The sequence below is a fragment of the Gossypium hirsutum genome, chromosome D01 (genome assembly GCF_007990345.1).
Source record: "Gossypium hirsutum isolate 1008001.06 chromosome D01, Gossypium_hirsutum_v2.1, whole genome shotgun sequence".
Lineage (NCBI taxonomy): Eukaryota > Viridiplantae > Streptophyta > Magnoliopsida > Malvales > Malvaceae > Gossypium > Gossypium hirsutum.
Genome location: NC_053437.1, coordinates 32,457,128 through 32,529,216, shown reverse-complemented (window position 1 = coordinate 32,529,216; position 72,089 = coordinate 32,457,128). Strand labels below are relative to the sequence as shown.

At 34.1% G+C, this 72,089-nt stretch overlaps 2 protein-coding genes, 1 long non-coding RNA gene and 2 other non-coding genes across 8 annotated transcripts; 2 read left to right on the top strand and 3 right to left on the bottom strand.

Moving 5' to 3' along the window:
- Positions 1 to 631: 631 nt before the first annotated feature.
- On the bottom strand, positions 632 to 1,666 carry LOC107950795 (casparian strip membrane protein 1). Its single transcript, XM_016885754.2, has 3 exons — positions 1,366 to 1,666; positions 1,164 to 1,287; positions 632 to 1,046 (listed from the first exon to the last, which is right to left on the bottom strand). The coding sequence occupies exons 1-3, from the start codon at positions 1,629 to 1,631 to the stop codon at positions 831 to 833; spliced, it is 606 nt and encodes a 201-aa protein (XP_016741243.2). The 5' UTR covers positions 1,632 to 1,666; the 3' UTR covers positions 632 to 830.
- Positions 1,667 to 33,314: 31,648 nt separating this feature from the next.
- Positions 33,315 to 33,421, top strand: LOC121214186 (small nucleolar RNA R71). The gene has a single exon (XR_005909772.1). It is a non-coding gene; the product is annotated as a small nucleolar RNA R71 (small nucleolar RNA).
- Positions 33,422 to 46,065: 12,644 nt separating this feature from the next.
- On the top strand, positions 46,066 to 47,096 carry LOC107950794 (casparian strip membrane protein 1). Its single transcript, XM_016885753.2, has 3 exons — positions 46,066 to 46,358; positions 46,437 to 46,560; positions 46,678 to 47,096. Exons 1-3 carry the CDS (start codon positions 46,093 to 46,095, stop codon positions 46,891 to 46,893), a joined length of 606 nt encoding a protein of 201 aa, XP_016741242.2. The 5' UTR covers positions 46,066 to 46,092; the 3' UTR covers positions 46,894 to 47,096.
- Positions 47,097 to 56,906: 9,810 nt separating this feature from the next.
- LOC107949450 (uncharacterized) lies at positions 56,907 to 62,774 on the bottom strand. Of its 4 annotated transcripts, XR_001697740.2 has the most exons (10): positions 62,633 to 62,770; positions 62,379 to 62,488; positions 60,107 to 60,278; positions 59,718 to 60,022; positions 59,401 to 59,638; positions 58,571 to 58,711; positions 57,956 to 58,483; positions 57,783 to 57,875; positions 57,607 to 57,708; positions 56,907 to 57,452 (listed from the first exon to the last, which is right to left on the bottom strand). It is a non-coding gene; the product is annotated as an uncharacterized lncRNA (long non-coding RNA). The 4 variants fall into 4 exon arrangements; XR_005908944.1 differs by having other exon boundaries at positions 60,107 to 62,488; positions 62,633 to 62,774; XR_005908942.1 differs by having other exon boundaries at positions 59,104 to 59,638; positions 60,107 to 62,488; positions 62,633 to 62,751.
- Positions 62,775 to 68,921: 6,147 nt separating this feature from the next.
- Positions 68,922 to 69,028, bottom strand: LOC121214368 (small nucleolar RNA R71). Its single transcript, XR_005909951.1, has one exon. It is a non-coding gene; the product is annotated as a small nucleolar RNA R71 (small nucleolar RNA).
- Positions 69,029 to 72,089: the final 3,061 nt, after the last annotated feature.

Sequence of the window (72,089 nt, the reverse complement as noted above, 5' to 3'; positions counted from 1 at the left end):
AAAATAAAATTTTATAAATATATTTTTAATATAGTTTTTTCTCACCCATATGCATCTAGTATACTAGAAATCCTATCACACGCATATGCATGTCTATACCACAAATTTAGAACATAGTGTGTATTTAAAAATAATATACAATAACTAATAATAATAAATGGTTTCAAGTTAATTAATAATAGTACAAGAAATAAGCATGATATTAAAATTAAAAAATCAAATTATTTATTATTATGTTATCATCAATATTGAGTCAGTGACACAAACTCAATCAAATACATGATTAATATATACGACTGAGATAGATAATAAATTGTGAATATTAAAATAAAATTTATCAAAATTAGACTTTGGTTGAGTGGTAAATTTAATGATTTACTCATATAATTGACACAGATTTAAAAGTAAATTCAATCATAGGTATATATTTATTGGTTTCTGTTAAAATAAAAGTACGAAAATACCCTTAAATAATAAAACTTATTTTAATTACAAAAAGATATTTTCGTAATTTTTTTAATCGAGTTGGTGTCGGATTGACTTGTAATATCAATTTAATTAGGGTGTTTATTAATAGTATAGATATAATATATTCATAGAACTATGAAAGGAGAAAAGGGGTGGATTTGTTGAACAGGAAACACTTTAATTTCATTACAATAATTGTAGCTTTCTCAACCACAACAGAATCTTTCGAACAAAAGAAAAATAGGTCAAAATATCGGACAGCTAAACAATTACAATTTTAACAATTGGAAACATACTTAAGATTAAGAAAAAAAAAATAAAACATAGGAAATTAAGATGAAGAATTATTAAGTTATTATTCTTCACTGCCTTTTGAGCGCAAAACCAGACAGTATAACCAACACGACCAACACCACAACAGTCACGAAGGACGCCACCACTGCTCCGCTCACTGTCGAGCAAAAATCTTCAAATTGGTCGCAGATGGCCAGCCAGTTTGTGTTTGGATTTCCAGTTTCAGCCAAGTATACTATGGCTGCTGCTGCCCCGCTCGCCGCCGTGGCAAAAGTCAATGTCACCTGCCATACATACATATAACTTTAATCTCGAGATACATATACGGAAAAAGTAAAAAAAGAAAAAAGTATATATGTTAATGTTGGGTTAAGTTTCTAAGGATTCATGGAATTGCTTACAGTGTCCAATATGAACAATAAGAGTCTGGGTGCAACTGCAATAGGACGAACAATAGTAACTATGGAGAAAGGGAGCGAAAGGAGGAGATAGCCGCCAACTAATGCCATTGCAATGACGAAATACCTGTATTTACCTTTCACTTTCTTCAGCTTTACATATATATAGTACTAGAAATGGCAATAGCAATTAAAAAAGACGTACAGGAATGTGGGGAGATCGTCAAAACTAGCTTCGAACTGGAAGAACTGAGTAAATAAAGGAAGAGTTTCATCGCTGGTTCCCATGGTGGCAGCCGCCGCGATCGTTGAAATTATGGCTCCGAGTCTCAGGAGGAAGTCGGCAATGCCAAATCCCCTGTTGAGCCCTCTCTTTTCCTCCCTTTGAGATGCGATGAGAGGCGCTTTGCCTTTCACTGCGGCGCTTGACTCAGCTGGGACATCAATGGCTGCATGGTCACCGCTCTTCATTTTTTGTATTTCCTTCAATGAGAAAAAGCTTCGTTTGCGATGAAAAATGGCTTAATGGATTAGGTTTTTATAGACGAGTTTCAAAAGAGAAATAAAGAAGCATGCAATCATAATAAACTAAAAACAATTGTGTTATTGGAGTAGGGGAATTTTTATTTCTTTGACCTACTTTTTCCCTTTCTCGTAATACTATTAAATATTTTAAAAAGGGTTAATTTCTAAAAAATCCCAAAATTATTACTTCATTTTTAAATTGATTACTTTGAAACATTCTCAAAGAATTTTCAAAACACCATTATCTTATCAATTAAGTTTTTCATTATTCTATATGTCATTTTGGTGATTAAATGTTAGCTTACATCTATAGTGGAGACTAGCCAAAGGCGAAGCTAATAAATGGGGGCCAAGAATAGAGGTATATAAAGATTGTATTGCTATTTGAATGGAGTCATCCTTAAAGTTTTTGTCAGACACTTTGACACGAATTCAAACTGTGTTACCCTCAACCCTTATTTTTAATATTATATAAAAAAAAGTTACCTAAGTCTGATTTGGGATAATTCAAGTTATTTTTGTGTCATGTTCCATTATTAGAAAATAATAATGACATTTATTAAGTAATAAATTAGGGTATTTAGAGAAGTATCATGCTGAAATTTTAATAAAAATGAAGATGGCTTGATAAAAAAAATTATAATTTAATTAAATTAATGTAATATTAACTAACAAATTAGCATCAATATACTTTCTTGCTTGATTAAAAAGTAAAATAGATAAAATTAAACTAACATTAGTAAAGATCAAACATATACCTTTAAATAATATAATGTACTTTTAAGAGAGGGGCGGTGTAAGTGTACCTTTTAAAGGATAATATGTATAATATAAAAACATTTGAGAAGGGCCTTTTCGTCATCCATGTGGTCAGCCTTTGTGTGTCAACGAGGTTTAAAATTTATTTTATATGGTTGATTTATTTTAATAGTTTTCCTTTTATCTATTACTCGTGTATTTTATAAAAGTATTATTTAATTAATATATTAATTAAATTTATATATATAAAAATATTATTATTTAATAGTTTTCCTTTCTTAGGTGTACTATTTCTTCACTTGAAGATACCATGTAACTAAATCTTTAGATACCGCCAATGGGTGGATACTTTAACGCTAATATGTGCCAATACTCTGACTCACCATCAAGCAACAAGGTGGCAGATTATACTATCAAAGTGCGCCAAGCAGTTTACATACATGCTTTACTCACATTTCTAGATCTGCCATTTTTGGGGTAGGACAACTCTCCCCTCTTTTAGGAAAATTTTGTCCGCAAAATTTTTATCAACCTGGTAAACCTCATTACCTATTATGCATGGCCAACTTCCTAGGTCAAACGTAGTATACTACTTGGCGAAACACCATGCATAGTCACAATAGACTTCTCGTGTAGGGCGTATATTTAGAAGATTTCAACTTGTGCGAATGTAAATAGACAGTCTCAATTAGCAAATTCCAGACTCGTAAGCATAGTTGGCGGGTACTCACGTGTTTTTAAACATCCCATAGCCCTAGCCTTAAAAAATGTTGAGCTGTGATTAAAGAATTCGAATAGTTGGCTTTAGATTAAAATTTCTCACGGACACTTAGTTCTTTATAAATGTTCAACACTTCCCCAAAACTATTCCACTGAATCATTAGAGCCCTAATTTTTTTCTTTACCAAAGTCTGTTTGCTTCTTTTCACCTTCAGACTATGATTTTCTACAAAGGTAATCTACCCTTGTAATAGCCCATTTTTAGTGGTGTTGAAAATAGTGGTTTCGGGACCACGATTTCAGCCATTGAGTAAGTGGTTTATTATTTACTTATTATTTGCATTTTGGTTAAAAAATTTTATTTTTTAGATAGTTAATTAAGTAAAAGGAACTAAATCGTAAAGATTGCAAAAGTTGATTACTAATAGTTAAATGTGTTAAATGGATAAAGAAATTTGAATTGATAGACTTATGTGGTAATTACACCATATGGACTTTTAGTGGACGATTCGGACAAGGCATTACATGAAATTAGATTAAGTTTGAAAGGGTAAATTTGTAATTAAAAAAATTGTAACAAAAGAAAACAAGCATGTTATCATCTTCCACAACTCTCCACCAATTTTTGAAGATAAGAAAAAACACCATTTTCATAGCTTGAAGTTCAGTTAGCTTGTAACCTTGCATATCAAGAAACAAGTCAATCGATTGTTAATCGCAGGAAAGAAAAGGTCATTGAGTAGGTTTCTTCAAATTTCAATAGCTATCGTATTTCTGTATTAAGTTATTACATTCTTTTTATTAACATGAGTTTAATCACTTATGTGATAGCATATATATATGTTATTGCAAACATGATTCAAACGAATAAGACCATAGCTGAAAGACGACATGACAATATGAGTAAACGAGTAAGACCATAGCTGAAAAACATTATGGCAACATGATTAAAACAAGTAAGACTATAGTTGAAAGACGTTATGGCAACAGGAATTAAAATAAGTAAGACCATAGTTGAAAGATGCTATGGCATCATGACGGAAGTAAGTAAGATAATGGCATTTGTAATAACCAATTTTACCCGGGCTTATTAAAACTAAATAAAAATAAAATAAAATGTCCAGTTAATGTCCATTTACATCTAAAACCCATATCCAAATACATAGCCAAAATCATTTTAACCTAAACTAGACTAACCCAAAAGACCTAACTAAAACCCAAACCCACTAAGCCTAATACTCATCAGCCAACCCTACCCCGACGGCCCAACACCAAAGAGATTGTGAAAACCCTAGCAGCAAACAATTTCCAGCGCCGCAGCCTTTGGCCCTCTCCTCGCATGCGGTGGTCTCCTCACACACACGGCCACATCAGTGCCATGTAACAGCAATGTTGCAAACAAACAACAAGCAGACAAAAGGACAAAACGGGCTAACAACAAATGAGCAACAAAATTACAGCAAAAATGGTAACAAGAGAAAAAAAAAAGAAAAATGGGAAAATTGAGATTTTTGTATTTTCTTTTTGGGGCTATATAAAGCCAAATACAAAAGTTGTAAAGGGGGGAGGAAAACCACGAATATTGTATCGAAAAATTCTGAAAGGCAATAGAAAAACAGTTTCTAAAGGTGATTTCTTTCGAGCCTTTTTTTCTTCTTTTTTTTCATATCATCGTTTCATATATGTTATTTTTAATAATAATAAATAAAAGAAAAAGAGAGAGAGGTGAGCGATTTACCTTTCGTCGACGTTACCATCTAAACCTCTGCTTGCTCCGTCTCAAATCGGAGTTGAAAGTGAGGCTCTAGAGTCTGTGAGGCGACGAGAAATAACCCAGAAGTGGCTACTGGTTTTAGGATTGAAAAGGGCTATTTAAAGTGAAAAAAAGGCACCGTTTAGGGCCTATGTCAAAGGCTCTAAAACGGTGCCATATTGGGCCATTAACCCGATGATCCGACCCAAACATGGCCAGACCCACGCATTTTGGTCTCGGAGGGGATATTTGCACACTAAGTCCTTTTGCTTTTGTGCCGGAACCCAATCAAGTCCCCTTGTTATTTTTAATCCTGGCTATGTAATTTTTTGTTGGTTTCATTTTGACCCGCGCAAAAAATGCAGCGTTTTGAGGGAAGGGAATATTTCCCATTCGGCCCTCATATTAATTGCGCGTTGTGCTCTGACCCCCGCATTTTATTTTATTTTATGTTTTCTTTCTCAATTTCGTTTTAAATTCAATTTAATCCCTATTTGCTTTAAATTGATTTATATTCACTGTTTAATACATGTTTACGTATACTGTTTACTTAGTCTTATCACCTATTTTAATTATTTTGCATGCCTATTTTTAACTTTATTTTATTATACACTTGATTTATTTGTATATATTATTTATATTAAGTTTTTCATCCCATATGTATTACTTATTTAAATTAATATATGTATATTATTGACTTTTAATTCATTAGCTTTTAAATGTTAGTATTTACATGTAACCATTGCTCTTATGTATACGGTATCGTTTGTTTGTATCAATTGATTGTTTGTATTCATTGGTGTACATTTTGGCTTACGAATTATCATTTCACGTTGTACATCATCATTCTATCACATTTTATTTGCTTAAAAGGTTACGTTTCATATTATTTAAATGTCAAAACCATTTTATACAAAAGTCTTTCAAAATAATGAGACACTCAGAATTTGGGATCCTCGAAAAGATTGTGTCTTAACTTACTGGATTCCAATCTTCCTCGGGATCTAAGAGACCGAATATTCTTTTTAATTAAAACATAAATAAAAAGCTCATTCTCGGGAATTCGATACATGGTGTCCTAACGCATTGGATATAACATATTGTTTTCTCGAGACGAGGATTTTTCTAACAAATGAAAATAAAGGCAATATTCGATATTTAGGAATTTTGTGAAATCAAACCCTAACTTACTGGGTTTTGATTTTTTCATTTGACCCAAATAATCATATATCATTCTCAAAATGCATAGGTTTTAAAAGTCAAACTTAATTTTGAGGATTTGAAATGTTGCACTCTAACTTACCGAGTGTGACAATTTATTTCTTTGAAATAAGTGAGCCTTATTATCGAATTCATTTTATTCAAGATAAAAGGATCGTATTTTAAAATCTTTTCAAAATTTCGACACTAAGACATTAAGCAATCGATTCGGTACCAATTTTGGGCGTTACGAGGGTGCTAACCCTTCCTCGTGCATAATCGACTCCCGAACCTATTTTCTCAAATCTTGTAGACTTAAAATTATTTTCAAGGTGATCCGATCACACCTCACCCCAATAAAGGATCGGTGGCGACTCTAAATTTTGTTTTTTAGTCGACAACTAAATTTTTATTTTCGAAAAAAGTGGTTTTGACAGCTTGGCGACTCCGCTGGGGACATTTAGAGAGTCAAGCCGCAAAATTGATTATTTTTTGTCTTATTGTCGAAAATTGAAAATTTGATTTGAAAATTATGATCCTCTCTTTTCATTTGTTTGTACGATCACTATAAATTAAATTTTATATCTTAGCATCATATTGCATAAAGAATGCTTAGTCTTACCCTTTTAAGTGGGAGTGAGAAGCTACTCCTTTGTGAGGTTTTCACCTACGTGCAGGATAGTGGATCACTCTCGGGATACATCCGTACCTTTGTTTTTGTGAGGAATTTGCTGGTTCGGGTACCTTGACTTTAAAGCCAAATCACATATAGAAGACCTTAGGAACCCATCCTAGGTAGAGCCACTCCAAATCCCTAGTGGTTACCCGACTAGGTACTTTTGTTTTTCTTGCTTGCTTCTGTTTTGTACTAACCCCTCTTGTTGTGTTTTGATTATGATTACATTACATTTGAATCTTAGAAAAGAGATGTTGATTCAAGTTTGATTACTAACTTAGGAATCTTGTCATGGAATACAGGTTTCTTAATAAAGTGGAAAATAATACGGCTGCCTGAATATATTCCGAGAAACACAAGAAGGGCGATAGAAGAGTTTGTGACTTTACTCCGTGGCTCGAGGATTCAAGCTGATTATTCAAGAGTTTTCGATATTCTAACTTCTTTACAGAAGTTGATAAGTATTACGAGGACGGACATGTGATGGATCGTGACTAGGATTAGGAAAAGTAACTAGCAGTGGCATCTATTGGAAATTTATGAGATTTATTTTAAACAGATGAAGGAAAGGATTGAGTTTGTTTCTTGGAATATGAGGGCGAGGCCGTACATGTATCCGTTTTATGTAAAGAAGTTTGTCTTCTAGTAAAGCTTTCTAAATGTAATTGAATCAGAATCAACGTCTCTTTAGGCATTCATTTCATGCATTTGCATTACATGACATCATATACAATAAATCCATTGAAAGAGTCTAATTGAGTAAATTTATTTCAGTCAATTTGGAAAACCAATACCCTTACGGTATCCAAGCAAAGACTAGAGAAATAGAACAAAGGTTGGAGAAATTAGAGCGAATGCAAATACAGATGCAAGAGCAGCTGACCAAATTTCAACAGGAAATGAGAGATCAGATGCTAGAATTACAAAGAACTATGATGAGCCAGTTCAACCAATTGCTAGCTGGAGAGTTAGAAAAAAGGAAAGACCCGGTGGTCCACTTTGGGGTTGATAATGAGGATCTTGCCTATCCCCTAGATTGTACTCCAATAAGTGTCCAGGTCTAGCCAGATGGGCGTCCATAAGGGGCGCTCTTTACTGTCAGATCCTAATATTATCAGACTGGTACATCGACACCAGTGAATTGCCTGACAGGCTCAAGATCCAATTTGAGGAGCAATTTTCCTGTTGCTCTTGATAACCCAGCAGAAATAAAACAGGCGAGGATAGAATACCCAGATATTACAAGGGCCCTAGGGAAGAAGGGGAATAAGAGGAATAATGCAGGCAAATATAACAAGGGCCACTCAAAACCAATCACTATAGGCAGGCCAAAGACAGAAACCACCAGACATCAGAGTCCTTTAAAGCGAGAATCTTACACAAAGACAAATACAGAAAGGCTTCAGCTCGCACCTATACCGATGTCATATAGTGAGCTATACCAAAGCTTATTTAATGCACATGTGGTGTCCCCCTTCTACTTAAAACCCATGTAACCTCCGTATTCCAAATGCCATGACGTGAACGCACAATGCGACTACCATACAGGAATTACGGGGCACTCAATAGAGAATTGCACTGCCTTCAAAAAACTAGTTGAAAGACTCATTAACATGGGTGTTGTCAGATTTGATGACTCGTCTAGCGTAGAAAATCCACTACCCAATCATATTGATAATGGGGTAGACGTGAGGGCAGGAAGGGGATTAGTTATTTCTGATTCAGGAGGAAACCATGGAAAGACAAGGAACCATTTTGAGTTCCATCACGAGAAGGTGATGTGATCCGGCTCGGTTGATTGAGTCGATTCACTTGATTGCCCGATCGTCGACGAGGAATAGTTGAGTTATCGGAAATAGGATGAAATAAGGCTAAAGATGCGGAAGCTTTCAAATGGTTTTAAAGGTTGGCTAAGGTGATGGTAAATTTATAAGGGTAGTAGGCTCGATTTAAGGATAAAAATAAGAAAAATGGAAGTTGATAAATGAAGGCTCGGTTTAGCAAAAAGATATTATAGTTGGGTAAAATCTAGGATAGTCGGTGGAATGGATAAATGAGCTTAAACACCAGAAACGATTCAACACTAAAAATGTCACCCCGATTTCTATTCAGTTCAAGGCGGGATTGCGGAATTGTAGAAGGTTGAACGCCACACCAAAGCAAGGTGATAAGTTCAAAAGAGAACGATAGACGCCACTAGCACGCTAGATAAGTCAGATCGAAACTCGTACGAATTTAGAGAGGAGAAAACTCACTCTTTGAACAAAGTTCATTCAAATGATCAAAAGTCAAAAGTCCTTTACAAATGAAAGAAAACAAATATTTATAGGCACATAGATGACCATTCAAATTCGGCATCTAGGTGTTCACACAATAATAAAAACGTTCACACTAATGTATTAAAATAGTTCATAAATTCGCCAGATTCATGCACTAGCTGAATGGACACTTTCTTCCCCCTTAGTTTGTGCATGAATGCTTAGTCATAAAGAAAGGCTTCAAGTGACTTGTATGTGCACCAAAAGGTTGCATTCATCTCCTTGGGACGTTCATGCACTTGTATGGACCATGTATCTTCATAATTAAACACTTTAATGGCATGTAAGTTCATAAATGGTAGCATGAACCTAGTAAATTCGTTCTCCCCTTTGTGCATGCACTTAATTCAATCAATGTGTTGAATTATTGAGCTAATTCCTTCCCTTGGACGTTCTTGAACCCATCCATGCATGTGTAGTAGCCTATAGGTCAATTCAAAGTGTGAACATGTTCAAGGAGCTCTATGGTCAACATAGAATTAGTTAGCAGCTACTTCTTGGCCGAATAAGTGCCTTGGAAAGTTAAGAGACAGCCACCATACATGCACTTAAGCCATTCATGCATTCTATCATCCCATGCATTTGATCCATTCATGGACTAGCCTTTAATGTCCATACATGCATTCGACACATGCATGAATTTGTAGAAACATTGCATCTAGCCGTACATGCACCAGCATTTAATACTTCTTCATTTATGAGTGTGGAATGCCTAAAAGAGATGTTTCTTCATTCATACATTGTACCGTCCAAAGGAATGTACCTACATGAAATAAACAAGTCATTAAGACATCTCATGAACACTCATAAATTCGGCATGATGTGAACACATTAATGTCATGCATTAATTCGGCTATGTGAACATAATCAATTTATATAATGACAATGATATATTAATAACAAATATTAATATAAGACAAGTTTAATGCTTAAATGAATATGTGCAAATTTTATTTAATGTATTAAAGATAAAACCGAGTTTAAACTAAAATGAGCTAAGTTTTAACTCGTGAGCTAAAGTTGAGCTGAGGCTAAACTCCTAAGCTGAAGTTGAGCTAAGGTTTAGCTCGTGAGCTAAATATGAGCTAGGAGTGAGCTCGGTTTAGCTCAGGCAAGTTGGATCGAGCTTGAATAAGCTGGATTTGAGCTAGACGGAGCTCGTGGAGCTGGAAACGAGCTGGGATCAGCTTGCCAACATGTCAATGCTCGGCTTGACAGACTTGCTCGATGAAGTTCGCGGGGCGTGCTCGTATCAGAAGGGGTACGAGACCCAATAGAGTGTGAAATTCAAGGCCTTGGGCATGATGGACGACAAGTAGATGAAGCTCTATGAGGAAATTAAAGAGGAGAAAAACATACACACAATGTTGGGAAGTGTTCACATCAATGACATATATGAAGACACAAATGAAAAGGGACCTTGTTAGATATCCGCCCTTATAAATCTAGAGTGTTCTAAGCAATTGGATTGCGAAAGAAATCCCTGTAGTCTTTAGAGCTTATTCAGAGTAATGTTCAGAATATTTTTGTTGTTTTTAGCCTAAAAATGATAGGAATTCCTTTGTGAAATAGGCTCATGTCTGAACGTTATTATTCTAATAAAATACATCTTTGCATTCATTTTTTTGCCAATATTCTTTCATTCTTTTCGAATAATTATTCTTTCATTCTTTTAGATTTTCTACCACATCATTCTTTCATTCATAATTATATTGTACAAATAATTATTCATAATTTCATACATTCTTTTGAATATTATTTGGTACCTACTACGGGTCCCCAGATATCAATGACATGAGTGATGCTGCTACAGACTTAGAATCTCCTTTTGAGCGAGAGATGTGTTTAGAGGGATCTCATGACTTTGAAAATGACATAGATTGTAGCTTATATTCAGACTTGTTGAGGATGGTAGAACAAGAGGATAGACAAATTCTACTTCACAAGGAGTCATAGGAAATTGTGAGCTTGGATTAGAATTGACATGACTGCAAAGACGAAGCGAGTCCTCAAGAATTCAAGGATGTCTTCACATGGTCATACCAGGATATGCCCGGGATAAGCACTGACGTGGTTGTGCACCTCTTTCCTATAAAGGAGGATTGAAAGCCAGTTCAGCAGAAGCTCAGGAGGATGAGACCCAATATCGTGCTAAAAAGTCAAAAAGTAGTTTGATACTGAGTTTTTACAAGCGATCAAATATTCAAAATGGGTAGTCAGCATTGTTCCAGATGAGAAAATACGAATGTGTGTGGATTACAAGGATTTGAACAAAGCTAGTCCCAAAACTCATTGTTTCTCATTGAGACTTTGGTGGATAATATGGCAGGCTATTCACTATTTTCCTTCATGAAAGGCTTCTCTGGATACGATTAGATAAAGATGCATCTTGAGGAAATGGGAAGGACCACATTCATCACCTAAGGGGGAATGTTTTACTATAAAAGTAAGGCTATTCAGGTTAAAGAATGTAGGGAATGCCTTTCTATTTGACTTATCATAGCTTAGCCCATTGAAGTCGATCGCTCTGCATTTTTGTTGGATTTCATCCTAATTGAAGAGGAAGATCCAAATTTTTTTTCGTCATAGTTAAATTTCACCACCAGAAGGCTCTATGAAAGAAATCTGATACCTGAGAAGATTTTTTCCCATACAAGATGAGAGTGGAAGATCTTATGTGGAAGACTTTAGAAAAACATTGGGTCTGATCGAAAGGGATAACAAGGACTTACCTAATTCTATGAGTTCAGATTCAATTCAATTAAAAAAAATCAAAAATCAAAAATCAAGAAAAAATAAAAAAAGGAAAAATCTAGATAAAAATAAAAATCAAAATGAAAAAATGAAAATGATAAAAAAAAGAGATGAAAAGAAAAGAAAAAAGGAGAGGTTAAGGCGAAAACCTGCAAAGGGCGCTTCATGACCAAAGGTGGATTTGAGTTGAAAACCCGAAAAGGGCAACTCAAATTTTGAGCAAAATGGGGCCAGGACGTCATCATCATCGAAGGCTTCTAATGGGCATCGCCTTTTTTTTGAGGTTATCAATTTCTTCACTAAATGGGTAGAGGCTGCTTTATTTCGTCATATGTCGATATAGAATTCCAGAGAAGATGGTATTGGAAAATGCGTTGAACTTGAATGATAGCACCATAGCTGAGGTCTGTAATCAATTCCAAATTAGACACCACAGTTCGTCACTGTATCGCCCAAAAATGAATTGTGGAAAAAATGTCTGAGACTTACAAAGGCTGGCATGAGAAATTACCATTTGCCCTCTTTGCTTGTCGAACATCTATCAAGACTTCCATTGGGGCAACACCGTTTTCTCTGGTTTACAATACGGAAGTAGTTCTACCTATTGAAGTAGAAATCTCTTTTCTCCGGGTATTAGTTAAGCTAAACGTTGGATGAAGCAGGATGAATCCAATCTGATCAGAAGGAAAAAAGCTAAAAGCTATTCAGCACAGTCAGATGTATCAAAGGCGAATGATGCGAGCCTACAACCAAAAAGGTTCGTCCTAGAGAATTCTATAAGGGGAACCTAATATTGAGAAAGATCCTTCCTACAAAAAGGATTTTAGAGGAAAATGGATGCCAAAAGCCTTTTTCGAAGGAGCTCTGATCCTGAGTAAGATGGATGGCAAAAACTTGCCAAAATCCTATAAACTCAGATTCAGTCAAGAATTACTTCGTCTGAAGAAGGAAAAGGGACCAAGTTGAAAACTCGCAAATGGCGCTTTGATTCCTAAAAAAAAAGACCAAGGTGAAAACCCGCAAAGGGCACTTTGATTCCTAAAAAAAAGACCAAAGTGAAAACCTGCAAAAGGCACTTTGAATCCAAAAAAAATTTTAAAAAAGAAAAAAAAGAAAAGAAAATGGAGAGGCTAAGGTGAAAACCTGCAAAGGGCGCCTTGAGATCAAAGGGGGTTTGAGTTGAAAACCCGAAAAGGGCATTTCAAATATTGATCAAAATGGGGCATGAGGTGATCAGAGCAACTCGAATCTCAATCAGATTAGGGCATATGATGATCTTGCTATACTTGAATCAACAGGAAAGGGTAGGTGGCATCTTGGCACATTGACAAAGCACTGTAGATCTCCTAAACACATATCAAACTCTGAATGGTCTTCAGAAAGTTTGTACAGTGAAGTTCAAGCTGCGATATCTAGGGCACCCAATTTTTAAACTATTTAATTTGTTGTTCTTGGAATACTTCATTCTTTTCCAAGATACACATTCTCAATCAATTTCTTTGATAATTTATTCCTTTTGAGCTATGCTCAGAACCAACTTTATTCTTATCCATTGTTATGACCTTTTTGCAGGCATGTTTCATTGGAAGAATGATTAATGGACTAATAAAACTTTCACAAGGGAAGTTTTGCATATTACTCTAGAAGTTTCTAAATAATACAGGAACTTGAAACAGGACTATTGTTTAGAATGCACCAAGTTTAAAGGTTAGAAATCTGAAAAGGAAGAGCCTAAATTAAGACTTTCTCTTTGGATTTTGTTGTCAAAAACATTGATTGAACAAAATGACAAGAATGCCGTGTTGATGACAAAGCTTAAATAAATAAGCAAGCAATGATCACCAGACAATAAGAAGAGGTTTCCTCGGAGAAGAAAGCCTTCATTTGTGCATGAGCCTTTGGTATGATACCCAGGGAATGGTGTAAGGGACTAGAGAGATTTAGATCTTGTATCCTTGAATTGTGATAGGAGAGGATTGCGGAAAAGCCATATATTTCTACCCTTGGGTTACAGTGGGAGGATGATGGTACAAATTTTGTGTCCCAGTGGATTGAACTTTGATGTTTATAGTGGGGGCAATCTGACTAAGTGTTTCTTTGGAGACGCCACGCGAGCAGGAAGGCATTGTAGCACGACAATAATAAAGCCTTAATAAACTTCGAGCAATGACAACCTAAGCGAGATCATTCTCGAAAAACATAAAATTCTACATTCATGTAAACACCATTAACGCATGTCTAGTTGGGAGCATTTGATTCATTCAAAACATGCCATCCTAATCATTAGGCATAATTAGGTTCATTATACAGGTCATGTTCCTCGGAGAACAGATCGGTGAAATTACAAAGCCTTTCCTCCCTGGGTTACAACGGAACAGGTTAAAAAAAATAGCAGATCTTGCCTTCCTACACTGACAGCAAAGCAGATCGAAGACGCCAGCCTTGCCTCCCTTGGTTGCAGCGAAGCAGGTTGAATATAACAGATCTTGCCTTCCTGTACTGACGGTGAAGCAGATCGAAGATACCAGTCCTATCTCCCTGGACAACAGTGGAATAGGTTAAAAATTGCAGATCTTATCTCCCTAAGTAATAGTGGAGCAGATCAAATACGACAAATCTTATCTTCCCAAGGTAGTAGGGAAGCTGATTTAAGCCACTAGTCCTATCTGCCTGGACGATAGTGGAATAGGTCAAAAATTACAGATCTTATCTCCCTAAGTAGTAGTGGAGCAGATCGAAGATAGTGAATCTTATCTTCCCCAAGTAGTAGGGAAGCAGATTTAAACCACTAGTCCTATCTCCCTGGACAGCAGTGGAATAGGTTGAAGATACCAGTCTTATCTCCCTGGACAGCTGTGGAATAGGTCGAAAATTGCAGATCTTATCTCCCTAAGCAGTAGTGGAGCAGATCAAAAATGGTGAATCTTATCTTCCTAGGTAATACGGAAGCAGATTTAAGCCACTAGTCCTATCTCCCTGGACAGCAGTGAAATAGGTCGAAAATTGCAGATCTTATCTCCCTAAGCAGTAGTGAAGCATATTGAAGATGGCGAATCTTATCTTCCCCAGGTAGTAGGGAAGTAGATTAAAGCCACTAGTCCTATCTCCCTGGGCAGCAGTGGAATAGGTAGAAGATAACAGTCTTATCTCCCTGGACAGCAGTGGAATAGGTCGAAAATTACAGATCTTATCTCCCAAAGCAGTAGTGGAGCAGATCGAAGACGACAAATCTTATCTTCCTCAGGTAGTAGGGAAGCAGATTTAAGCCACTAGTCCTATCTCCCTAGACAGCAGTGGAATAGGTTGAAGATTGTAAGCCTTATCTCCCTAAGCAGTGATGGAGTAGGTTGAAAATTACAGATCTTATCTCCCTAAGCAGTAGTGGAGCAGATCGAAGACGGCGAATCTTATCTTCCCCAGGTAGTAGGGAAGCAAATTTAAGTCACTAGTCCTATTTCCCTAGACAGCAGTAGAATAGGTTGAAGATTACAGATCTTATCTTCCTAAGCAGTAGTGGAGCAGATCGAAGACGGCGAATCTTATCTTCCCCATCTAGTAGGGAAACAGATTTAAGCCATTAGTCCTATCTCCTTGGACAGCAGTGGAATAGGTTGAAGATTGTAAGTCTTATCTCCCTAAGCAGTGTGGAGTAGGTTAAATATTACAGATCTTATCTCCCTATGCAGTAGTTAAGCAGATTGAAGACGGTGAATCTTATCTTTCCCAGGTAGTAGGGAAGCAGATTTAAGTCACTAGTCCTATCTCCCTAAGCAATAGTGGAGTAGGTTGAAAATAACAGATCTTATCTCCCTAAGCAGTAGTGGAGCAGATCGAAGACGACGAATCTTATCTTCCCCAGGTAGTAGGGAAGTAGATTTAAGCCACTGGTCCTATCTCCTTGGACAGCAGTGTAATAGGTTGAAGATTGTAAGCCTTATCTCCCTAAGCAGTAGTGGAGTAGGTTGAAAATTACAATCTTATCTCCTTAAGCAATAGTGGAGCAGATCGAAGATGACGAATCTTATTCTCCCAAGCGAAGTAGATACTAGCCTTGCCTCCCTGGGTTGCAGTGGAGTGGATCGCATCAGATCTTATCTCCCTAAGGTTGCAGCGGAGCAGACTGAGAAAGCAAGTCTTATCCCCCTGAAGTAGCAGTGGGGCAGACTGAGAATAGCAAATCATACTTCCCTAGCGGTGTAGTGGAACAGATTGAAGTTACAACAGTGAATCTTACTTCCCCGACATCACAGTTAAGCATATGAATGTTATGAGTTACAAATTCTATCTCCTCGACGTTGCGGTGGAATGGATCAAGACACCAATTCCTATACCTCTGAAGATGCAGTAGGATGGAATGAGGCTACCCGAAGAGGAAGAGCACCAAGGTCCAGCACGACCGGACAAAATTGGTTATTTTTAAAGTCTTTGCTTCGTTTTCGTTACACGACAACGAGCAAAGAGGGGCAGCTGTAATAACCAATTTTACCCGGGCTTATTATAACTAATTAAAAATAAAATAAAATGTCCAGTTAATGTCCATTTACATCTAAAACCCACATTCAAATACATAGCCCAAATCATTTTAACCTAAACTAGACTAACCCAAAAGACCCAACCAAAACCCAAACCCACTAAGCCTAATACCCATCAGCCAACCCTAGCCCGAAGGCCCAACACCAAAGAGATTGCGGAAACCCTAGCAGCAAGCAATTTCCAGCGCCGCCCTCTCCTCACATGCGCTGGTCTCCTCACACACACGGCCACATTAGCGCCATGTACCTGCAATGTCGCAAACAAACAAGCAGACAAAAGGGCAAAACGGGCTAACAATAAATGAGCAACAAAATTACAGCAAAATGGTAACAAGAAAAAAAAAGAAAAAAAAAGAAAAATGGGAAAATGGAGATTTTTGTATTTTCTTTTGGGGGCTATATAAAGCCAAATACAAAAGTTGTAAAGAGGGGGAGGACAACCACGAATATTGTATCGAAAAATTCTGAAAGGCAATAGAAAGACAGTTTCTAAAGGTGATTTCTTTCGAACCTTTTTTTTTCTTCTTTTTTTTTTTGATATCGTCATTTCATATATGTTATTTTTAATAATAATAAATACAAGAAAGAGAGAGAGAGGTGAGAGATTTACCTTTCATCGATGGCACCATCTAAACCTTTGCTTGCTCCGTCCCAAATCAGAGTTGAAAGTGAAGGGTCTAGAGTCTGTGAGGCGGCGAGAAAAAACCCAGAAGTGGCTATTGGTTTTAGGGTTAAAAAGGGCTATTTAAAGTGAAAAAAATGACACCGTTTAGGGCCTGTGTCAATGGCTCTAAAATGGTGCCGTATTGGACCATTAACCTGATGATCCAACCCAAACATGGCCAGACCCGCGCATTTTTGTCTCGGAGGGGATATTTGCACACTAAGTCCTTTTGCTTTTGTCCCGAAACCCAATCCAGTCGCCTTGTTTTTTTAATTCTGGCTATGTAATTTTTTGTTGGTTTTATTTTGACCCGCGCAAAAAACGCAGCGTTTTGAGGGAAGGGAATATTTCCCATTCGGCCCTCATATTAATCGTGCGTTGTGCTCTTACCCCCCGCATTATATTTTATTTTATTTTTTGTTTTCTTTCTCAATTTCGTTTTAAATTAATTTAATCCCTATTTATCCAATTAAATTGTTTAAGCTTTATTTATTAATTTAGTTAGCTATTTGTTATCCTGTAATTTTTATAGAATTCTAAATATTAAATACTGTTTTTCATTTTTTTTGTATATATTATTTAGTTTAAGCCATTTATTTTATATGTTATTTTAAAACTAGTTTATTTTGATTTATTTTATTTAAAATTTCCTATATGTATATATATTATATTATATTTGTATATGATTATTTTAACTTGCTTTATAGATTATTATTTTAAGTTACTTTATATGTCAATTTATTTTAAGTTGTTTTACATATTACTTATTTTAAAATTAACCTATACTATTTGCTTTAAATTGATTTATATTCACTGTTTAATACATGTTTACGTATATTGTTTACTTAGTCTTATCACCTATTTTAATTATTTTGCATGCCTATTTTTAACTTTATTTTATTATACACTTGATTTATTTGTATATATTATTTATATTAAGTTTTTCATCCCATATGTATTACTTATTTAAATTAATATATGTATATTATTGACTTTTAATTCATTAGCTTTTAAATGTTAGTATTTACATGTAACCATTGCTCTTATGTATACGGTATTGTTTGTTTGTATCAATTGATTGTTTGTATTCATTAGTGTACATTTTGGCTTACGAATTATCATTTCACGTTGTACATCATCATTCTATCGCATTTTATTTGCTTAAAAGGTTACGTTTCATATTATTTAAATGTCAAAACCATTTTATACAAAAGTCTTTCAAAATAATGAGACACTCGGAATTTGGGATCCTCGAAAAGATTGTGTCTCAACTTACTGGATTCCAATCTTCCTCAGGATCTAAGAGACCGAATATTCTTTTTAATTAAAACATAAATAAAAAGCTCATTCTCGGGAATTCGATACGTGGTGTCCTAACGCATTGGATATGACATATTGTTTTCTCGAGACGAGGATTTTTCTAACAAATGAAAATAAAGGCAATATTCGATATTTAGGAATTTTGTGAAATCAAACCCTAACTTACTGGGTTTTGATTTTTTCATTTGACCCAAATAATCATATATCATTCTCAAAATGCATAGGTTTTAAAAGTCAAACTTAATTTTGAGGATTTGAAATGTTGCACTCTAACTTACCGAGTGTGACAATTTATTTCTTTGAAATAAGTGAGCCTTATTATCGAATTTATTTTATTCAAGATAAAAGGATCGTATTTTAAAATCTTTTCAAAATTTCGACACTAAGACATTAAACAATCGATTCGGTACCAATTTTGGGCGTTACGAGGGTGCTAACCCTTCCTCGTGCGTAATCGACTCCCGAACCTATTTTCTCAAATCTCGTAGACTTAAAATTATTTTCAAGGTGATCCGATCACACCTCACCCCAATAAAGGATCGGTGGCGACTCCAAAGTTTGTTTTTTAGTCGACAACTAAATTTTTATTTTCGAAAAAAGTGGTTTCGACAGCATCATTTTAATTACAACTAAGACCATAGCAAAAAGACGCTACAACATCCTTTGAGAGTTATCTATCGAGTTTGGAATGTTGGAATTTGACAAAAGAATAGTTGTTTCATTTTTTTATTCGTCTTATAATTAAATTGAAATGTATGATATATTTGGTTTCATGAACTTACTAAGCTTTATATAAGTTTACCTATTTTGGTTTTATTCTTGTAGATTGTTACATCTACGTTGTCGATTGGATTGGTTTTTGGAAATCCCACTATCTGCCATCAATTCAGTAGCCTTTTGATCATTTTGGTCAAGTTATAAATGGCATGTAAATAGGATAATAATATGTATGTGTTTTATGCAATTAGTTGATGACTTAAGTGATTTCAGATGATAAGTTTTGTATATATATAACACTTGATATTTTATGGAAATGGCCAATGTTTGTCTAGCATATCATAGAATGAAATGACGTATATGTAGTTATTATGGTAGATTGAATGGCTAATATTTTTGGTGTGGAAGATGTGGACTTTGGTAGATGATTGAATGACCCTAATTGGTTGTTATATTTGAGTTTGTGTGTTTGAGATTACAAGTTTGAATTGTGGTGCCAATGAGGGCATATTGGTTAAGCACTTAAGTTCTTTGTGAAATGGTATTTTTTTCATGGTTAGGCACATTTTGAATAGGGTTTTTGCTTAGGTTTGTGCCCAAACATTTGAATGTGAAATAACTTGTTTTTTATGGATGCCACACGACTTTGTGCCTCACACAATTGTGTTACACAACCTTGTTCTTGTTTGATTTTAGGTGTAGGATTTTTCACATGGTCACAAGTTGTTACATGATTTAGAAACACAACCATGTGACCCTATTTCGAATTGCACACGGTCTAGTGACACGATAATATGACCCTATTTCAAACCATACACGGTCTGATGACATGGTCGTGTGACCCTATTTTGAATTGTACTCGGTCTGGGAACATGGGCATCTAGAGAAGCCCCATGGGCTCGTGGAGTAGCCACACGTCCATGTTTGGGGCCACACAGGCTGGCCTCTGTCGTGTGACCCCTGTTTACACTTTTTAAACAAAATTTCATAGAAGTTTCAATTTAATCTATAATTGATCCATGTTTATTTTTAATGTTTCGTAAGCTCGAATTAGGTCCTAAATTGATTGAAAGTCCTGGAAATGATTGAATATATATTATTCAGTTGTATTTGATTGAAATAATAAAAAATGTTCTAATATTATTATCGTAGTGTATTATAGCTCGGATCGGGAAACTGAACCAAGTATAGGGTGTTACATTTTGTTGCATCAGAGCTACGATTTAGTCAGTTGTAGGACTAAACGTAACATGTATCAAGTCTAGATATGCATGCAATTTATAACACGAGATTGTGTGATTAGTCTTGATTAGTTTGACTTGTTTCTTATAGATTAAAGATGTCAACTTATTCCGATTGAACAGTATCTGACAAAGTTTAGAGTTATACCCTAGCCACCAGTGAAGGGGTTGAACATAATGCATCTAAATTTCAAGAGTCTAGTGAAGAAACTCATGGTGTTTTTTTCGATATGATGAAAGAAATGTTTAATGCTTATTTGAGAGTTAATCCCACAGCTCAACAACCTCCGCCTCTTCTTCCTCAAAGTTCTAGATGATCAAATATTCATATAATTACTATTAATAAAGTTCAAAAGTGTGGAGCCGAAGAGTTCCATGGTAACGTGAGTGATGATCCGGCCAAAGTTGAATATTGGCAAAAGCACACGCAGAAAGTCTTAGATAAAATGTTGTCCCTCCTGAAGACTATCTAAAATGTGTTGTATCATTGTTAAAAGAAGAAGCCTTTTATCGATGGACGACTTTAATTGCAATTGTACTTAAGGAACGAGTGAACCGAGAATTTTTCAAAACGGATTTCTGAAAGAAATACGTTAGCAAAAGATATATGGATAAGAAGAAAAAAATTCCTCAAGTTGAAATAGGGTAACAGATCAGTTGCGGAATATAAGCGTGAGTTTGTTCAACTCAGTAAGTATGCACGAGAAATTGTATCTTCTGAAGAAGAAATGCGTATTCATTTCGAAAATGGTTTAAAAGATGAGATCAAACTATTAGTGGGTGCAATGCAAATAAGAGAATTTGTGGTTTTGTCTAATAGAACTCAGAAGATGGAATAAGTGCACAATCGTACGAAACAGAAAGAGATAAAAACTCGTGATTTCAATAAGCGCAACCCAAATAGAACATTTTTTACTCCCCTTCAGAAGAAAATGAAAGAATCTAGTAATCGTATTTAACAGCTAGTAGGGTTTTAGGGTAGAGATCGATCTATATAGAAAAATATTATATCATCGACACATTCAGTGACTAACATGGGTATTGTCTGAAATGTAAACAAGCCTGAATGTAGTGAGTGTGGGAGGAATCACTTTGGTGTATGTAGAAAGAAAGACGGATCCTGCTTTATTTATAGATCTCCTGATCATTACAAAAGAGATTGCTCAAATCGAACTGAGTCGAATAGGGATTAGAATACAAAACCTATCAGTACTTCTACTAGAGGTAGAAGACCAGGGAATAGTGGTGTTACAGGAGTCAACAGAAATGGGACCAAGGACACAACAGTTCCATCTGATGCTTGAGCTCCTGCCAGAGCTTATGCAATCTATACACGTGAGGAAGCCTCAGCTCTTCATGTTATTAGTAGTACCTTTTCTATATTTGATGTTACTATATATGCATTAGTTGACCCTAGATCGACAAATTTATATATATGCACTACGTTAGTAACAAAAAAGACTTTACCAGTTGAGTCAACCAATTATGTCATTAAAGTAATGAAACCTTTTGGTTAGAGTGTCTTAGTTGATCTCGTTTGCAAATAGTGTCCACTAAAAATTCAAGGCTACAGCTTTCCTACTGATTTGATGTTACTACCATTTAATGGATTTGACATTATCCTGGGAATGGATTGGTTTATGGTTCATGATGTTGTTGTGAATTATCGTTAGAAACGGATTAATTTGAGATGTGAGAACAGTGAGTTGCTTTCCATTGAATCCACGATGAATGATTGTGTTTCAAATATAACTTCAACGATTTCAGCACAGAAATTGATCCGTAAAGGTTGTGATGTATTTTTGGATTTTATTCTGAATTCTAGAGTATCAGAAAAGAAATTTGATTAGGTGCTAACAATATGTGAGTTTACAGATTTTTTCTTGAGGAGTTGTCGGGTTTACCACCAAAGCGAGAAGTTGAATTTTTTATTGAGTTAATGCTAAGGACTACTCCGATTTTTATTGCTTCATGCCAAATAGCTCCAACCGAACTAAAAGAGTTAAAAGCTCAGTTGCAAGAACTAATTGACAGAGATTTTATTCGACTGAGTACATCATTGTGGGGTGCACCTGTTTTATTTGTGTAGAAGAAAAATAGATTGATGTGGTTGTGTATAGATTATCGGTAATTTAACAAAGTCACGATAAAGAAATCAATACATGTTGCCTCATATTGTTGATTTATTTAATCAGCTGAAAGGTGTCACAGTATTTCAAAGATTGATCTCAGATATGGTTATTATCAATTGAGAGTGAAAAATGTCGATGTACTGGAAACAACATTCAAAACTCGTTACGGACACTACAAGTTTTTAGTTATGCCTTTCGGGTTGACAAATGTCCTGACGGTATTTATGAATTTGATGAACCGAGTATTTCAACCGCACCTCAACAGGTTCATCATTATTTTTTTCAATAATATTCTGATTTTTTCCAAAAATGAATTTGAATATGCCCAACATTTGAAGATTGTATTATAGACCTTTGCGAAAAATAATTGTACGCAAAGTTTAGTAAATATGAATTTTGGCTTAAAGAGGCCGGAATTTTAGGTCATGTAATTTCGGCTGAAGGGATACGAGTTGATCTGATTAAGATTTCTTCTATTCTGAACTAGAAGCCTTCGTGAAATGTTTCTGAAGTACGTAGTTTCCTGGGATTAGCTAGATATTATCTACGATTCGTTAAGAATTTTTTGATAATAGTTTTACCTATAACAACAATGTTACAGAAAGATGTTGGCTTTGTTTGGTATGAGAAATGTAAGCAAAATTTCGATCAGTTGAAAAATGTGTTGACAAAGGTACCGATGTTGACACAGCCTGAATTGGGGAAAGAAATTTTTCTTTACAATAATGCTTCCTTGAACGGTTTGGGATGTGTTTTGATGCAGGAATGCAAGGTTATTGCTTATTCTTCTCAACAACTTAAAACTCGTGAAAAGAATTACTCGATGCATGATCTTGAGTTAGCCGTAGTTGTTTTTGCATTGAAAATTTGGCGTCATTATTTATATGGCGATAAATGTCATGGTTATACTGATTAGAAAAGTCTGAAGTACTTAATGACACAAAAAGAGTTGAATATGTAACAATAAAGGTGGCTAGAGTTATTAAAAGATTATTATTTGGTGATAGCTTATCATCTGGGCAAAGTAAACATCATTGTCGATGCTTTGAGTCGTAAGTCTTTTTTTACTCTTTGATCGATGAATGCTCAGCTTCAGTTGGAGTGAGATGGTTTTATTTTAGCCGAGTTGAGGGTTAAACCTTCATTTTTCCAAAATATTTGAGAGTTGCAATTTGATGATCCAAATTTATTAGCCAAACAAAAAATGGTTAAAAATGGTCAGTTAACCGATTTTAATGTTCTCAAGGATAGCAATTTATATTTTCATAACAGACTGTGTGTACCTAATGATTTAATATTGAAATAGAATATTTTAAATAAAGCTCATAATAATGTTTATTCATTACACCTAAGAAGAATAATATTGTATTGTGATTTGATGCAAATGTACTGGTGATCGGGAATGAAGCGTGAGATTTCTGAATTTGTATCTAAATGCCTTGTGTGTTAACAGGTGAAAGCTAAGCATCAGGTTCCATCCGGGTTGTTTCAACCTATTATGGTTCCTGAGTGGAAATGAGAGTGTGTTACTATGGACTTTGTATCGAGTTTATCATTAATACCGAGAAAGCAAGACATAATCTGGGTTTTAGTTGATCAGTTGACGAAGTCTGCACATTTTATACCTAAACGTAGAGATTTCTCACTTGATAAATTTGTAGAGTTGTGTGTTTTGAAGATAGTTAGATTGCACGGAGTTCCACTATCAGTAATTTATGATCATGATCCAAGGTTTACCTCAAGGTTTTGGGGTAAATTACATGAGGCTTTAGGCATTAAATTGAAATTCAGTACTGCTTTTCACCCGCAAACAGATAGTCAATCAGAATGGGTAATTCAAATGCTTGAAGATATGCCCAGGTTTTGTATACTCGAGTTTAAAGGTAGCTGGAAAAAGTTATTTCATTGGTTACATTTGCTTATAATAACAGTTACCAGTCGATCATTAAAATGAAACTGTACAAAGCTTTATATGGAAGGAAATGTAGAACTCCGCTGTACTGGATTGAGTTAAGTGAAGAAAGATTTATGGTACAAATTTGATCCGTGAAACTGAAGATAATGTCAAGATTATTTGGGATTATTTAAAAGCTGCCTCAGATCGACATAAATCGTATGTCAATTTAAAAAGTAAAGACATCAAATTTTAGGTTGGCGAGAAAGTATTCCTCAAAGTTCACATTGGAAAAAGGTACTTCTTTTCAGCCGGAAGGGAAAACTTAGTCTGAGGTTTACTGGTCTGTACATAGTTATTGAAAGAATGGGTGTGGTAGCTTACCATTTGGCATTACCGACAGAACTTGAAAAGATTCATAATGTCTTTCAAGTATCAATGTTAAGATGGTACAAATCAGGTTCTTCGTACGTGATTTCTCCAGTTGAGATAGAATTACAACCTGATATGACGTATAATGAAGAACCAATTAAGATTTTAGCTCAGGAAGTTAGAAAACTTTGTAATAAACAAATATCATTGGTGAAAGTCCTTTTGCAGCGTCACGGTGTCAAGGAAGCCACTTGGGAACTAGAGAAGCCTATGAAAATGCAATACCCGAACCTTTTTTCTAATAAGATTTTCGAGGACAAAAATACCTTTAAGGGGGGAGTTGTAATAACCCGTTTTCAATTGTGCCAAAAATAGTGGTTTCAATACCACTATTTTGACTATTGAGTCAGTATTTTATTTTTGTTTATTATTTACAAGGTTATTACAAGGTCGTATTAAATTTTGGTTTAAATTTTTTATCGTTTAGATAGTTAATTAAGTAAAAGAACTAAATCGTAAAGGTTGCAAAGGTTAATTGCCAATAGTTAAAGGTGTTAAATGGCTAAAGAAATTTGAATTGATTGACTTATGTGGTAATTAGACCATATGGACTTTTAGTGGACGGTTGGGACAAGGCATTACATGAAATTATATTAAGTTTTAAAGGGTAAATTTGTAATTAAATAATTAAGTAAAACTAAAACAAAAGAAAAAAGCATGTTGTCATCTTCCATAGCTGTCCATCGATTTTTAAAGATGAGAAAAAAACATCATTTTCATTGCTTGAAGTTCGGTTAACTTGTAACATTGCATATCAAGAAACGAGTCAACTAATTGTTAATTGAGGAAGGAAAAGATCATTGAGTAGGTGTCTTCAAATTTCGATAGCTATCATATTTTGGTAAGTTCTTATTAAGTTATTATATTCCTTTTATTGATCTGAATTTAATCACTTATGTGTTTGTGTGTATATATATATGTTATCGTAAACATGATTAAAATGGGTAAGACCATAGCTGAAAGACACTATGGCAATATGATTAAAATGAGTAAGACCATAGCTGGAAGACGCTATGGCAACATGATTAAAATGAGTAAGACCATAGTTGAAAAATGTTATGGCAACATGAATTAAAATGAGTAAGACCATAGCTAAAAGACGTTATGGCAACATGAATTAAAATGAGTAAGACCATAGCTAAAAGATGCTATAGCATCATAAAGAAAGTTAGTAAGACCATGGTTGAAAGACGCAATGGCATCGTTTGACAGTTATATATCAGGTTTGGAATGTTGGAATTCAACAAAAGAATAATCGTTTCATTTTTGTATTCGATGTATAATTAAATTGAAAGGTATGATATATTTGATTTCATGAACTTACTAAGCTTTATATAAGTTTACCTATTTTGGTTTTATTCTTGTAGTTGTCGTATCTGCGTCGTCAACTGGATCAGTTTTGGGAGATCACACTACCCGCCATCATTTTGGTAGCCTTTTGATCATTTTTGTCAGGTTATAAATGACATGTAAATAAGATTATAATATGTATGTGTTTTATGCAATTAGTTGATGGATTAAGTGATTTTGGATGATAAGTTTGTTTATATATATAGGACTTGATATTTTGTGGAAGTGGTCAATGTTTGTCTAGTATATCATGAAATGAAATGACGTATATGTAGTTATTATGGTAAATTGAATGGTTAATCTTTTTGGTGTGGAAGATATGGACTTTGGTTGATGATTGAATGACCCTAATTGGTTGTTGTATTTGAGTTTGTGTGTTTGAGATTATAAGTTTGAATTGTGGTGTCAATGAGAGCATATTGGTTAGGCACTTAGGTTTTATGTAAAATGGTGTATTTTGCCATGGTTAGACACATTTTGACTAGGGTTGATGGATGGTTATTGCTTAGGTTGGTCCTAAGCATTTGAATGTGAAATAGCTTATTTTTGAAGGAAATTTTAGGCACAAATGACTTGTGACACGGGCTGCCACACGGTCGTGTGCCCCATAAAGTTGTGTGACACAGTCGTGTGGTTGTTTGATTTTCGGTGTAGGATTTTTCACATTGTCATAGGTTGCTACATGTTCTAGAGACATGGCTGTGTAACCCTATTTCGAATTGTACACGGTCTGGAAACATGGGCATGTGATGAAATCGCACGAGTGTGTGAAGTAGCCACAGGACTGTGTTTGGGGCCACAAGACCTAACCTCTGCCACACAACTTGGCCACACGGCCATGTGACCCATGTTCATACTTTTTACACAAAATTTCATAGAAGTTTCAATTTAATCTAGAATTGATCCCGGTTTGTTTTAAATGTTCCATAAGCTCAAATTAGGTCCCAATTGAAAAGCAGGGAAATGATTGGATATGAATTATTTGGTTTGTATTTGAGTGATATCATGAAAAATGTTCTAAGATTAATGTCGTAGTGCCTTGTAGCTCGGATCGGGCGACTGAACCAGGTATCGGGTGTTACAACCATTCTTTTTTCTCTCTAGTATTATTCAAAATGGTTAGAACTAGACACGTGGAAGAGGCTTTTAGTGATCATCTAAAGCTCTGAGGCGTACTCTTTTTTCACTTGAAGATACCATGTAACTAAATTCTTAGATACCGCCAATGGGCAGATACTTTAACGCTAATATGCACCAATACTCTGATTCACCATCAAGCCAACAGTGTGGGGGATTATGCTACCACAATGCGCCAAATAATTTACATCCATATTTTACTCACCTTTTAAGATCTATATTTTAAATTTCTACCACTTTAACCAAAATCCAAAAATTAATCAATATTTAATAATTACAAGTGAAAACTTACTAAGCTTACAATTGAATTTTAAGATCAATTTTAACCTAAATTAATTTTGCCTTAAAATTAAATCAGAATTAATATATTTTTATAAATTAACAAAGGTGCATATTCAAATTAAGTCTAAAAGATAAGAATCACAAACTTAAATCAAGAATTCACTATTACGTATTCAATTTATGTATGTCCCAGATTACTTACAAATTAATTATATACCATTATAAACTTAGGAAATGATAGATAATTATATCTCTCAAAAAAAAAAAAAAAAAGAGATAAAAGGTAATCATTTTAAGAAAGGGTTCATACAACTAATGGAAGGTAGGTGTCTGACCATTGGAAGTCAGTTCAAGCGGAAAAATAGATCAAGGACAGCAGGAGACAGTCAAGGTATCGGGAATGATTTTTTTTGTTTTTGTGGACTATGTTAGCAAGAGGCTGTCTAGAGAATACTTAAGGAACATCTTCCAAGAGTTTGAAGATGTTTACCGAAAGAAAATCCAACAATTATTATCTTACCAAGTCACAATCTTCCTACATATCAGTCGCCAACCTGTTCCCTCAACCTTGACACTTGTGGGCATGATCATTTCTCAAATATGCTTATGAAATATTAGATTTGAATCAAGGACTACGACATAAGAGAGTTGGTGGATTAGAAAGACTTTGAATCTACTGTTACGTCTAATCTTTCGTCCCTAAGCCTTGTGGTTGATGGCCATTGTAGGCTTGGTGGGCATTACTGACAACATGGTGATACCAAAAAATAATTATATCACAGCAGACCAAAATCACAATTTCATATAGTTGGTTAAGCCAACTATTCGTTTTGACCTTTTAGTTGATTGATTAAGAGAATAATATGTTTTTTAGAGTTGAGTTTTGTCTTAATTTCCTTTTTCCTCCTACTCCATAGTCTCCCTATGTTAAAACATATTATAAAGTCAAAGTTATAGTTGTTAATGACAAAAAAGGCAAAACCTTTGGTCTTTGAATCCAACCCTTCCCTCGTAAATCTATTGGATATATGTCTATTATGTCTATCCACTACTCTCTCTACCAAATTCAATAATTATTATGTTACACATTATAAAAAAAAATTATTATGTTATCAAACAAAAATAATAATATTATATATTTTAAGGAAAATCATTCATACACGATTTCGCAAATGAATTAAGGCATAATTTAAAACGACCATTCTACCAAATATCGATGTTTAATTTTATTAATCGAATTATTTTACTATCTTAAAAATTAAATATCAATTGAGATTAAACATCATATAAGGAAATTTTCTTTTCTGACGTGCTTATTCTTTTGACAAGCGGGCAATGTCATAATTGCCACATCAACATTTTTTATATTAAATTAATGTGGGTTCCATTGTTTTTTTCCAATACATATAGGGTGTAATTAGTTAAACATAGATTTTGATTTTTCATTTTTTTAAAGATATAAAAGGAAAAAAGTAATAAAAATAATAAAATTTGTTTTTTTCCCCTTAGCGCCTCCTGATATTCACACCGGTGCAAGGAAGAGGGGTTATTATTTTTTTTTTTTTTTTTGGAATATCAGTGAGGTAAGTCATTTTGACTTTGTTAGATTTATAATTTAGCCCCTATTTTAATTTAAATTGTTTATTTAAATTAGTTTTTTCCTTCATATGACATAAAAAAACAATTGCAAATAGAACTTTTGTTTTTAGAAAATCTTTAACGGTACATCTATACATGCATATAGTCAACTATTTTTTTTCATAAGTAAAATTTATGCTTTTACATTATTTAAAACTTTACTTTTAAAATTAAAAAGTATTATATATATTATTTCTAAAAAATGAAATCATTATTTAAAACATTATTTTTTAAAAATTAAAATGTATTAGATAAATATTATTTCTACAATGAAAAATGAAAAATTTATTTTTCAAATTCAAAATGGTTTAAAAATTTATTTCTAAGCTTATATAATGTGTATGTTAAGACTCTAAATCATAAATCTTTCAAGTTTTCTTCGTCATAATCAAAATATAAATTATATTCATAATATTACAATTTTATTATATTATATTTCAAAAACTTAAATATATTTTTCTAAGTTTCTTATATCTTATAATATTGTTTCATCTATAAATTTAATTAATATATTATTTAAATAATAATTTTATAAAATACACTAGTAATGATAAAAAAAACTATTAAAATAAATTTGAACCATATACTACCCAATGCTTACCAAAAGCAACAAGACAAGCTTTAAGTCTCTCAATACTTTTATCGGATCTATATTTAATCTTATACACCTATTTATTACCCAATGCTTCTTTTCCAAGAGAAAGTGTTTCCATAGACTTAGTGTCATTATCCTCTAGAGTACAAACCTCATTTTTCATAGCGTCACACCATCCTGCATCCTTCATAGCCTCTTTAAAAGATTGTAGCTCAACCCTATAGTAATAGCCGCAAGAAAATTTTGATGTTTCATAGTAAAATTATCACAATTAACATAATTCACTATAGGAAATTGTGTACCTGAGGAAGGCTTTGAAGTAGGTGAGGTGAGAGATGGTTATTTCTTTATTATGGTATGAGTAACAAAACCTCAAAGCTTCATAGATGGAAATTTCTCCCTATGCCCTCGTCCCAATTCAGGCACATCATTACCCAAAACCCTTTGTACCACTGTGTCATTGGAGGAAGAAGAAGATAACATAGGTGTTGGAGAACTCATAGAAGGTGAACTCACAGGCTGCGTAGTAGCAAGCAGAGGAATTGTCGCGGGTTGTAACACCTTTGAGTCACCCAAATATCTATAAAAATTGTGTATGCGCGCACTCCCATATGGCAAAGCAACATTGTCAGGCTCAATGGTTGCAGTATTCTCATCCAAATAGGGAAAATATCCTTAAAAAATTTTACATCAGTGGACATAAAGAACTTAGAATCCAAATCATATAATACCAACCCTTTTTGCCAAAAGGGTATCCAACAAAAACACACTTTTGACTTCGACTAGCAAACTTATTACCCTTAGAATATTGATTATAAGCAAAACATAAGCAACCAAAAACACAAAGATCATCAAACAAAAGAAGTTTACTAAATAACATTTCATAGGGTGTTTTATTGTGAAGAAGAGGTGAAAGAGTTCGATTAATGAGATGAGAAGCAGCTAACACACACTCTCCCCAAAAAGATATAGGCAGATTTCCCTAGAAACATAAAACAGAAGCTACATTTAAAATATGTTGATGTTTCCTGTCCACTCTTTCGTGTCTCGCACAAATTCGTGTCTATAGCCCGTGTATCTCATTTTTTGTAATTAAATTAAGAAATTCACTCCAGTACATACACGGTCTTAAACACGCCAATGTGTCTAGGCCGTGTGGGACAGGTCGTATGGATCACTTTATGCTGTATAACAATCAAAATCAAAAAAATTAAGTCCCAAGACTCACACGGCCCAATACACACCCGTGTGTCTAGGCCGTGTGTCGTACACGGCCATGTCTTCAAACCATGTAACTCAATATAAATTACTCCATCGTGCACACGGTCTAGGACACACCTGTATGTCCAAGCCATGTGGTTCAAATTTTATTTTATTTTATTTAAATTTAAATTTAAAATTAACATGCAATAAAATTAAAGAATTAACAAATTTTAAACACTCGGGTTGTTTCCCGAGAAGTACTTATTTAGAGTTTCAGCTCGATTTTACCTTGTATGCGCATGGTTATAGTGGTTCTCAGAGCCGAAGCTCCTTTTTCTAGTTATTAATTTTAACACCAAAATAAGGTTTGAGTCGAGTATTGTTTACCTTAAATGTGTTGAACTCAAAATGTGTTACCTCAACTGTACCATATGGAAAAATGTTCAGTACTGTAAATGGGTTTGATCCGCTTGACTCAGGCTTCGAAGGGAAAATTCGTGGATCTGATATGTCTAGCAGTACTCTGTCCCCAACCTTGAATTGGTTCGTTCTCATCATATGCACATTATGGCGTCGCTTTGTTTCTTTATTGTGTTTTTTTGGTTTCTCCTCAATATGCATTCGTCATTCATCTAGTTCATTGAGTTGCACCATTCGTTATTCATTTGTTACTCAGTTTCTGTCACCCTGATTTAAACAAGGCTCCAACAGGTTTTCGTGAGGGATTTCTTGCAAAGAACGCTGAGCCATATGATTACTAACATTAATAGAACATTTAATATCATCTTGCTCACTAGAAACTCTCACAGAGTCATATGCTTGAAGAGTTAATCTTTTCGTCACCTATACGAAACACAAGTTCACCCGTACCAACATCAATAATAGTTCTAGTAGTGGCTAAAAGGGTTGACCTAAAATCATAGTTACCTCACTATCCTTATCCATGTCTAATACAACAAAATCCACAGGGAATATGAATTTATTGATTTTCACAAGTACATCCTCAATAATACCCTAAGGATACCTAATTATTCTATCTACTAATTGAATACTCATCTTAGTGCGTTTGGGTTTCCCAAGACCAAGTTGTTTAAACATTTTATAAGGCATGACATTAATACTAGCCCCTAAATCATCCAAAACATTTTCAATACTTAAACTACCAGTGAGACAAGGAATAGTAAAACTCCCTGGATCTTTAAGTTTGTTAAGTTTGTTAGGTAGTTTGTTTTGTAGAATGGCCAAGCAAACTGCATTGAGCTCCACAGTCGATGAGTCATCTATCTTCCTTTTGTTTGTTAACTTCTCCTTTAAAAATTTTACATAATTTGCCATCTGTAAAAAAGCTTCAATAAATGGTAAGTTAATGTGTAATTTTTTTAAAAGCTTAAGAAATTTACTATATTGTTCGTTCGTGTGATATTTTTTTAATGTGTTTGGATATGTTACTTGAGGTTTGCATTCTCTAACCACTAGCTTTTGCTCTTTCTTATCTTCCTCAACCTTATTATTGTTCGCCACAACTTCTTGCCTTGGTTTCTACTTAGGTTCAACTAACCCTTCCACGTCTCGAATAGTAATTGCGTGAAGCTGCTCCCTTGTGTTAGTTTCAATATTGCTAGGCAAGCTACCTTGTGGTCTTTTCGAAACTAATTTAGCAAGCTATCCTATTTTATTTTCAAGTCCTTGAATTGATGCTTGTTGCTTTTTCAATGCTGTCTCAGTGTTTTGAAAACCAGTTTCTAACACTGAGATAAATTTTTCCAACATCTCCTCAAGGTTCGGTTTCCTCTCTTGCTGATAAGGTTGTTGAAAACTCAGATGGGGGGTTGTGTTCTTTGATTTCCTTGACCTCTCGAAGAAAAGTTAGGATGGTTCCTCCAACCTGCATTATAGTTATTACTATAAGTGTTATTTTGAGGTCTAGAATTATTACCCATATGATTGACTTGCTCATTCTCTGTGCTAGGACCGAAGGGTAAAATTCTGAATTATTCCCCACTCCATTTGTATCGCATTGCATCACTAGATTCACTTGTGCAGAAAAATATAAACTGTCAATTTTCTTATTCAATGCTTCCACTTGGTTTAATAACACGGTGACTGCATCTAGATTAAAAACATTAGCTGCTTTCATCGGTTTTGTTCTCATAACTTGCCACTGATAATTATTCATTATCATCTCCTCAATAAACTCATGAGCTACCTCAGGTGTTTTATTGTTCAATGTTCCACCAGCTGTCGCCTCAATTAACTGCCTAGTCGAGGGATTCAAACCATTGTAGAATATTTGAACTTGTAACCACAAAGATAACCCATGATGAGGGCAGCTTCTCAATAAGTCATTAAATCTCTCCCATGCATCATATAATGTCTCTAAATCGATCTAGGCAATGAAAGAGATGTCATTCCTCAACTTAGTTGTTTTAGCCGGTAGAAAGTACTTCAAGAGAAACTTCCCAGTCATTTGAACCCAAGTAGTGATGGAATCTCGTGGTAAGGAATTTAACCACTGTTTTGCCTTGTTCCTCAATGAGAAACGGAACAATCGTAAGCGAATGGCATCATCAGTGGTGCCATTAATTCTGAAAGTGTCGCAAATCTCTAAAAAATTAGCCAAATGAGTATTTAGATCTTCATCTTGGAAACCATCAAATTGGACATATTGCTGGACCACCTAAATTATGTTCAACTTCAATTTAAAATTGTTTACAGCAATGGTAGGTCTCACAATACTCGATTCGGCCCCAATCAGAGTGAGCTTGGCATAATCGTACATAGTACGAGTAATAAGATCTATAGGAGGTAGCTGAATATTCTGATTATCACCCATCTCCTCAGTAATATTGTTGTCCTCTTGTTCGTCTACTATATTCCATTGACTTTGCCTTGCTTCTTTCACCTCTTTACGATTTCTACGAGCAATACTTTCAATCTCACTATCAAAAAGCAATGGTCTCGACGTGTTTCCTCTAGCTGCCAGAAGCAAACAAAAGAAAAAGTAAAATGTAAAGATTAAATTAAAACAAAAATATAAAAATAAAATAAAATAAAAATGTCTAAATTAATAGCAATAAATTTTTCCTAATATTTCAGTCCTCGGCAATGGTGCCAAAATTTGATGTGTCACGAAACTAACTAAAAAATACGACAAAGGTAAGTGCCTCTATCGATAAATAGTATAGTTACTATGAGTAGAGATATTGTATCCACGAGGACTAAAAGTACTTGTAATTATCGTTTTCCTATTATTTAACCAACAAATTGGAGTATTGGTTTAAGCTAAAATCTACTAAATTAATTAACTAAAGAACTCAGCTGAGAATAAATCAGGAAAATAATTGAATAATAACCAAGAAGCTAAACAATACCTAGGATAGAATCCACCTAGACTTCATCTATCATTATGAATATGAATTAAATGATTTATTCACTTGGTATCTTGATACTTAGAAATCTCTAAATTATACCAATATCTCTTAGGAGAGTAAGAGCAACTGACTCTAGGTTGATTAATTGAAATTTCTTTCTAATTAAAACCCCTATTGTTACATTAACTCGATTTATGGATCCCCCTATTAGATTTGACTTTAATCTGGTAGATTTATGTCGTCCTATTTCTAAGATTGCATGCAACTCCATTCTACTCTTAAATTGGGGGTTTTCCTCCTCTGATTTAAGCACATTCAATATGCATTAATATTCAAGAAAATATTAAAACAAGATATAAGCACACATAACTAAGAACAAGAATCAAATATTTATTGCGTAGAACAGATGTCAAATAATAGAATTTGTCTTAGGGTTCATCTTCCTTAGGTATCTAGAGAATTAGTTAATAATTTTAAATAAAAACATTTGAAAGTCAGTATAACCACAAGAAATAAAGAAACTCATAAAAACTTCAAAGAAATTAAAAGGAGGTATTTAATCTTGATGGACATATGCTTCAGAGTTTGCTTCAATGGCGTTCTTCGAGTTGTTTTCTTCAATACTTTCTGATGGCTCCTTCTTCTCTCCTTCTATTCGGTATTTATAGACTTTAGAATGCTCTGAAAGTCTACAAATTGCGTTTTTCCACGTGTTTGGGATACGAGTTGCGAAATCAACACGGTCAAGCACATGGCCGTGTGTCTAGCCCATGTGGGAAGGCCTAGCTCATATGGCTTCTAAAATTTGCTCCAAATGTCTGATTTTCGCTCGTTTTTCACTCCTTGTGTCCCAAATGCTCTCCTAAGTATAGCAACATTAATTTAAAGAATTAAGAGCATAAAATCCACCAATTTGCATAAATAATTATCCAAAAATGCATTAAGAACAGGATTAGAATATATTACTTTTGTCACTTATCAATTAGATATATATTATTTCTAAAATATAAAAAAATTTAAAATTTATTTTTCAAATTAAAAACTATTTAAAAATTTAGTTTTCATAATATTACATATTATCCTTCAAAAGGTACACTTACACTGCCCCCTCTCTTAAAAGTACGTTGTATTATATAAAGGTATATGTTTGATCTTTACATGTCATATTCAATCATTTCCCTGCTTTTCAATTGGGACCTAATTTGAGCTTATGAAACATTTAAAACAAACCGGAATCAATTCTAGATTAAATTGAAACTTCTATGAAATTTTGTGTAAAAAGTGTAAACATGGGTCACACGGCCGTGTGGCCAGGTTGTGTGGCGGAGGATAGGTCTTGTGGCCCCAAAAATGGTCCTGTGGCTACTCCACACGCTCATACGATTTCTCCACACTCCCATATTTCCAGACCGTGTACAATTCGAAATAGGATTACACGGCCATGTCGCCAGACCGTGTGCAATTCAAAATAGGGTCATATAACCATGTCTCTGAACATGTAACAACCTGTGACAGTGTGAAAAATTCTACACCGAAAATCAAACAACCACACGATTGTGTCACACAACTTTGTGGGGCACACGGCCGTGTGGCAGCTTGTGTCACAAGTCGTTTGTGCCTAAAATTTCCTTCAAAAACAAGCTATTTCACATTCAAATGCTTAGGACCAACCTAAGCAATAACCATCCATCAACCCTAGTCAAAATGTGTCTAACCATGGCAAAATACCATTTAACATAAAACCTAAGTGCCTAACCAATATGCTCTCATTGACACCACACTTCAAACTTATAATCTCAAACACACAAACTCAAATATAACAACCAATTAGGGTCATTCAATCGTCAAACAAAGTCCACATCTTCCACACCAAAAAGATTAACCATTCAATTTCCCATAATAACTACATATACGTCATTTCGTTTCATGATATACTAGACAAACATTGGCCATTTCCACAAAATATCAAGTCTTATATATATATAAAACAAACTTATCATCCAAAATTACTTAATCCATCAGCTAATTGCATAAAACTCATACATATTATAATCTTATTTACATGTCATTTATAACCGGACAAAAATGATCAAAAGGCTACCGAAATGATGGCAGATAGTGTGATCTCCCAAAACTGATCCAGTTGATGACGCAGATACGACAATCTACAAGAATAAAACCAAAATAGGTAAACTTCTATAAAACTTAGTAAGTTCATGAAATCAAATATATCATACCTTTCAATTTAATTATAATTCGAATACAAAAATGAAACGGTTATTCTTTTTTCGAATTCCAACATTCCAAACCTGATATCTAACTGTCAAAGGATGCCATAGCGTCTTTCAGCTATGGTCATAGTTCTAATTACAATGATGCCATTGCGTCTTTCAACCATGGTCTTACTAACTTCCTTTATGATGCCATAGCATCTTTTAGCTATGGTCTTACTCATTTTAATTCATGTTGCCATAACGTCTTTCAGCTATGGTCTTACTCATTTTAATTCTTGTTGCCATAACGTCTTTTAGCTATGGTCTTACTCATTTTAATCATGTTGCCATAGCGTCTTCCAACTATGGTCTTACTCGTTTTAACCATATTGCCATAGTGTCTTTCAGCTATAGTCTTACCCATTTTAATCATGTTTATGATAACATCTATATATACACACAAACACATAAGTGATTAAAGTCAGATCAATAAAAGGAATATAATAACATAATATGAACTTACCAAAATACGATAACTATTGAAATTTGAAGACACCTACTCAATGATCTTTTCCTTCCTCAATTAACAATCAGTTGACTCGTTTCTTGATATGCAAGGTTACAAGTTAACCGAACTTCAAGCTATGAAAATGCTGTTATTTCTCATCTGTAAAAATCGATGGAGAGTAATTGAAGATGACAACATGCTTGTTTTCTTTTGTTTGAGTTTTACTTAATTATTTAATTACCAATTTACCCTTTAAAACTTAATCTAATTTCATGTAATGCCTTGTCCCAATCGTCCACTAAAAGTCCATATGGTCTAATTACCACATTAGTCCTTCAATTCAAATTTCTTTAGCCATTTAACACCTTTAACTATTAGCAATTAACCTTTGCAACTTTTACGATTTAGTTCTTTTACTTAATTAGCTATCTAAACGATAAAAAATTTAAACCAAAATTTAATACGACCTTGTAATAACCTTGTAAATAATAAATAAATAATAAACGACTGACTCAATGGTCAAAATCGTGGTCTCGAAACCACTATTTTTTGCACCATTGAAAATGGTCTATTACAACTCTGCCCCTAAAGGGATTTTTGTGCTCGAAAATCTTATTAGAAAAAAGGTTCTGGTATTGCATGTTCATAGGCTTCTCGGGTTACCAAGTGGCTTCCTTGACACCGTGACACTGCAAAAGGACTTTTACCAACGATATCTGTTTATTATAAAGTTTTTTTAACTTTCTGAGCTAAAATCTTATTCGGTTCTTCATTATACGTCATATCAGGTTGTAATTCTATCTCAACTGGAGAAATCACGTACGAAGAACGTGATTTGTACCATCTTAACGTTGATACTTGAAAGACATTATGAATCTTTTCAAGTTCTGTCGGTAATGCCAAATGGTAAGCTACCACACCCATTATTTCAATAACTATGTACAGACCAGTAAACCTCAGACTAAGTTTTCCCTTTCGGCTGAAACGAAGTACCTTTTTCCAATGTGAACTTTGAGGAATACTTTCTCGCCAACCTAAAATTCGATGTCTTTACTTTTTAAATTGACATACGATTTATGTCGATCTGAGGCAGCTTTTAAATAATCCCAAATAATCTTAACATTATCTTCAGTTTCGTGGATCAAATTTGTACCATAAATCTTTCTTTCACTTAACTCAATCCAGTACAACGGAGTTCTACATTTCCTTCCATATAAAGCTTTGTACAGTGTCATTTTAATGATCAACTGGTAACTGTTATTATAAGCAAATTCAACCAACAAAATATTTTTTTTCCCAACTACCTTTAAACTTAAGTATACAACACTGGGGCATATCTTCAAGCATTTGAAATACCCATTCTGATTGACTACCTATTTGCGGGTGAAAAGCAGTACTAAATTTCAATTTAGTACCCAAAGCCTCATGTAATTTACACCAAAACCTTGAGGTAAACCTTGGATCATGATCATAAATTATTGATGGTGGAACTCCATGCAATCTAACTATCTCCAAAACATACAACTCTACAAATTTATCAAGCGAGAAATCTGTACGTATAGGTATAAAATGTGCAGACTTCGTCAACTGATCAACTAAAACCCAGTTTATGTCTTGCTTTCTCGGTGTTAATGGTAAACCCGATACAAAGTCCGTAGTAACACACTCTTATTTCCACTCAGGAACCATAATAGGTTGAAACAACCTGGATGGAACCTGATGCTCAGCTTTCACCTGTTAACACACAAGGCATTTAGATACAAATTCAGGAATCTCACGCTTCATTCCCGATCACCAGTACATTTGCTTCAAATCACAATACATTATTGTTCTTCTTAGGTGTAATGAATAAACATTATTATGAGCTTCATTCAAAATATTCTGTTTCAATTGTAAATTATTAGGTACACACAGTCTGTTATGAAAATATAAATTGCTATCCTTGCAAACACTAAAATCGGCTAACTGACCATTTTTAACCATTTATTGTTTGACTAATAAATTCGGATCATCAAATTGCAACTCTCAAATATTTTGCAAAAATGAAGGTTTAACCCTCAACTCAGCTAAAATAAACCATCTCACTCCAACTGAAGCTGAGCATTCATCGATCAAAGAGCAAAAAAAGACTTACGACTCAAAGCATCGACAACGATGTTTGCTTTGCCCAGATGATAATCTATCACCATATAATCTTTTAATAACTCTAGCCACCTTTGTTGTCATAGATTCAAATCTATTTGTGTCATTAAGTACTTCAGACTTTTCTGATTAGTATAAACGTGACATTTATCGCCATATAAATAATGACGCTAAATTTTCAACTCAAAATCAACTACGGCTAACTCAAGATCATGCGCCGAGTAATTCTTTTCGAGAGCTTTAAGTTGTCAAGAAGAATAAGCAATAACCTTGCATTCCTACATCAAAACACATCCCAAACTGTTCAAGGAAGCATTATTGTAAAAAAAAATTCTTTCCCCAATTCAGGTTGTGTCAACATCTGTACCTTTGTCAATACATTTTTCAACTGATCGAAATTTTGCTAACATTTCTCATACCAAACAAAGCCAACATCTTTCTATAATAGTGTTGTCATAGGTAAAACTGTTATCAAAAAATTCTTAACGAATCGTAGATAATATCTAGCTAATCCCAAGAAACTACGTACTTCAGAAACATTTCACGAAGGCTTCTAGTTCAGAATAGAAGAAATCTTAATCAGATCAACTCATATCCCTTCAGTCGAAATTACATGACCTAGAAATCCGGCATCTTTAAGCCAAAATTCATATTTACTAAACTTTACGTACAATTTTTTTTTGCAAAGGTTTGTAATACAATCTTCAAATGTTGGGCATGTTCAAATTCATTTCTGGAAAAAATCAGAATATCATTGAAAAAAATAATGATAAACCTATTGAGGTGCGGTTGAAATACTTGGTTTATCAAATTCATAAATGCCGTCAGGACATTTGTCAGCCCGAAAGGTATAACTAAAAACTTGTAGTGTCCGTAACGAGTTTTGAATGTTGTTTTAAGTACATCGACATTTTTCACTCTCAATTGATAATAACCATATCTGAGATCAATCTTTGAAAACACTTTGACACCTTTTAGCAGATCAAATAAATCATTAATACGAGGCAACATGTATTGATTTCTTTATCGTGACTTTGTCCAATTACCTATAATCTATACATAACCACATCAATCTGTTTTTCTTCTTCACAAATAAAACAAGTGCACCCCACGATGATGTACTCAGTTGAATAAAATCTCTGTCAATTAGTTCTTGCAACTGAACTTTTAGTTCTTTTAGTTCAGTTTGAGCTATTTGGCATGGAGAAATCAAAATCGGTGTAGTCCTTAGCATTAAATCAATATCAAATTCTACTTCTTGCTTTGGTAGTAAACCCGACAATTCCTCAAGAAAAACATCTGTAAACTCACATATTGTCAGCACCTAATCAAATTTCTTTTCTAATACTCTAGAATTCAAAATATAATCTAAAAATGCATCACAACCTTTACGGATCAATTTCTATGCTGAAATTGTTGAAGTTATATTTGAAACACAATCAATCATCATGGATTCAACGAAAATTAACTCACTGTTCTGACATCTCAAATCAATCTATTTCTAACGACAATTCACAACGACATCATGAGCCATAAACCAATCCATTCCCAGGATAATGTCAAATCCATTAAATGGCAGTAACATCAAATCAGTAGGAAAGTCGTAGCCTTGAATTTTTAGTAGACACTATTTGCAAATGAGATCAACTAAGATAGACATTAAATCCATTAAATGGTAGTTACTTTAATGACATAACTAGTTGACTCAACTGGTAAATTCTTTTCAGTTACTAACGTAGTTCATATATATAAATTTGTTGATCTAGGGTCAACTAATGCATATATAGTAACATCAAAGATAGAAAAGGTACTAGGAATAACATGAAGAGCTGAGGCTTCCTCACATGCATAGATTGCATAAGTTCTGGCGGGAGTTGGAGCATCAGATGGAACTGTTGTGTCCTTGGTCCCACTTCTGCTGAATCCTGTAACACCACTATTCCCTGGGCTTCTGCCTCTAGTAGAAGTACTGATAGGTTTTTGTATTCTAATCCCTATTCGACTCAGTTCGATTTAAGCAATCTCTTTTGTAATAATCAGGAGATCTACAAATAAACCAGGATTCGTCTTTCTTTCTACATACACGAAAGTGATTTCGCCCACACTCACTACATTCTTGCTTGTTTACATTTTGGACAATACCCACGTTAGTCACTGAATACGTCGATGAGATCATATTTTTCTGTATAGATCGATCTCTACCCAAAAACCCTACTGGCTCATAAATACGATTACTATATTCTTTCATTTTCTTCTCAATGGGAGAAAAAAATGTTCTATTTGGGTTGCGCTTATTGAAATCACGAGCTTTTATCTCTTTCTGTTTCATATGATTATACACTTCTTCCATCTTCTGAGTTCTATTAGACAAAACCACAAATTCTCTAATTTTTATTGCACCCACTAACAGTTTGATCTCATCTTTTAAACCATTTTCAAAATGAATACGCATTTCTTCTTCAGAAGATACTATTTCTCGTGCACACTTACTGAGTTGAACAAACTCACACTTATATTCCGCAACTGATCTGTTACCCTATTTCAACTTGAGGAATTTTTCTTCTTCTTATCAATATACCTTTTGCTAACGTATTTCTTTCAGTAATTTGTTTTGAAAAAATCTCAGTTCACTCGTTTCTTAAGTACAACTGCAATTAAAGTTGTCCACCAATAAAAGGCTTCTTCTTTTATCTAAGACTCATTGCGTGTGCTCTAGCCAATATTCAGCTTTGGTCAGATCATCACTCACGTTACCATGGAACTCTTCGGCTCCACACTTTCGAAATTATTAATAGTAATTCTATGAATATTCGATCATCTAGAAATTTTGAGGACGAAGAGGCGAAGGTAGTCGAGCTGTGGGAATAACTCTCAAATAAGCATTAAACATGTCTTTCATCATATTGAAAAAAATAAGTCAAACTGATCAGGACTAATCACACAATCTCGTGTTATAAAAGGCATGCATATCTAGACTCGATACATGCTACGTTTAGTCCTACAACTGACTAAATCGTAGCTCTGATGCAACAAAATGTAACACCCTATACTTGGTTCAATCGCCCGATCCGAGCTATAAGGCACTACGACAATAATCTTAGAACATTTTTCATTATTTCAATCAAATACAACTGAATAATATATATTCAATCATTTCCAGGATTTTCAATCAACTTAGGACCTAATTCGAGCTTACAAAACATTAAAAACAAACATGGATCAATTCTAGATTTAATTGAAACTTCTATGAAATTTTGTGTAAAAAGTGTAAATAGGGGTCACACGACAGAGGCAGCCTGTGTGGCCCGAAACATGGACGTGTGGCTACTCCACGCGCCCATGTTCCTAGACTGAGTACAATCAAAATAGGGTCACACGACCATGTCACCAGATCGTGTGCAGTTTGAAATAGGGTCACACGGTTGTGTTTCTAGATCGTGTAACAACATGTGAACATGTGAAAAATCCTACACCTAAAATCAAACAACAACAAGGTTGTGTAACACAAATGTGTGAGGTACAAATTCGTGTGGCATCCTGTGTCGTAGGTAGTGTGTGCCTAAAATTCCCGTAAAAAACAAGTTATTTCACATTCAAATGTTTGGGCACAAAACTAAGCAAAAACCCTATTCAAAATGTGCCTAACCATGGAAAAAAAATACCATTTCACACATAACTTAAGTGCCTAACCAATATGCCCTCATTGGCACCACAATTCAAACTTGTAATCTCAAACACACTAACTCAAATATAACAACTAATTAGGGTCATTCAATCATCAACCAAAGTCCATATCTTCCACACCAAAAAGATTAGCCATTCAATCTACCATAATAACTACATATACGTCATTTCATTCCATGATATGCTATACAAACATTGGCCATTTCCACAAAATATCAAGTGTTATATATATACAAAACTTATCATCTCAAATCACTTAAGTAATCAACTAATTGCATAAAACACGTACATATTATAATCCTATTTACATGCCATTTATAACTTGACCAAAATGATCAAAAGGCTACCGAATTGATGGCAGACAGTGTGATCTCCAAAAACTAATCCAATCAACGACGCAAATGTAACAATTTACAAGAATAAAACCAAAATAGGTAAACTTATATAAAGCTTAGTAAGTTCATGAAACCAAATATATCATACCTTTCAAGTTAATTATAAGTCGAATACAAAAATGAAACAACTATTCTTTTGTCAAATTCCAACATTCCAAACTTGATAGATAACTGGCAAAGGATGTTGTAGCGTCTTTTAGCTATGGTCTTAGTTCTAATTAAAATGATGCCATTGCTTCTTTTAGCCATTATCTTACTTAATTTCGTCATGATGCCTTAGCATCTTTCAACTATAGTCTTACTTATTTTAATTCATGTTGCCATAACGTCTTTCAACTGTAGTCTTACTTGTTTTAATCATGTTTCCATAATGTTTTTCAGCTATGGTCTTACTCGTTTTACTCATATTGTCATATCGTTTTTCAGCTTTGATGTTACTCGTTTTAATCTTGTTTACAATAACATATATATATGCTATCACATAAGTGATTAAACTCATATTAATAAAAAGAATGTAATAACTTAATATGAACCTACATAAATACGATAACTATCGAAATTTGAAGACACCTACTCAATGACCTTTTCTTTCCTGTGATTAACAATCGATTGACTTGTTTCTTGATATGCAAGGTTACAAGCTAACCGAACTTCAAGCTATGAAAATGGTGTTTTTTCTTATCTTCAAAAATTGGTGGAGAGTTGTGGAAGATGATAACATGCTTGTTTTCTTTTGTTACAATTTTATTTAATTACAAATTTACCCTTTAAAACTTAATCTAATTTCATCTAATGCCTTGTCCTAATCATCCACTAAAAGTCCATATGGTCTAATTACCACATAAGTCTATCAATTAAAATTTCTTTATGCATTTAACACCTTTAACTTTAGTAATCATTATGATTTAGTTCCTTTTACTTAATTAACTATCTAAACAATAAAAATTTTTAACCAAAATGTAACTAATAAGTAAATAATAAACCAGTTACTCAATGGCTGAAATCGTAGTCCCGAAACCACTGTTTTCGACACCACTAAAAACAGGCTATTACAAGGGTAGATTACCTTTGAAGAAAATCATAGACTGAAGGTGAAAAGAAGCAAACATATTTTGGTAAAGAAAAAAATTAGGGCTCTAATGATTCAGTAAAATAGTTTGGGGGAAGTGTTGAACATTTATAAAGAACCAAGTGCCCGTGAGAAGTTTTAATCTAAAGCCAGCTATTCGAATTCTTTAATCATAGCTCGACATTTTTTAAGGCTAGGGCTATGGGATGTTTAAAAACATGGGAGTACCCGCCAACTATGCTTACGAGTCTGGAATTTGCTAATTGAGACGTTCTATTTACATTCGCACCAGTTGAAATCTTTTAAATATACGCCCTAGACAAGAAGTCTGTTGTGACTATGCGTGGTGTTTCGCCAAGTAGTATACTACGTCTGACCTAGGAAGTTGGCCATGCATAATAGGTAATGGGGTTTATACTAGGTTGATAAAAATTTCGAGGACAAAATTTCCCTGAAATAAGGGAGAGTTGTCATACCCCAAAAATGGCAGATCTAGAAATATGAGTAGAACATATATGTAAACTGCTTGACGCTCTTTGGTAGTATAATCTGCCATCTTGTTGCTTGATGGTGAGTTCGAGTATTGGCACATATTAGCATTAAAGTATCCGCCCATTGGCGGTATCTAAAGATTTAGTTACAGGGCATCTTCAATTGAAGAAAAAGTACACCTAAGAAAGGAAAACTATTAAATAATATTGTTTCATCTATAAATTTAATTAATATATTAATTAAATAATACTTGTATAAAATACACGAGTAATAGATAAAAGGAAAACTATTAAAATAAATCTGAACCATATAAAATAAATTTTAAACATCGTTGACACACAAAGGCTGACCACATGGATGACGAAAAGGCCCTTCTCAAATGTTTTTATATTATACATATTATCCATCAAAAGGTACACTTACACCGCCCCCTCTCTTAAAAGTACGTTATATTATTTAAAGGTATATGTTTGATCTTTACTAATGTTAGTTTAATTTTATCTATTTTACTTTTTAATCAAGCAAGAAAGTATATCGATGCTAATTTGTTAGTTAATATTACTTTAATTTAATTAAATTATAATTTTTTTATCAAGCTATCTTCATTTTTATTAAATTTTTAGCATGATACTTCTCTAAATACCCTAAGTTATTACTTAATAAATGTCATTATTATTTTTTAATAATGGAACATGACACAAAAATAACTTAAATTATCTCAAATCAGACTTAGGTAACTTTTTTTATATAATACTAAAAATAAGAGTTGAGGATAACACAGCTTGAATTCGTGTCAAACAAGTGTCTGAAAAAAACTTTAAGGATGACTCCATTCAAATAGCAATACAATCTTTATATACCTCTATTCTTTAATCACCAAAATGACATATAGAATAATGAAAAACTTAATTGGTAAGATAATAGTGTTTTGAAAATTCTTTGAGAATGTTTCAAAGTAATCAATTTGAAAATGAAGTAATAATTTTGGGATTTTTTAGAAATTAACCCTTTTAAAAATATTTAATAGTATTACGAGAAAGGGAAAAAGTAGGTCAAAGAAATAAAAATTCCCCTACTCCAATAACACAATTGTTTTTAGTTTATTATGATTGCATGCTTCTTTATTTCTCTTTTGAACCTCGTCTATAAAAACCTAATCCATTAAGCCATTTTTCATCGCAAACGAAGCTTTTTCTCATTGAAGGAAATACAAAAAATGAAGAGCGGTGACCATGCAGCCATTGATGTCCTAGCTGAGTCAAGCGCCGCAGTGAAAGGCAAAGCGCCTCTCATCGCATCTCAAAGGGAGGAAAAGAGAGGGCTCAACAGGGGATTTGGCATTGCCGACTTCCTCCTGAGACTCGGAGCCATAATTTCAACGATCGCGGCGGCTGCCACCATGGGAACCAGCGATGAAACTCTTCCTTTATTTACTCAGTTCTTCCAGTTCGAAGCTAGTTTTGACGATCTCCCCACATTCCTGTACGTCTTTTTTAATTGCTATTGCCATTTCTAGTACTATATATATGTAAAGCTGAAGAAAGTGAAACGTAAATGCAGGTATTTCGTCATTGCAATGGCATTAGTTGGCGGCTATCTCCTCCTTTCGCTCCCTTTCTCCATAGTTACTATTGTTCGTCCTATTGCAGTTGCACCCAGACTCTTATTGTTCATATTGGACACTGTAAGCAATTCCATGAATCCTTAGAAACTTAACCCAACATTAACATATATACTTTTTTCTTTTTTTACTTTTTCCGTATATGTATCTCGAGATTAAAGTTATATGTATGTATGGCAGGTGACATTGACTTTTGCCACGGCGGCGAGCGGGGCAGCAGCAGCCATAGTCTACTTGGCTGAAACTGGAAATCCAAACACAAACTGGCTGGCCATCTGCGACCAATTTGAAGATTTTTGCTCGACAGTGAGCGGAGCAGTGGTGGCGTCCTTCGTGACTGTTGTGGTGTTCGTCGTGTTGGTTATACTGTCTGGTTTTGCGCTCAAAAGGCAGTGAAGAATTATAACTTAATAATTCTTCATCTTAATTTCCTATGTTTTATTTTTTTTCTTAATCTTAAGTATGTTTCCAATTGTTAAAATTGTAATTGTTTAGCTGTCCGATGTTTTGACCTATTTTTCTTTTGTTCGAAAGATTCTGTTGTGGTTGAGAAAGCTACAATTATTGTAATGAAATTGAAGTGTTTCCTGTTCAACAAATCCACCCCTTTTCTCCTTTTCATAGTTCTATGATTATATTATATCTATTCTATTAATAAACACCCTAATTAAATCGATATTACAAGTCAATCCGACACCAACTCGATTAAAAAATTACAAAAATATCCTTTTGTAATTAAAATAAGTTATATTATTTGAGGGTATTTTAGTACTTTTATTTTAACAAAAACCAATAAAAATATACCTATGGTTGGATTTACTTTTAAATCTGTGTCAATTATATGAGTAAATCATTAAATTTACCACTCAACCAAAGCCTAATTTTGATCAATTTTATTTTAATATTCACAATTTATTATCTATCTCAGTCGTATATATTAATCATGTATTTGATTGAGTTTGTGTCATAACTCAACACTGACTTAATATTGATGACAACATAATAATAAATAATTTGATTTTTTAATTTTAACATCGTGCTTATTTCATGTACTATTATTAATTAATTTGAAACCATTTTTTATTATTATTTATTGTATATTATTTTTAAATACACACTACTGCTCTAAATTTGTGGTATGGACATGCATATGCGTGTGATAGGATTTCTACTATACTAGATGCACATGGGTGAGAAAAACTATATTAAAACTATATTTATAAAATTTTATTTTAAAATTAAGTGAAGTTTTGGTTAAAATAATTAAGCTAAATGCTTAAATAATATATATATCAAATTCAAATCTCATAAAAGTATTATTTTATAAAAATAAAAAAAAAGACAAAAATCCTCTCGTATTAATATTTTTACTTTCTAAAAGTAAGGTAATTTTAGTAATTTTGAAATTGAGTGAGGACTCAACAACAATTAATCAAAATATTCTCTTTTGATAAATCTACTCCATCAAAAACAAAATCTAAATATATAGTATATATACATATAAATAATATTGTTGAGTTTGTTCTCAATGGATAGGATAGGTGCTGCACCCCAAAAGCAGCGGATCCAAAAAGGTGAGTAACGTATGTATGTAAATTGTTTTGGCGCACTATAGTAGTAATCTGCCACCCTAACTTGCCGAGAAATTAGAGTATTGGCACCTACTAGTGTTTAAGTATTCGTTCTTTAGTAGTACCTAAGGATTTAATTACAAGGCGTCTTCAAGTGAAGAAAGAATATGCCCAAGAAAGAGTACGCCTAGGGAAGAGCACGCCCGAGAGTTTTGGCTGAGAATGAAGAGCCTACTAAGTGCATGAGAAAGCTATAGGAGACTTAATTGTCTTTAACACCATGCCATATGCGAGTCACTGCCAAAGTATAGTACGCTTGACTTGCATGAGTACTGTCCAAGTTGGTTCTTGTAATGGGATTAGTTGGGAGTCAATTGGATTGATTTGACCCTCCCCATGAATGGTTAACAATAAAGTAAATCTTTGCTGGATTTTCTTTTACCTAACCCTAGATTTGGCAGGGAAATTAGTGGGACCAAAAGTATATAAAGTGATGCAAGAGGGACATCCCAGATGGTTTTTTTCTTTCTGCTAGACATTCTTGTATTTCTTTTTAACCTAAATGTTCTCTTTTTCTTCGTTAAGCTAGAAACAAGATTTCATTTAATCAGTGGATGATTCAATCTTCTGGTAAGTCTTATAGCCCTGTATGTTACGATTGTTGAAGAGTAAGGATTTTAAAAAGGTGTAAGAACAGTAGGGTGTGAGTGAAGGCTCTACATGAAGGTCACATGTAGTTGGAATGCTAGTAAACTATCTGTAAATAGGGATTCTAATGGAAATTCCATGATCTTATAAGTAGTTGCTGTGACTAGATTAGGAAGGACAATTGAAATAGAAGCTCCAAGTTGAGGTAAAGGTAGGTCTCTGGTGAGTCTCTAAACTCGTCTCTTGCACGTCATCTTATAATGATTCTTTTCATGGTAGATGTCCATATAGATTAACATATATTCTTGAGAAGTTGCAATATGTATGTATGTTTGTATGTTTTTTATGAAACATCTATATGTATGTACTGATGTATAAAATGTGCTGCATGAAGAAAACGATGTGTGGTAAGCATGTATGGGAAGTATGGATTCCTCAATGGGATGAGTGAAATCTATGTAAATGTTTCTATATTGTTATTTAAGTGATGCATGATAAATTATGGTTGGTGATAGGGGGTTCGAGCGTAGTGTCGGGAAAATATGTGATATGATAATGGACCCCATGGTGGTGCTTTAATGACGTCCGCTGGGACAGAAAACATGAAGGTCAGTATGAAAAAAATATAGTGTCTCAGAACCATTAACACGAGGTCCACCTGGATAGTAAACACGAGAGAAGGCCAGTGTAACTGTTACATGTAAAGATCATGACCATGGCATATTTTGGAAATGACGGATGAGCTACTTTTGTCTTCTAGGGTTTCTGTATGTCCTAGGGGCGAAGATGGGAAAACCTTAGGTGAGGCTAAGTTTAGACAAATCCATATCATCAAACACGATAGTTTGTGTGGTGCCTTTATAGCAAGCCAAACCAGTAAAGCTTTTGTGGCAAGTTATCTGGAAAGCCTGTAAGGAAATTTCTTTAACGCCTATGTGGCTAGTTGTTAGTCCTCCATTGTGGCAAGATTTAGATATGCCTTTGAGGCATTTTTTAAAAGAGTTCTCGACAGTGTACCCAACAGATGAATCCCTCATAGTATGTTGTTAGGTCAGAGACTTGGCACATATGTAACTATGGGTGGTGTAAGTGTCTGCCAAATCTGAACATTTTCATATATTGTATCGAAGTCTTCTAAGTTTTGATTGGACGATCTAAAATATTACCTTCATCAAATCAAGTTCGTTGTCTGGACTGACTTGAAGATACGAGGTGACTAGCATTTTAACAATCGCCAAAGACAGTCTAAGAATCGGTATGTATACCATTCTAAGAAATGTATCCAACTTTTGTCTTCAACCAGATTATGAATGAAGATCCCCAATAAGGTGTGAAGTCTATGATTTGCCAATTGAAGAAATGTGTATAATAGGGTCAAGTGTAAAGGTTGGCGTATAATTATCTGTCAGCGATAAAAAAAGTATTCGTCAAAGTCTGAAGGAAAGTCCAGAATCTGCAGTTAGAGGAATCCAACAACAACAATAAAGGTAATATTGATTGAGGTTCAATAAGTTTCGTTGAACTTATAGACATTATTTGTAATGTAGGTTCTTGGAATTAAATTAGTGTGCAAGGAGGGACCAAGCCAGTAATGCACCAGGGTGGCAGTTTGAAGAGCGATATTATGCATACGGAGCGAAATTTTTGGATATACAATGATTAGTACTCTATGCCATGATTAAGTTTGGTTTAACAAAAATTTAAGTTGTAATTTCTTAAACTACTTTCAAGAATTTGTTGTATTTAATCATCTCCTTTCAAATGTTTTGACTTAAAAAGAATATAAAGAAATGATAAGTATGTTCAATATGATTTTTGCCTATTGAAAAATTTTGTTAAGTATTTAAGTTTGGAGGCATCTAATATCTGGGTCTGGTAAATTGGGTCAGGTATATGGTGTTACAATTTAATTGTTATCAGAGCTTTCAATTTAGTTGATCCTTTGGAAGTTGAGATAGAGTCAACCCTGTATGCATGATATGCTGGACTTGGCTTAGTCCATCAGGTAAGCTAAGGTAAAATAGTAATGGCGAAAATTTTCACATGTTGTTAATGTTAGAGAAGGTGAGTTCAGTTGGAAAGGAAGAAGATAGTTTTATAGATACGAAAAGGAAAATGATTCAAGTCAAACATAGAAATGTAGTACAAAAAGAAACTAAAATAAAATCCTTATTCTCTCTCATCGATAGGGTAGTTGGTAGATTCAACAGGAACCCCTTCTGGTTTGGGGCGTTCTTGAGGGACTTCTTCAGGAGCATAAGAATCTTCCAAATTTTCCTTTTCTATATTTTGCTCTCTGGAGATTAAGAACTTGGCCGATTATCTCTATTCCTTCTGGAACTTCTTCCAATCTTCGCCCTCAGGGTTATAGACAACAAAGTTTAGGGGCTCAGTAGTGACATTTTGTAAGCAGTTGAAGTTCACCTGCCTTAAATTGAGAGGACCCACAACAACTTGGACGTGAAGGACTAGGTTGGATCGTAGTATAGGCAAGGCCTCTACAAATTTTTCTTAGTGTCCTCTTGGTATTTCTTTAGAGCTTCCTTGTTGGAATGGTGTAGATGCTCCAGCTCTGATAAATGCCGTTGGTCAAGAGATTTGAATTTCTCCTCCCAAGAGGACTCTCTTGACCTTAGTCGACTGAATTCTTCCTCCATGTACTTGGCCCAGATTTCTAAATCGTCATATTTAGCCTTCTAAGAAGAGACAAAGGAGTCAAGCTCTTTGATCTGGTTGATAGCTTCCTCATGAGTCTGGTGTAACTGAGCTAAGCACTATTCGCTATAATGTACAGTTTTTTCCAAACCCGCCAGTTTGATGTTGTTTTGATTACAAGCCTCCTAAAGGGCCCAACTCATAAGCCCGTATTCAGCCGCTAAAACCTGCCAAAACTCTTCGACACTGAGAGTGGAGGAAGATGAGGACTTGAAGAAAGAGAAGAGAGGAAAGCCTCTTTCACCTGTTGAGGTAAGTTGTTATTCCGATGCTGCTGGATGGCTTCAAGAGAAAAGGGATATTGCCCCAGCCTTAGGAGATCCCGCCATGGGAATAGTTTATCTACTTTGCCGAACGAAGTACTAATGTGTAAGGAACCAAGAATAGCCTTTTGCTAGCCTTAGTGTGTTGTTTTTGGCATGAATACAACCACAGGTGGATCCAAGGCGTGGACTAGAGAGTCTACAGAGTTGGCAGACTCTATATTTTCTCATATATTCTTTTACGGTAAAGTAGTCATGATTTGAACATAATTAGAATTAGTTTGAGAAAATTAATTAATTAAAATTAATTTAATAAATAATGTATATTTTGAGAAGTAGAAAAACATGTACTGGTTGGATTAAATTATAAAGTGTTGGGTAAAGGTTTCAAGAAACACATATAATTGGACCCAATACAAGAGAGGTTCAAATCTCCATCAAAATACATATGAGGGGAAGCACACCGTATTAGTCACACCTCTCTCTTAGTTTAACGAAGGGATTGAATTTTTTAATTAAATAAACATTAAATGAATTCTACTAATTCAACTAGGGTTTCACCTCCTCTCCGTATAAATAGATAGCACATGTAGGTTTAAAAATAGAAGAAGTGATACACAACTTTAAGATATTGTTATTCTGTCCAAAACTAGTGAGAATTTATTTCTAAGTATAAATTTTATTTTCTGGGAATAATACTTCTACCGTTTTTATAAGAGAGAGAGAGATTTAATTTCCTACTGAAAGTAAGAAAATTATTTCTATTTTCGTGTTTGATTCGAAGTGTTCGAGTCCAAACTCGAAGAAATTCTTGGTACAAGAATAGCGAAGAAGGCGGTTTAGTTGAAAGCTGAGAATGATAAGGACCCGTCTCGCTCAAAGCACATTTATATTTTGGGAAAATTTTATTGCTATAAATATCACAAACTGTCTCAATTTTCAATTTTTTTATTTTTCTATTGTGCAAGAAAACTATTTCGAACCAGGTTTTTTTTCCAATAATTGGTATTAAAGCCAGATCATGCTATGTTTATACTATAAACTGATACCAAAATTTTTCTCTCTTCTTTACGTGTGATTAATTTTTGATAAGATATGATATTTTTGTAATTATCAACATGTTTTTGGTATATATATGTGAATGAATGTATGTTACTATTTTATTATATATGACAATGTAATTTTGCCAAAGTTGTGATTTATAGAAATTATAGTGATTGTAATTTAACTTTCATTTGGAGTTTAATTATATTGTGGATTTATTTTATTATTTTAGAATAAATCATGTGAGCCAGAAACAGACATAACCCTTATGTAACCAATAAGTTTTACAAAACACAGAGAATCAAAACGCATCTATGCTGATTGAGACGATCCAAACTCAACCTAGCCAACCGATAAAAGGCCAACGGTGGTCTAGTAGTGGAGGATGTTGGTGGTCCAACGGTGGTGGCCAATTAGTGGCCAATGGTGAAGGCCAACGACAGTGGTTGACGATAGCCTGACGATGGCCGATAGACGATTAAACAACCATCTTCCTTTAATCATTAATTTATACCAACTAATTCGTATGGGAAACCATCATTCTTCTATTATTCACTCCCACATCCACTCGTTAATCTCCCTAAAGGACTTAGCAAGTCATCGATTCAATAACCATCTTCCTTAAAATTAAATTAATCATGCAAAAACACAAAATGAATTAAAAGAGAGCAAGATAGAAATTAGTCCGTTTAGGAATCTTGATGTGCTCGGATTTACGAAATCCTTTAACAATTATCAAGATATCATTGTTTGCAAGAGAAACGTAAAGGAAATTTATGAAAATAGTTAACAACAAATAATTTGACTAAAATACAATCCAAGTCAAAGAGCCATAAATTAAATTGTTCTTAAGAGAAAATAAAACCTAATTTAAAATCCTAAATCTACTAACTAAACCCTACAAAAGGCAAGGCAAAAACCCTCTAAGTTTAACCTATGTTTAACTATGTATAGGCAAAGCTAGCTGCTCAATTAGGTCAATTATAAGCCTTAACTACACTAAATATAAGTTGTGTGGATAGAAACACCCTTAATGAATTTTTGCCCTCTATTAGACCTGTGTAGTGACACAGGCTTATGCGTGTCGCAACATAACTTCGAATGGGACTTCTTAAATTGGTTTGGTTGTTTTTCGACCCCGAAAGCTTTTTTTGCAACTCGACTATCATTCATGATGCTTTTGGGCCTAAAAATAAGTGTCCTACACACTCAATTAAAGCATTAAAACTAACTTAAGGCCTTTGTTGGCCCAATAGGTAAACTAACTCGAATTATTGCATAAAAATGCTTATTCTGAAATAATTTAACTCTAAGCTAAGAAAACTGAATATGCAATAAAAGATGCTAAAATAGCTAGAAAACAAGCTCATTAAGTGCCAAAATGCATCTAAACTGTCACTACGATTTGTGGCAGGTCAAATATCCTCACACTTAAGTTGTTGCTTGTCCTAAATCAAATGGAAAAGAAAAGAAAAACAAACAGAGTGATAATAAAATGAAAACACACGACTAAGCTAAAGTACTTGAGCATGTTTGGTACACGAGATTAGATCAGAGTGATGACAATAGAAAAACTTGCTAAACAAGTAGTTCTAGCTAGATATTTAAATGACTTACAATTTCCATTTAGGCATGCTAGTTCAATATATTACAAAGCACACACAGGTCAAAGAAATTTAAACATATGGTTCCATCAAAAGATATGTACGAGTATAGCATCTATGGTAAAAAAATACAGATAGTTCAAATTCTAATTACTCAATTTCTTTTATCCATGCTTCGAATTCTAATACAATATTAATAAGTACAAGCAATGCATGGGTATTTGTGCCAATATGAGTGAGATTTTCTAAATTTGTCATAATTTTCAGTTTAATTCATTGTGGTCACTCTCAATATCTTGGCTTTTATCCATTCTATGCTTTTATCACACTCGCTCTACTTTCAACCCTCATAATGATTTTGTTCTCTCATTCAATTTTATTTTAAGGTACATACTTGCAAGGATTTTAGACTTATTATACCATATTGTTTCAGTAACCATGGATTTCACCGCTAAGTATTCGAATTTAAACAACCTATTATTCAACAAACATATGTGCGTACTCGTAAATACCTATGTCATTTGGTACATTTAACTCCTTTTCCTAATAAAAATTTAACAAATTCAACTAAATAACCTAAATGCAAACAAATTTAAACCGTTTATTCTCAAGCTAAATTTACAGTTTAAACAAACCTTATGTACATGCTCCTAACCAATCACTTGTATTTCTACAAGCTCAAGCATAAACAAATCATATTTTTTTTTACTCTAAAAATTACAAAATAACAATGAAAAATAAAATAAAAAATTCTATGTCACCCCTACACTTTATTTGACACATTGTCCCTAATGTGCTCAAAATTAAATTAAGGAATGAAATTACCCATTTTGGCGTGTCAGTGCCGCGATTGTTGTTGGGTCGTCTTGTCCTTTTTGGTTTAGCTCAAAAAATTGTGCCATCCAAAATATGGGGTTCCTACACATAAAAACCCACATATTTCTTTTTGTTAGTTAAAACAAGTAAAAGTAAAATTTGATTAAAGTAGAAAAATAAAAACCATCCAAGTTAAAAATTATACAAGTCCCAATAAAAATTAAAATCGTCCAATTTAATCAGAGTTGGGCTCCAACCCCTCAACCATCGACTCCTTCCCCTTTCCTCAATCTCGGCCTGGAAATGTCTTGGTAGCCTTCCTACCTGAAGATTGGCTTGGGCTTTGTCGACTCAGACTGCATATGCGGAGACCCTTCGTCAAGGGATGTGCTGGCTGAAATACCTCCTGATGAGTCATCATCATAAGATTATTTTGGAATATATCTTACTTACATTTGTTTAGTTTCCTGAGCATTTTTATATGTTTTAAATTCATTTTAGTTATTTGCCCTTTTTTTGTTCGTATTGTAAATATTGTGTATTTTTAGTGTTTTTCATGCATTTAGTTCCAATAAAATATTCCATGTGAAATTTGCAGGTAAAACAGGTTTGGGAAGAAGATGTAAATACATGGAACCATGAGATTAAATGCACTAAGCCTAAAGTTGATCCAAGATGATGAGTGAAAGTTCAAAGCTAAAAGATTAAAATTTTGTAATTTGAACACATTCAAAACTTTCAGTCGGAACAATTTTTAGTGTTTCGATCATGTCTTGAGCTTCAGGACTCCAATTTGGGTGTACCTTATATCATTGAAAAGGGGATTTGAAGGTCTACTCAAATATTGGAACACAAACGCCAAAATGCACTAGGACGAGATCCAAAAGTAAATATAAAGTTACAAGGTTCACATTGATGGACAATTTTGACGCATTTTCGTGTTTGGCTCATATCTCCTAACACAATTGGAGTTTGGAGTTGAAATTTTTACATCATATAGACAAGATGCAAACCATCAATTAAATCTCTGGACTTTTCCCATTGAGAGCCATTATCTTGTACAAAAGGAGTCATCTTTTAACATGTGAAAAATGCCCTAAAAGATAACAAAGAAATAAGCTTAGAAATTTATTATTAGCAAGTCCTTTGTATTATCATTTTCCTCTTCCCAAATCTCTATAAATAGCCTTTGGTTTCAGCATAAGAGGTATCTTGAGGTTGAGTTCAAGATCATTTGCTTGTTAAGTTTTTGTTTGTTTCATTATTTTTGTAAATTTCAAGTTTCTTATTTCTAATATGTGTATTTCATCTAAGTTTGAATTGTTTACTTTTGCTATGTTATTTTTTTCAAAGCTGAGGTAAAAGGGTGAAACTCTTGGAAAATATTAAGGTAAATTCTAAACTCATAGCGGCGCTTTTATAGCAAACGACGCTCAAGAACATGACTTTTAGTAGCGCTTTTATCACAATTGCCGCTAAAGAACATGACCTTTAGCGGCACTTTAATAACAACCGCTGCTAAAGAACATGACCTTTGGCAGCGCTTTTTATCACAAATGCTGCTAAATAACATGACCTTTAGCGACGCTTTATTCACAAATGCGCCTAAAAGTACCGTTCTTTAGTGGAATTTTACAAAAAATGCCACTAACTTTGGAAGATTTTTAACATCCTATTTTCATCCATATGCAACCTTTCCTGTAGCATGGAAACCAACTAAAAACAGCAAATCTAAATGATACTTCAAATTTAATGAAAGATATATGATATAAATTGATAAATGAATACAATAATGTTAAAAGTTAAAATGTTAAAAATATTCATACAATAGTATAAGATGGCGGATTTTGCGACTACTAAAACATCTTCATCATATTCTGAAGCTATAGTTGGAGTGCATCATACTTTCTACTTTGCTCTACTTCCTTCGCTACTGCCTCTACTTTAAGTTGTAGCTAGAGTTCTTCATATTATTTTTGTACCTCATCTTCTCTCGATGTTGCCTACACTTTAAGTTGAGTAATTTGCTCAACTGTGCTTGCTTGCATCTGAGCCATCTGGTCTCTTAACCATTGAACTTCAACTTGAGCCAGACTCCCCAAAGGCATGTATTGCTGCGAGCTGGATCCAAAATATTGCGTTGGGTTAACAAAAGATCCTTGAAATTAAATCCGACCATACCTTTCAGGACCCAAAACTTCAGTAATAATCTGATTATCAATGTCATCAACATTAACAGAACTATCACTCGAAGCCATCGCTTCATACTCCATCTTTTTATCCTTTAGTTTCTCCTAATAAATTAATCAAAGAGTTGGAAATGAAATATATAATAAAAACAAATGCAACATAACTTAACATTATTTGTATTACAAACGATGAATAAAACCATTATAATTAAACACTATAAATATTTAAAACAATTCAAATTTTATTAACTAAACATACAATAATTTCTACAGCTTCAGAAGTAATAGGAGATCAATCTTTCTTCCTATGTGTAATGTCAAAAAGTTGAAAGCGCCCAACTTTTTGACCAAACGATAGTTCCTACAATATAGTAGTAAAAATATTATTTAACGGAAAGTAATAAATATTTAACACTATTAATAAATTCAAAATACCTCGGCCTCAGCTACAAAAACAAAACTTTTTGACCCAGCTGTGTGAGTGAATTTCTGTTTTTGCCTGCTGCTTGTTCCAACTCGTTCACAATCCTACATTATGAAATTATTATTATGTGTATAGTAAATACTATAAATCGAAGTAATTATAAGAGTTTGGAAGTATGTAATACCTCTCCTTTCTTTGAATTCCAAAGTCTAACCACATCTTCCCATTTGTACCTCAGCATTCCCGGTGGGACATTTCGCAATTTCTCTTCGAGGGTTGTTTTTATCTTAAAATATTCTTTCTTTAAAGTACTTTTATGGTTTCTCCACCTTTTTCCCAATGCCTTCTTGACATAATTATCTGAGACCTCTAAAGCAAACCTCGCCTACAAAAAAAAACAAGTTTAGAAAGTAAATATAAATGAAACTTAAATCAAAGTATTATAAATTACATTAATGTTTTGTTACCTTAATATTATCGAGAACTTGATTTTTGTTACTATCAGGCATTTGATGCCATGACTCGTAGTTGATAGGCAACGTATTGACATTTCGTGCTATAATACCCAAATATCCTGCTAAAAGTCAAGCTTCTAATCCAACAGGCTGACCAAAACTGTTTCTACATACTTTGACACGCTTGACAGGATCTAACTCGTATAAATCTTTAAATAACATACCTCCTCAACCTCTGCGCGTCCCACTACTTTCAGCTGAAAAATGGTATATTATAATATAAGAATTTAAAAAAGAAATTAATAATAAAAGTCAACACGCGTGTAAATTAAATTTAACATTACTTTGAATTTCTGCAGGTTTGTCAGGTGTATTCGGAACATTCGAAGATCCAATAACAGTCGGTTGTTCACTATTTTTTTCTTTTGAGTTTCGAGTATTTTGAACAATACTTAAATCTTACAATCTTCTTCTAGGCATTTTATCTGCAATACACATAAAATAGTTGAAATTTTAGTAACTAATTACAACAATAACAACACATATAAAATAGTTGAAATATTTAATAAGATCAAGATTTAAATTATGATATACATATAATTAAAAAAATCATAAAACCTTACTACATTATAATTCGTAAATATCTTCATCAACATCCTAACGAACCCATTAAAATTGTGTACTAGTACTAGTGATATTTTCATTTAATTTTTGTTCTGAAAAGGACAGAGTTTCTAATATGTCGTCGACGTCCTCTCTACTTCCGTTGCCCATGTCAAACAAGTCTCTAGGGATGTTACGGAGTACAACGTACCAACCCTCATCAGTTGGATCTATTGAGTAAAAAACTTGTTTCACTAGAGAAGAAAATACATACGTCTCATCTATCAATTGTTGTCCAATGTGAATCAAGAGAAGTTCACCATTGTAAAACCAAATTGATCTTGTTTAATTCTGCAAGCAGTTTTAACATCAGCCCAATCACATCGAAATAAGACAACTTTCCATTTGCCATAATAATCCAACTCAATAATGTTAGTAAGAAGTCTGTAATACTCCACATTTCCCTCAACAAGATTACTGTCTCTAGTACTAGCATAACTTGTAATTGAAAAATTAACAACTATTCCATTGATGAGGAAGGCACTATATCTTTTTACTACTCTATTCGAACCTTGGGAAAGCCATTTAACTTCATCATTGGCGTCCTTCCCACTCCAAACCTATTGAATCGAAAGTAAATTGAGTAATTATAAATGTTATGAGAAAACATTATTATTTGTCAATGAAAGCTTCAATTGCATACCGTTTGACTTAACAATTCATGAAAAGATTCTGTGAATAACTTACTAATCTCTTGATGTTGTAATCTTCGGGAGCGTGAACTAGATTTCAATATTTGTTTGTACTCACTATGTTAAAAAGAGGTTTACTTTGTTAGAAGATAAACAAATTATAATTAATGAATATTTATCAAATTCTATAACTTACTTGTGTAATGGTTCCATTGAATCATGGTGAAAAAGAACATATCGATGTGCTTGTACCCACGATCTATCATCTAATTCTGCAATTTCAACTTTGACGATTGGTTCTCCATAACTTTGAAATAAATAAGTTTCGGTCAAGTTATGATCAGTGAGCCCAGCAATTCTACTTGGTCTGTTCAGTCTTGTTTCAACATCTTCCAATATCTAGAACAGAAAGTCATACACTCCTCTGCCAAGTAGCCTTCAGCAATTGATCCTTCCAGATAATGCTTATTACAGCAATAAAACTTCAATTTGGATAGAAACCTAAACACGATATATAACATTATCAAAAGTTGTAACTGAAGGAACAGAGGTGAATGAATGAATGATTTACAAATAAATTAACACCTGGGATACATCCATTGATAGAAAACGAGTCCACCAAGTATTGCTTCATGAGGGAGATGGATTAGCAAGTGCACCATAATAGTGAAGAATGAAGGTGGGAAGATCTTCTCCAAATTGCATAAAGTCAAAGCGGCTCTATCTTGTACTTCCTCAAGTTCTTGAACATCCAAAACTTTGCCACAAATGACTTTCATTATATTGGATACTTCAATTATACAAGAAGTCACCTTTTTTGACATATAACATCGTAAAGCAACTGGCAGTAAATCTTGCATCAAGATGTGATAATCATATGTTTTTAAGGAATATAGTCTTCAATCTTTAAGACTAACACATTGAGATATATTTGATGCATAAGACTTTGAGTTGGCAATACAAAATATAATTAATTTGTCTATATTTATCAAAATAAGTAAAATTTTAAAAAAATAAGACTTTGAGTTGGCAATAGAAAATAAATATAATTGGCAAAATATATTTTATTTTAATAGCCTATATATGATAAATCAATCATTTATTTGTATGTAAAAGATTCTTAATCATTAACATCAAACTAAATTCAATCAATTAATCAAATATAAAATCGATAATTTATTAAATTAAAATAAAAAATTGATAATTTATTCACTTAAAATCAAACATAATTTATTCAATTAAATCAAAAATTGATAATTTATTCACATTAAACCGAATAAACTAATCAAACATAATTTATTCAATTAAATCAAAAATTGATAATTTATTCGCATTAAACCGAATAAACTAATCAAACATAATTTATCCAATTAATCAAATATATAAAATAATTTATGAATTTGAATCTCAAACTTAATAATTTGTGTATTTGTTTTTGCTTGGGTAAATAATAGTTTAATTTGAATCTCAAATATATTCATATATTACATATATAACTTAAATTTATTTTAAAACTAATTTTTAAATTAATAGTTTAATTTAGATGTATGCCATTTTTTTCAATAGCCCTTAGATTTTCTGTTTTTAACAGAAAAAGATTTTTTTGTTAGAGTAGCATGTCATATATCTTTTTTGATGAGAAAATTTGACAATGAACTAATTTGAAAATTGATTTGAGAGTAGATGATGACATTAGTGATTAGGCTCATTTTACACACAGTTACTTAATTCTACAAGCTGCATTGGAAAATTTTCTCTCCGCATTCGAAATTAAATCTCACCAATTAAAGAAATCATTTTCCAAGGTTATATTTCAAGAAAAAAAACTATTTTTTCTACAAGCCTGTCAATAGCACAGGAACTAATTAAATTCCCATTCCGCATCTAAAGAATCAACAACTTGTATCGAAACCAAATCCATATTTAACCTTAACCTAGACCCACCTAAACCAGAAACAAATCCAAACCTGTAAAGGACATAACTCAAAACATCCAAATCCAAAGTAACTTAAATCTAACATGATCATATATGTAAAAATTTGAATCACAAAAAACTTAAACTGTAAATTTGAATGATCCCAACTCAAAACATACACACACTAAAACCAATTAAACAGATCCAATTCACAAAAACAGAACCTCAAGCACAAATAATCGAGCTCCTTTTTTACTAGATAAACAAACCTAATCAAGGGAAGAAAAACTACAAGGCAGAAAATAAGGAATGAGGAATTTTTTTCAATAGTTTAATTTAGATGTATGCCATTTTTTTTTCAATAGCCATTTGATTTTCTGTTTTTAACATGAAAAGATTTTTTTTGTTAGAGTAGCATGTCATATATCTTTTTTTATGAGAAAATTAGACAATGAACTAATTTAAAAATCGATTTGAGAGTAGATGATGACATTAGTGATTAGGCTCATTTTACACACAGTTACTTAATTCTACAAGCTGCATTGGAAAATATTCTCTCTGCATTCGAAATTAAATCTCAGCATATAAATAAATCACTTTCCAAGATTATATTTCAAGAAAAATAAACTGATTTTTCTACAAGCCTGTCAATAGCACAGGAATTAATTAAATTCCCATACCGCATCCAAAGAATCAACAACTTGCATTGAAACATACACACACTAAAACAGGAATTAATCTGAATGGTCCCAACTCAAAACATACACACACTAAAACCAATTAAACTGATCCAATTCACAAAAACAAAACCTCAAGTACAAATAATCGAGCTCCTTTTTTACTAGATAAACAACCTAATCAAGGGAAGAAAAACTAAAAGGCAGAAAATAATAGGGAAGAATTGAACCAAAAGGCATAAAATAAGGGGAAAAGAGAGCTTACCGAGCTCGCAAATTTGAATAATGGGAGAGATTTTGTTACGAAAAAGCCTAACTTGTGAGATTAAAAGAGAAGCTTTTAATATCACCGGAGCTTCAGAATCGGAGTTGTGCCTTACAGATAGCAATAGAAGCAACGAAGAAATTAAAGAGAAAGAAAAAATGAAGCAAGCATTAAAGAAAAAAAAAATCAAAGAGAAAAAGGAACAACCATACACCCAGTCAATGGAAAAATTAGGGATTTGCTGAGATTTTTACCAGTAGCCCAAAGGAGAAGCGATATTGGAGCGAGAAGAAGGCCAAAAAATGACGGTGAAGGGGTTAGGGATTTACAGGAGAGGAGAAAGACAAAAGGAGAGTCAGGGTGGAGGGGGGAGATTTACAACAGACCCCCCAAAAAAACGACGCAGTTTAAGTCAAATTCAAATTTTAATATTTTCAGTGTTTTACAAAAACGCCACTAATTGCATAATATTTGCGGCGTTTTACAAAAAACGTCACTAAAAATTATATTCTTCTCTCGAAACAGCGCCGTTTTGAAATTTTTAATACATAATAGCGGCGTTTTTGGAACAAACGCTGCTATTGCATACCTTTGTGGCATTTTTTTGTCAAAACGCCACTAATGATTGACATATTTTTACAATTTTATATTTAATTTTTATATATTTCATATCAATTTTAAATAATTAATTTTTGTAAACTTAAGTAATATAAATTTTAATCTATTAAAATTAATATTATCTCTTTTACAATTATATAATAAATTATTTAATATAAAAAATAAAAATACTAATTAATCTAAATCCTAAACCATAACCCCTATCTTAAAAACCCAAGACCCTAAACCTTAAACCCTAAACAATAACCCCTAAACCCCATCCCTTAACCTCTACCACCTAAACCTTAAACCCTAACCCCTAAACCCTAAACTATAAACCTTTAACCCCTAACACTTAAACCTTAAACCCCAACCCTTAAACTGTAAACCACAAACCATAATCCCTCCCCTAAACCTTAAATCATAAAACATAAATTATAAACTATAAAACCTAAACCCCTAACCCTTAACCTTCAACACCTAAACCTTAAACCCCAACCCTTAAACCATAATCCTTAAACCCCTAACCTATATCCCCTAAACCTTGAATTATAGAACATAAACCCTAAACTTTGAACCCCTAACCATTAAATCCCAACCCATAAACAATAAACAATAAACCATAACCCCTAAATCTGTAATCCCTAAACCGCTAATGCCTCTAAAGCTCAACAAAAAAAGAGGTCGTTTTGCTAAACTTTTTTGCGGCGTTTTCCAAAAAGCGCCGCTATTGCTCGATATTTAGCGGCGCTTTTGGGAAAATGCCGCTAATTCTCAATCTATTGTGGTGTTTGTTAAAAAACGCCGCTAATGTCGCTAAAGTTCAACAAAAAAAGATGTCGTTTGGCTTAACTTTTTTGCAGCGCTTTTCCAAAAGCACCGCTAGTGCTTGACCTGTTGCAGCGTTTAACTAAAAACGTCGCTAATTCTTGATCGTTGGAGTCGCTTTTTGAAAAATGCCACTAATGATCGATCTATTACGGTGTTTGTCAGTTAACGCCGCTAATTTCAGTAAAGCGCAAAAAGAAAACGAGGTCATTTTGCTCAACTTTCTTATTGCATTTTCCAATAAGCGCCGCTAATACTTGACCTTTAGTGGCATTTTAAAGAAATCGCCGCTATTGCTCGATATTTAGCGTCGTTTCTCAATAAGTGCCGCTAATGATCGATCTATTACGGCGTTTATTAAAAAGCGTCGCTAATGTCCCTAAAGCTACAAAAAATGACGTCATTTGATTAACTTTATTGCGACGCTTATATGAAAGTGTCGTTAATACTTGATCTATTGCGGCGTTTTCGAAAAACGCTGCTATTGCTTACCTTTTACGGCGTTTGTTTAAATCCACTGCGAATGCTCGATTTATTGCTGCGTTTTTTGTTCAAATGCCGCTAAAAACATTTTTTTGTTGTAGTGTTTATTTGTTATAGACAAAATATAGCACAATAAATGCGTGGATAAATTAACCTTGATTTGTTGTAGACATAAAAATTGGCATAATAAATATTTGAAATTTTTTTGTAAGTCTTGAAGTTATCAAGTGATTGTAATACGATATGGTTGGACTAAACTTAAACAGTTGAACAGTCATATTGCACCATCCTTTGCCTATGGATTCATTTACGAAAATCTTGAACTTATTGGACAATCATTTTGGACACTCCATTAATGGACATACCTTTGCTCATGGATTCATATGCTTAATTAGTGGACGTAAATTGATAGATCATCTGAGTCGGACATCCATTTATGAGTGGATTCTAATTGAGTAATAACATCGAGTATTAAAATTTAATCTTAATATGACACCAAGAGTTTATCCTCTAACCTTAGCATATTTTCTTCCAAGTATCTAGTTTCTATTATTTTTAGTTAATTTCTTACGTTGAATTTTTATTTTTAGTGTTTATTGCTACTACTTTCATTATCAAGCTTATTCTAAAGTTAAGTGTTACATTTTTGTTTTAGCATAATACTTGTAACCTTGTAAGTTCTAATCAACTTTTTTGTGGATCAACCTCGAACTCCTAAAATTTTATTACTTGAATATAACCCGCACTTGGGTTCTAGACCTAGAATGTCAAAGTCATTGTCACCTCCTCATAATCATAAGTCAGGAAAAGTTCATCATCATCATCATCACCCTCGTCATCATCATCAGCCTCCTCTTCTCCCCCATCGGTCTCGTTGGATGGTGAGTAGATCGCATACTTGTCGGGCAGTGGATTTGGCACTCACGTACGAAATCGTTGTGCATAGTCAATGCCTAATGAGGCCATCTCTTTCATCCATTGGATCGCCTACTCCATATCTGACAAATTTGTTAATCCCGTCAACAAAAGCTATTTAACTTTGCTCTTCCTATTTGAGGTCGGTGGGACATCCATCTTTTCTTTTCAATGTTGATTCCACTCCTTCACCTATTTTCTTTTGAAGGTCGATGAATTGACCGTAAGTATAGTTGTCAAGCACACTCTTTAATGACATTACAAATTGCTAGGTAGGTGACATGGGAACCTTTACCTATTTGCAGAGTGTCGTCACTAGGTGAGGGAAGAACATTCCCCGCTTCTAGATGCTAATGCACATCATTATCAATTGGTAGATCCAATAGCCTACACAAACCTACTTTTTTTACAAAATGTTTTCAAGCAGAACTGCTATTAATGTGGTGACGTGCGATACATTTTGAGTAGGGGAGATGCGGGTGTAAATGAATTGCATCCAAATCTTGCCCATCGAGAACACTATGGCCTGATTAATTTTGATAGGGATGTTGGTACTGGCTTGGCAAGTCCACTCGCCACACCCCTGTGTTAGATATCTCAAAATGGCATCCATATCGATGCCCCTATACATAGTTAAATCCACAAGATTTATAAAATCAGAGGCATAATACGGAGAATCATAATATAGCAAATTTCTTGGAGTGTGATCAATACCTAGTTACCCTAAATTGTTACATAGTTAAGGTTATCACCTAGGATTTTATGACTTCTCAATCCTTTAATGAGGCATAAAACTCAAAAATAATTGCATCAACCGTCAGTTCATTCGGGATCGAGTAAAAACTACGCCAATGGTGGAAATCCACCAACTCCCAAATAGTGTTGCAATCGATTAAAGAGGGATCGAATCCCTATTCTTGAAGGAATGTGTGACCATTCTTTTGCAAGCAATACCATTACACTTTCGGGTTATGGAAATAGTTAGCATCGAAATCCACCAACAGCTCTTGGGTACGTCTTGCTTTGCGGGGGGCCATGTAACCGAGTTTAATCAAGCAAATATAACAAAATAGTAGCCAAACATGTAACAAAGAATGAGATTGGAATGTCTAACAAAAGAATGTGTGTCAAGACATGCAGCCCTAATATCTAAAATTTTTGGCTAAAAATGCTATGTCACATCATGGGTCCATGCGTGTCACAACATAGACTTGGAATATTAAAAAAATTTGGTTCGAAGTTATGCATTACAACATGACCTGAGGCTTTCTTATTATAGGTTTCGAAGTTTCGTGTTGCAACACAGGGAGTCTTGTCTCATGACATGTACTGGAGTTATAAAAAAATTAATTTTGAAGTTTTGTCTCGCGATATGTGCTAGACTGTGCTAAGTCAAAGTCTCTGTTCTGAGTTACAAAGGTGTGTTCTAAGTAGTGTGCTAGACTCTGTAACTCTCTAACTTGAGCCACACGGGCATGTGCCAGGCCATGTGAGATATTATGATGGGCCACATGAGCATGTGCCAAACCGTGTGGGTCATACGGGCCAGCCATCTAGGCCGTGTGAATCCACACGGGCATGTGGTTCAAAAACTAGAATATTTCCCTAGGGCCGTAAACATGATTCGAACTGACCGTGTGCCTTCTGTAGGGTTCATATAATCTGAATTAGGCTATTTAACTTGAAATCTGATGATTTAATACTGAATAATCTATTATCTGTATGTATTCTACTGCGAGATCTGCTAAATGATTATAATTTGAATTTTCTGAATATGATTTGTATTGGGGTAACTGTTGATAAGCTATAAAAGTAACATATTTTAATCTCATTCTTAGTGCATTTTTAGATGATTAATTATGAAAATTAGTGAATTTGATGCTCTTAATTCTTTAAATTCATGTTTCTATGCTTAGGAGAGCATTTGAGAGTGAAATGAGTGAAAAAAAAGCCAAAATCGAACAAATAGAGCTGTTTTTAGGAGCCACATGGCCTGGGCATTTCTACATGGTCTGGACACACACTCGTGTGAGCTATACGGCCTAGCAACACGCCCATGTGCCAGCCCATGTCTATAAATACCTATTAGAAGAAGACACAAGGGGGCAATCAGAAAAGATCGAAGAAAAAACTCTAAGAACACCATCAGAATCAACTCGGAAGTGGATCTCCATCAAGATTGAAGATCTCATTTTATTTTTTTTCAAAGTTCTATTGAGTTTCTATACGTCTTGTGGTTATTCTAATTTTGAGATGTTGTCATTCAGGATTATGAACTAATTCCTTAGATACCTAGGGAGGATGAAACCTATAATGAATCCTTTTATTTAATTTATGTTTTTATGCGATAAGTACTTGATTATTGTTCTCAATTATGTAAGCTTATTTCTTGTTTTAATATTTTCATGATATTAACTCATGTTTAATGTACTTATTTCAGTGGAGGAAAAGTATCTGTTTAAGAGTAGATCTAGCATAATTAGTCGAGTTACATGCAATCCTAAAAATAGGACGACATAAATCTATCGAATTACAGTTAAATCTAATAGGGGAATCCATAGATCAAGTTAATGCGACAATAGGGGTTTTAATTAGAAAAAGATTTCAATTAATCAACCAAGAGTCAGTTGTTCTTACTCTCGAAAGAGATATTAACATAATTTAGGGATTTCTACAGATCAAGACATAAGTGAATAAATCGTTTAATTTAGATTCATAATAATAGGTGAAGTCTAGATGGATTCTTTCGTGGGTATTGTCTATCACATTAGTTATCTTCGATTATTTTCATATTTCACTCTCTGTTGGGTTCTTAATTAAATTAGTTTAGTAATTTTAGGTTAAAAAACAAATACTCCAATTTGTCGGCTAAATTATAAGAAGACGGTAATTACTAGTACTTTTAGTCCTCGTGGATACGATATTCTCTACTCACCATAGCTATACTATTGTTTGATAGGTGTGCTTACCTTTGTCATATTTTTAGTTAGTTTAGTAACCATCAAGTTTTTGACACCGTTGTCGGGGACTAAAATATTAGGAACAGTTGATTTTTATTAATTTAGCCATATTTATTTTATTTTTATATATTTTTAGTTTAATTTTTACATTATAATTTCTTTTTTATTTGCCTCTGGCAGGTTCCTTTAGTATATGACTAAAAGAAACCCATCGGGACCATTATTATTTGATAGTGAAATTGAAAGTACAACTCGTAGAAATCATAGAGAAGCAAGGCAGAATCAAGAAAATATAGTAGACGAACAAAAGGAAATTACTATTACTGAGGAGATGGGTGATAACCAGAATAATCAACTACCTCCTGCAGTTGTTGCGAATCCAGATCTTGTTCCTCGTACTATGTATGATCATGCCAAGTCCACTCTAACTGAGGCTAAATCGAGTATTGTGAGACCCACTATTGCTGCAAATAATTTCGAACTGAAGTCAAATACTATTCAGATGATACAGTAGTTTGTTCAGTGCGACAATTTGCAAGATAAAGATCCCAACACTCATTTGGCTAATTTTCTGGAAATCTACGATACTTTCAAGATAAATGGGGTCACTGACAACACCATTTGCTTACAGTTATTTCCGTTCTCATTGAGGAACAAAGCAAAATAGTGGTTGAACTCTTTACCAAGAGGTTCTATTACCACATGGGCTCAAATGACCAAAATGTTTCTTCTAAAGTATTTCCCATTGGTTAAGACAGCCAAGCTGAGGAATGATATCTCTTCCTTTGTGCAGATCGATTTAGAAACGTTATATGATGCATGGGGGAGGTATAAGGACTTATTGAAACGGTGCCCTCACCATGAGTTACCACTATGGTTATAGGTTCAAACCTTCTACAACGGTTTGAATCCCTCAACTAGGTAATTAATTGACACAACGGTGGAATTTTGAATAATAAAACACCCGAAGTGGCTTTTAGGTTTATAGAAGATATGGCATTGAATAATTATCAGTGGCAAGTCATGTGAATGAAGCCGATGAAAGCAGTTGGTGTTTTCAACTGAGATGCAGTCACCATGTTATCAAATCAGGTAGAACAATTAAATAAGAAAATTAATGGTTTATATGTTTCTACGCAGGTAGATTTAGTGATGCAATGCAATACAAATAGAGCAGGAATAAATAATCCAAAATGTTTACCCTTTGCTCCCAGCATAGAAAACGAACAAATCAATTATATGGGTAATTCTAGGCCTTGAAATAACCCTTATAATAACCACTGTAATACAGGTTAGAGGAACCATCCCAATTTCTCTTGAAGTGGTCAAGGAAATCAGAAAGCACAACCCCCTGTGGGCTTCCAACAACGATCTCACTGGCAAGAGAAAAAGTTGAATCTCAAGGAGATGTTGACGAAGTTTATCTTAGTGTCAGAAACCCACTTTTAAAACACTAAAACATCACTTAAAAATTAGCAAGCGTCAATTCAAAGACTCGGAATCAAATCGATCAACTTGCTAAAGTAATCTCAGAAAGACCACAAGGTAGTTTGCCTAGTAGTACCGAAACTAACCCAAGAGAGTAGCATCATGCAATTATTGTATGAGATGAAGAAGGGTTAGTCGAATCTGAGCCAGAATCAATGCAAGAAATTGTGATAAATAATGACAAAGTTGAGGTAGGCCAGAAAGAGCAAAAGTCGGTTGTTAAGGAATATAAACCTCAAGTGCCATATCATAATGCGATGAAGAGAGACCACACGAATGAACAATTTGGTAAAGTATGTCAAATTTTTAAAGGACCTTTTGGAAAAAAAAAGGAAGTTAGATGATTCACTGACTGTGAAGCTCAATGCATTTTGCTCAGCCATATTGCAAAATAAACTACCCAACAAACTGAAAGATTCAGGGATTTGACTATTCCTTTTTAATTGGTAGTTTGAATATTGATAATGCTTTGGCTGATTTAGGGGCTAGTACTAATGTCATGCCTTGTAACATATTTAAACAATTAGGTCTTGGGAAGCCTAAACAAACTAGGATGAGTATTCAATTAGCGGATAGAACCATTAGATATCCTAGTGGTGTTACTGAGGATGTGCTTGTTAAAATAGATAAATTTATATTCCTCACTGACTTTGTTGTGTTAGACATGAATGAGGGTAGTGAGGTACCTTTAATTTTAGGGCGACCCATTTTAGCAACTACTAGAACTATAATTGATGTTGGTATAGGTGAGTTAGTACTTCGTGTAGGTGACGAATCGATTACTCTTCAAGCTCGTGATTCTGTTCGATCATCTAATGATCAAAATGATTTTAAATCTTCTGTTAATGTTAGTGACCATGTGGCTCAACCTTCTTTGGAGGGAACCCCTCGAAAGAATGTAATGGAGCCATGTTCCAGTCAATGCGACAGAAACAGAACGATTTATGATGATTGAATTTTGCAAATCGATGAACTAGATGAATGGCGAACATATGTTAAGGAGAAGCTGAAAAAGCATGATGAAGAGCCAATGAGACACCATGATGAGCATATGAATGGAACAGACTAATTTAAGGTTGGGGGCAAGGTACTGCTAGACAAAACGGATCCACGAATTGCCACTTCGGAGCTTGAGTCAAACGGTTCAACCCTATGTATGGTACTGAATGTCTTTCCATACGGTACAATTGATGTAACTCACTCTAAATTCGACACATTTAAGGTAAACAATACTCAACTTAAACCTTATTTTGGTAATAACATTGACAGTGAGAAAGAGGAGCTTTGGCTCTGCGAATCATCGTAATTGTACTCATACGAGGTAAGTCGAGCTTAAACTCTAAATAAGTGCTTCTCAGGAGGCAACCGGGTTTTAACACTCTGCTAATTCTTTTAATTTTATTTCATGTTATTTTTTAAAACAAATTAATTTTCAAAATAAAATAAAAAATTGACCCATATGGCCTAGACACATGGGCATATCCTAGGCCCTGTGCACAATAAGGGGTTCAATAGTGAGTTACACGGCCTGACGACATGGCCATGTGACCCACACGGCCTGGACACACGGGCGTGTCCTTGGTTGTGTGAATACTGAGACTTAATTTCTCAAAAATTTGAAGGTTACACGGCCTAAAATAGTCTACACGGCCTAGAGACACAACCGTGTGGCACACACGGCCTGGAAACATGGGTGTGTCCTCATCTTCTGGTGCTTCCGTCGAGGCCCGCCATCTGTACCTCCACTTTTCACTGGGTCCTTAGGAGGACTTATATCAACTTCATCGACTGCGACCACTCGATCTATGCCACTATATTGATTGGGTCACTTTGGAGTAAGTTTAGTTAGTTGATCATGTCTGCGCCATCATTGCTATAGCCCCATGGGACCAGTTCTTTTCCATCACTGAGCCTAGATACATGGAGCTTACTTTAGAGTTCTATTCTACATTTATGCTGCAGTAGGTGGTGAGGGCCCCTGATGAGCACGACGACTGCGGTAGTACGATGTGACATATGAGTGTCCCTGAGTTCGGCGCTGCTTTGAGACTATACACTGAAGAGTTCATGATTGCTGAGAGCTTTCCTCACTTACACCGGCACATCCACTACTCGCCATCTCTTTGTTGGGTAGGCTTCATAGAAGGTACGAGACTTATGACACGAGTCACTAGAAAGCGACTTCTCTTCCTCTGGCCTTACTGTATATTCATGCCTTCTTGGGTCACACATTGACAGGTAGGAGAGAGAGCACCGTAGTCGTCGATACCACTGATGCATATTTTCTATGGAGCATGGCCATGAAGCGTATTTTTGATTTAGCCACCCTCATTGCTCTTGCCTTTCGCCATCAGACAGAACGCAACAGAAAGAGTCCTATCTGTTTAGGCCCTAATGTGACTCAACTCGCTCGACACTTCAGTTTCCTTGACACACCAAA

What these genes read in the sequence shown, in the direction of transcription:
- LOC107950795 (XM_016885754.2), bottom strand. Translation starts at nt 1,631, where the DNA reads ATGAAGAGCGGTGACCATGCAGCCATTGATGTCCCAGCTGAGTCAAGC. An exon ending in GACGATCTCCCCACATTCCT is followed by an intron (nt 1,288 to 1,365) that starts GTACGTCTTTTT and finishes AGGTAAATACAG; the next exon opens with GTATTTCGTCATTGCAATGG. An exon ending in TATTGTTCATATTGGACACT is followed by an intron (nt 1,047 to 1,163) that starts GTAAGCAATTCC and finishes TATGTATGGCAG; the next exon opens with GTGACATTGACTTTTGCCAC.
- LOC107950794 (XM_016885753.2), top strand. Translation starts at nt 46,093, where the DNA reads ATGAAGAGCGGTGACCATGCAGCCATTGATGTCCTAGCTGAGTCAAGC. An exon ending in GACGATCTCCCCACATTCCT is followed by an intron (nt 46,359 to 46,436) that starts GTACGTCTTTTT and finishes ACGTAAATGCAG; the next exon opens with GTATTTCGTCATTGCAATGG. An exon ending in TATTGTTCATATTGGACACT is followed by an intron (nt 46,561 to 46,677) that starts GTAAGCAATTCC and finishes TATGTATGGCAG; the next exon opens with GTGACATTGACTTTTGCCAC.